Below are 72,089 nucleotides of genomic sequence, written 5' to 3'. Positions count from 1 at the left end.
TTTATCTATTGGAAAATAGATTCTTGATTTACGGTTAACTTTAGGTCGGACAAACCACGTTAATGCTTTTTGAATTATAACACTATTAGTGGATCGCTTAGGAATAAGGGTTTAACTATTGTGATCATCCATTCTTGATTACATGAACATGGTTCGTGGTACAAAGTTAGGTTGTTAAGGAATTAAAACATAATTTATGTACCATATGATTTTCCGCTAAGGAATTAGGGAAAATAACTATTAAGAATTGTTACTTACTCATACAAACGAATCTTTCATGAAATAGCGGTCATACGAATTACAAGGCGGTTCATACATCTACCCTAGCATGTTTTCTCTTATTTTATTACAAAATCTCGTTTTTAAATATTGCTTATTTCAACTTAGTTTAATCTTTAACAAACCAATCAAATCAACCCCATGTGCTTTTTGTTCAATTGAATTACTGTCAAAACTTATATTGCCACAGCAGTCCTTGTGATCGATACTTGGATAATTTCCACAATGTTCTGATACAATCTAGCATGAAGTGATGTAAGAAGAAATTCAAGCTCTGAAGCTGTCCCAATGGAAGCAAGAATCAGAAGCTGTGAATGTTCTGAAGATCAAAGAAATTCAAGTTCTGAAGCTGTCCGATGGAAGCAGAAGTCAGAAGCTGTGAATGTTATGAGGATCTAAAGAAATTCAATGTTCTGAAGCTGTCCTATGGAAGCAGAAATCAGAAGTCATGAATGTTCTGAAGATTAAGCATATGTGAAAGTCTCTACTGAAATACTCAGGGAAGTCTTTTATTTATAAAATTCTTCTAGTATTTATTTCAGGGGGAGATTATTCATCTCAGGGGGAGATTATTAATCTCAGAGGGAGACATATTCACATGCTTATGCTATAGCTGTGTAAATTGTCTTTAGCCGTCTGCTCTTTCTGATCGCAAATTCATATCATTTATATATGTTTTTGTCATCATCAAAAAGGGGGAGATTGTTAGAACAAGATTTGTTCTGATCAATATTCTTAGTTTTGATGATAACAAGGATATGAATTTTGTGTGAGATAATGTGGTACTCTAATACATTGCAATTTCCTTTTCAGGAAATATATAAAGAGTATGCACAAATCAGCGCTCAGAAGCTTTGACTCAGAAGGTTCAGCATGCAACATCAGAGCATGGTCTGGCAAGACATCAGAAGATGGTCAAGGCAGAATCAGAACATGGGTCTATGGAAGCATCAGAAGAACTTGAGTTCAGAAGCAGAAGCACTGAAGTTCTCATGGTATCACGCTCAGAAGCACTTCAAGGTCAGAAGACAAGAAGATGCTATGCACCAAGCTGTTTGACTCAGATGATATTCAAACGTTGTATACAAAAACATCAGATCAGAAGAAAGTATAGGTGGCAGGCTACGCTGACTGACAAAAGGAACGTTGGAAGCTATTAAAGGCAACGTCAGTAGACACAGCATGAACAAGGCTCGAGGTAGTTGACAAAAGCGTGAAACATTAAATGCAATGCTGTACGGAACACGCAAAGCATTAAATGCTCCCAACGGTCATCTTCTCAAATGCCTATAAATATGAAGTTCTGATGAGAAGCAAGGTTACGAACTCTGGACCAATCCTGAACGAACTTATTCTGAAAAACTTGCTAAAACGCTGTTTAACTCAAAGCTCAGAAACTTCATCTTCATCAAAGCTCACTACATTGCTGTTGTAATATATTAGTGAGATTAAGCTTAAACGTTAAGAGAAATATCACTGTTGTGATTATAGCTTTTCAGAAGCATTGTAATACTCTTAGATTTGATTACATTAATTTGTAAGTAACTAGAGTGATCAAGTGTGATCAGGATACTCTAGGAAGTCTTAGCTTGTGTCTAAGCAGTTGTAATTAGAGTGATCACGTGGTGGTCAGGATACTCTAAGAAAGTCTTAGCTTGTGTCTAAGCATTTGTTCCTAGAGTGATCAGGTTGTGATCAGGATACTCTAGAAGACTTAGTCGTGGGCTAAGTGGAAAACCATTGTAATCTGTTGCGATTAGTGGATTAAATCCTCAGGTGAGGTAAATCACTCTGTGGGGGTGGACTGGAGTAGTTTAGTTAACAACGAACTAGGATAAAAATAACTGTGCAATTTGTTTTTGTCGTTCAAGTTTTTAAGACTACACTTATTCAAACCCCCCCTTTCTAAGTGTTTTTCTATCCTTCAGGTGAAGCTGTTGCTATTGCTGCTTCTCGTCAAGGAATAGCGACATGCCTTCCTTATGGAAGGTTGTTGTCCTATATGTTTGTCAAACAGGGCATAGTGAGGAGAATGCGCATGGAAGGATCTCTAGATCTTTTCGAAGCAGAAAGCTTGCCCCTGCTATCCTTGGAAGGTTTGGAGCAAAGGATCAATTAAAGGGTGCATTGTTTGAGGCGTTGTTGGAGGCGTTGTAGGCCTTAGTTTTATTGTTTATAATATTGAACACTTCTTTTGATAGCTTCTAGCGTGTCTCTATTTTTGTAACTTTGGTTATGCATGCAAGCACAATATTCCAAGATGAATGTACTCTTCTAATCGTAATGAAATATATTTCGACATTGCTTTGTCTTCTTAGTTTATTTACTATATATCTCACTTAGATACGAGGCCATTTTGGTGCTTGTTCAACCATTTTGGCCTACGGCGCACACTTTAAATATCTATGTTCTTGCAATTTTTACTTCGTGCATGATTGGTTTGTATCTTTTCAGATACTTCCCATTCACTCTCAAAATCATATGATCTTCTGCCAACGCTTCTATCTCATAAGCATTATTTGAGAATACTTTTAAGATTCGAAAGGGTCCTTCCCAGTGTGGGGACCATTTGCGTAAAGCCTGGTTCTTTCGATCTATAGGCAAAATAACTTTCCAAACTAAGTCATTATTAATAAATGTTTTACCTTTCACCTTTTTGTTGTATGCTCTCGACACCCTTTATTTTTGTCTTTTTATCATTTCCAACGCTCGAAGTCTGTCTTCGTCTAGATCAACTAATTCGTTCATCATCAATTCCCAATACATGTTTGGGGGAATTTCTGCTTGTCTTTCGATCCGGACTGTTTGCAAGTATATCTCAACTGGGAGTACTGCATCGTGTCCGAACGTCAATTGGAAAGGTGTAGTGTTTGTAGCTTCTTTTGGTGACGTTCGACAAGCCCAGAGTGCTTGGTCCAAAGTTTTATGCCAATTCTTAGTTTTTTTCCCTACATGTTTCTTTATGAGACCAATTATTACCTTATTGGCTGCTTCGACTTATCCATTTGCTTGAGCGTAGTAAGGTGTAGAAGTAAATAATTTGAACCCCATTTCTTTGGCGAATTCTTGCATCTTTTGACCAGTAAACACTGATCCCTGGTCTGTGGTTATACTTTCTGGGATTCCAAATCTGTATATAATGTGTCTTTGAATAAACTCAATCACAGCCTCCTGATCCACATTTGCTAGTGGTATCGCTTCAACCCATTTTGTGAAGTAGTCTATTCCTACTAAAATATATCTTTGACCTTTGGAAGATGTGGGACGAATTTCTCCAATTAAGTCTAACTCCCATCCTCTGAAAGTCCATGGTTTTATTATCGAACTTAATTCATTTGCGGGTGCATGTTGAATACTTGCGTGTTCTTGACATTCTTGACACCCTTTTGCAAACTCTATGCAATCTTTTAACATTGTGGGCCAATACATTCCATAGAGAAACAAAAGCCATTTCATTTTGTGCCCCGCTTGGTGAGCACCACATGCCCCACTGTGTACATTCGAGAGAGCCAAGTATGCTTCAGCTTCGCCCAGACACTTTAGTAAAACACCTTCAGGAGTTTTCTTAAACAATTCATTTCCCATCAAGAAGTATGACAAGACTCTATACTTTATCTTTCTATCTGTATCTGTCGAAGGATCTCTCAAGTAGTTTACAATTGGACTCCTCCAATCTATATCTGCTAAGGAGTCTATATTAAGAACTTCAAATTCCTCTTGGTTAGCGAAGCCTAATTGTGAGTTCTCCAGATCACTTGGAGATAACTTTGTGGCCATTGCTTCGCCTCTTACTTCGATCAATTCTTCTAGTTTTCTTTTGATACCCTGTATCCTGAGGCTAATTGTGCCAAATCATTCGCTTCTTGATTGTTCACCCTTGAGACGTGTTTTAACTCCACATACTCGATTTTTTAAGCAGCCTATTTGTATGACAAAATACATGATCAAATTTTCTTTGATACATTTGTATTCCTTCGTCAGTTGCTTAATCACTAGTTCTGAGTCTCCTTTAATTTCGACTCTGGTTGCCCCCAATTCTAACAAAGCTTCAAGTCCAGCGATCAGTGCTTCGTACTTAGCTTTGTTGTTAGAACATAAGGGGCCTTCAATCTTGGACTTGAGCTTTGTTGGAATTCCATCAGGAGAAATTATTAGTATCCCAACGCCACTTCCTTCTTTATGTGTTGAACCATCAAAGTATAAATTCCAAGGCTTCAACTCTACATATTGCTGAGGATTTTCAACCACTGCATGGTCAACAATGAAATCTGACACGATTTGTCCTTTCATTGCCTTAAGAGGTTGAAAGATTAGAGAGTACTCACTAAGGGCCAAAGCCCATTTGCCAATTCGACTATGTAATATTGGTTTAGATAGCATATGTTTAATGACATCAAAATGAGATGAAACATAAACATCTACTGGCTATATATAATACTTGAGTTTAATACAAGAGAAATACAAACAAAGGCAGAGTTTTTCTATTGCGCTATACCTAGTGTCATACCCCAAAATTTGCCCACATTATTCCTTCTATTCAAATTCAAATCAAAATACAAAGCTCATAGATACATTCTCCTATACAAGGGCTCTGAACTAGGGTTTGATTAATTCAAAAGGAAATCATTGAATCAATGGCTCCAAGACATCTATCTTGGCTCAATATATTCTACAGTACCTCTATGACAAGTATCAAGGCCTATCTCAAAGTTCTGGTCACTCAAAAATTCAAAAAAATCAATAGTCGACTAGTTGACTTAAAAAGTCAACTGTGGTCAAAGCAAAGTCAAAACTCCTGATTTTTTGTCAAGATCCTCATATTGAAGTATCATTCACCATTTTATCAAGAATTGATCATGGTTCATCAAGGAAAGATAAATAATCAACAAATCAAAAAGTTTCTAAATTAGGGTTTGTATAGGAAAAGTCAACTAAACTTTGACGAGCCATAACTCCTACATGGAACATCAGAAATTTTCCATCCAAAGCTCATTTTGAAGGAAATTTGATTCTCTACAAAATTGTGACTCACATGCCAAGTCTAAAAATGCTTCATTTGAGAGATATGGACCAAAACATTATAGGTCCTTTTCAAAAGTCAACAAAAAGACACTTTTTTCAAAAGGACATAAAATGAGCATGGAAAATCATTTTGGTATGAGACCAAAGACACTGGTTAGAGGACTCTTTAAGGTTTCTAAAAAGTCTTAGAACACTTCCATACCTCAAAAATTGAGAGAAATAGGGCTTGTTAAAGTTGGACTATTTTGGAAGGAAAAATGTGAAAGAACTTGACTTTTTTTTTGCAAATGGGCCCAAGTTATTTTTACTCAATCTTGATCCCCAAGTATCCAAGAGCCCAAGATCTCTTTTCCACGAAAATACATGGAATATTTGATTTTATTTGAATTTTTTATTCATTTAAATCATATATTTAATCATTATTTGAAGAAAGTTGTAAAAGATTGAGTTTCTTTTTAATTCCAATCATATCCAATCATTAATCAAATAATATATTTGATTCAAGTTCAGAATAGCAAGATTGGCAAAGATTAGATTGACATTAGCCATGTTTAGAAACATTACAAATCAATTTCCAATCAAATTGCAAAAATTGATACAAGAAGATTTGGTCATATTTTGTTGCCCTAATCCTTCTATTATAAGTACTAAACAGTTCCAGAGGCAAGGGTTAGGTTTTTTGCAGCCATAAGCACACCAAACCCGAGTTCAAAATCCTTCAAAAAACTCAAACTTCAATACTGAGATTCAGGCCGATTCAAGTGTCACTAGCGATCTCAATACACTCCTTGGTCATCACTGAAGGACTCCCAATCGTTTTCGAGCCACAAAGCGCCCAGAAACGACTCCAATTACTCACGGTTTGCACTTCTCTAAACTTGATCGATTAGCCTTAATCATGCATCATTAACTGTTTTTATTCGCGTATATGTGTTTTGTGTGATGTATTGATGGATTCTGGAAAATTATTCGCGTTATTATGCTGTTTTGAATGAGATACCATAATAGGGTTTTTTCAAAGCTTTTAGGGCTTTTAGATACAGGTGTCTTTTGGCCAAATTGATGCCATAAACAGGTTCGCGAGAATCATTCGAACCCAATGAGACTCTCGCGAAAAATTTCTTTGTATGTTTGGGCCTGTTCGCTATTTTCGCAGGTGTAGAAAGTTTGCTCTTTTACAGCTTCTCTGCAAAAAGCGGTGTAAAAAGCGTGTTGCAGATTTTGGTTGGAGAAGACGACGACGTGTCGTCAGATGATTGGCCCTTTCAAATCATTTAGCGCGCGCGAAAGGATTTCTGGTCCAGATGAATCCAGTGTACCAAGGCGCACGTATGTACCATGTGCCTCCAACATCTCAACCGGTAGATCCTGGCCTTATCTCAATCCAACGCGTCAAGGACGCTGACACATCATACTCCCAACGCATGCGTCCACACACGATTACAAGCTAAGTATTTTCTAATTTTTTTTTATTTTTTATTGCACAGCGCTTCTTTTTATTTATTTTATAATATATATTATATACTTCATATCTTTTCTTTATTATTATGTATAAAACAATAAACTATTTATTTTCTTTCTAAAAACTTTTTATAATTATATTATTTATTTATTATTATATATTGGTTTTATACATTCATTTATAATTAATTTGTTTTATCTATATTTTCTTTTTAATTATATATTTTATTTAATATTTATTTATTTATTTATTTATTTACATAATTAACATTCATATTATTTTCTTATATACTTATTTAATTTATTTATTTAAACTACATTTATTACTTCTATTAAACTCCAAAAATTTTATAAAAATTATTTTTCACTCAATTTAATCTTTTGTCTCGATTTAATTAATTAGGTCGCAAGACCAATAATTAATTAAATTGTATGCATTTTCTTACTTAACCCATACCCTAATCAGGGTTTACGAACATCCCAATACACTAAATATTTTCTTTCTTTTGTGCCTTGCCTTTTCAGGGTTATCAACATGGTTCACTCCGAATACGCGCCTGATTCAAAAACCCAAAGTTAAGTATTTTACTTAATTTAATTTAACTTTCTGTTTGGTTTATTTTATATAAGGGTTTGTTTTGCCTTCATCTTTTTCTACCTTGTTTCTTTTCAGGGTCAACCTTAAAGGCGCCCTATCAACCCTATCAGATCAAATCAGAGCTAAGTACCTTTGCCTATGTTATTATTTTAAATTTATCTATTCTTTATTTTAGGGTTAATCTTGTTCGCCCTCGAATTAGCCATACACTCACCCTCTCTTGTTTGCCATCTTTTCCTTTTCAGGGTTTGTCAAATGCCAAAGCTACGTGTATTGGTAACCCTAACTCTAATATTTTCTGTTTTAATTTTTAATTATATCCCGCTGGTTTCAATTCCCCTCTCCTCCGCTGGTTACAATTTCCCTTCCCCATTATTATTGTTATATTATTGTGTGGTTAGTAATCTTAGGGAGTGCAAGCCTTAAATCAATGTAGATAATTAATTATAAGATAATTTTCTAAATATAATCACGTGATTGGTGCACACACGCACGCTTTTTGGTAACCTCTCTGTTGCCTTGTTGCCTGTTGCCTTGTTACCTGTTGCCTTGTGTTTCTTGCAGAATAAGCCATGTCCCTCGAATACGAGGATACCTCAGCCTGTTGCCTCGATAATTAAAAGGTCATACGACCCTAAATGATGCTGCCTTCGATACACAATTATGACCTCGACCCTTGGATGTTGCCTACGGAAAATGGCTGAGGTATCTTCTGGTTGCCTAACGGAAAAATGGCTTATTCTGATCCTTGCCTTAGACTACCTGCCTTTCTATGGCATGGGACAGTCTTATGGCAAAGGATGCTTCGACGACCCTTCAACCTCCAAACGAAAGGCTTCCTGCCCTCTTATGGCAAGGATAGACTCTTTCATTCTTAAAGGCTAAAAAGAGACCTATCATCTGAGTTTAAGGTAATTGCCCCTAATTGCCTTGCGATGCTCAAACTTTCATTATATTCTTTCTCATAATTTTTCAAAAGAGCTACGCTCATTTACGAGCTAAAGTCCCTATCTCTTTCATCTACATTTTCTAAACAAACGAGCAAGCAAAGCAATTAAGAGCCCATGGAAAACCATGGATGCAAAGGGTGCCTTACACCTTCCCTTTGCATAAATTACCCCCCGAACTTAGATTTCTTTAAAAAGGTTTTTTCTGTTTCTTTTTGCCTTTCCGAATTTGTTTGGATAATATAAAAGTCGGTGGCGACTCTTGCTTACCGCAACATTTTCATTATTAAAAAGTCAGTTCACTGTATTACAGAACTGGCGACTCTGCTGGGGATTAATTAAAAGAGGGGTTACCTTAAAAGTTTAGGATTCATTTTAAAATGTTTTCTGTTGTTTGCTTTGTTTGTTTTATTTTTCAGGGGCGTTTTGGGGAAAATTGAAGGACGAATCCTATTCCCGGATTCAAGAACACTTAAGATTAGGAGCGGCATAGTCATGGAGACCCCCCTTGTGCATGCTTGGGGTTGGTCAAAATGAAGTTCGCACTTGAGTTAGGCCTCCACTGGTTATTGTGTACCTCTTTTGCATGAAAGAGGTTTACGCATGTATCTTTGGGTGCGTCGGAGCTCAAGGACCTATAGTAACCCTTAACCCATCTTGACTTTTAGGAACGTAGTGGGGGGCTATTCTTGGTGCATGCCAAGTTATGGTCGCTACCCGATACTACAACTCAGATAGGTTTCTTCCTAAAGTATCATTGCGTGGTATGCATGTACCATGTTCGAGGGTGCTTTAGAGGGGGCTGACAATTCTGAGTCACTTGGTAGAACCCGATGCTGAAATCTCCTTATCCATAGAAATGCCCTTGGGAAAGACACCTGATCAGACTCCATGCAAGCCTTAGGCCAAAAATTGTGTGACTTGTGTGACTTGCGTGACTTGTGTGACCAATTTATGTTTGCTACTAACCTTCGTTTCCTCGCAGGTTTTGTTAAAAGGACTTGTTTGTCCTTACTATCTCACACTATGCCTTATGAGCTGCATTCGCATAACATCATGACATCATGACATCATAAGCATAACATGTTGACTAACCCTTTCAAGGATCTTAGGAATTTAGGGCGCACAATTTCAGGTGCTTTTGTCAAGGACTGAATTCCTATCTAGGGGCAAGAGGATTTATTTTCCTCTGACCATGTACCTTCCAAGTTTTAAACTCAGTACTTAATCAAGGGGCAAGAGGATTTATTTTCCTCTGGCCACATACCTCCCAGCTCATAAGTATCCCGAATCAGAGGCGATGACCCACTCGATATGGTGAGCTTGATTCTCAAAGAAAGACGTTCAAAGACAAAATTCGGATTTCTTCAGACAAAGACGCGACCAAACCATTCTAATGTCGCAAACTAAATTTCCTAAAGATCCTTGAAAACATTGCATCTGCATTCATAACATCGCATAGCAGGTTTCTTACAATAGGTCTCTCATCCTTCCTCGCTGTTTATTTCAGCATCATGAATCTCGAGCAATCAGTTAAAAATCTTCAGGCTCAGAACAACCAATTCCAAGAGATGATCTTTAACTTGAACAAGGGGCAAGAAGAATTGAAGGCACTTCTGATCGAGAAGGAGAAGAATCGACATAAGCACCAAGGCGGTCAAGATAATCAGAGATCCAAGCCTAAGCGGTCATTTACTCCATTACATATGCCGCTGTCTCAAGCTCTGCAACAACTGCTCAATCAGAACTTGATAACTCTATTGCCTCCATATTCACTTCCTACTAATCCCACTCCTGGGTACAAGTACCATGCAAGATGTGCTTATCATTCAAACAGTCCTGGTCATGATACAGAGGATTGTGGACCGTTGAAGCACATGATCCAAGACCTCATTGATTGCAAGATCATTGACTTCAATTCACCTGAGAAACCTCATATGGCCAATACTGGGTACAATCGGAAAGGTCACAATGGACCCAACCAATCTGTGGGGACAATTCTGATCTCTACACCAGTTCAACAACAAAGACACAAGTCAGGTACACCTAAGCGCCAATTCGCAAAGATCAATATGACTCTGGCCGAAGCGTTGCAACAATTGCTGAAGAAAGGGCTAATCACTTTGAAGGATCCTCCGAGGAATCCTAGTACCTCCTCTTCTCGTTATAATCCTAATGCAAGGTGTGCGTATCACTCTGATAGTCCTGGACATGACACTAATAACTGTTGGACACTGAAGAATAAGATCCAAGACTTAATCGATGACAAGACCATTGACTGCCACTCTCATGAGAAACCTCACACTGTGTACGACCAGAAAGATCACGATGAACATAACCAATCTATGGGGACAGTTCTGACCTCTACACTAGCTCCGCAACAAAGACGCAAGTCAGATACATCTAAACGTCAGTTTACAAAGATCAACATGTCACTGGCTCAGGCACTACAACATTTGCTGAGAGAGAACTTGATTACTTTAAGGGATCCTCCTATAAAGCCCAACACTTCCGCCCCTAGCTACAAGCCCAATGCGAGGTGCGCATATCACTCCAATAGCCCTGGGCATGATACGAATGATTGTTGGCCATTGAAGAACAAGATTCAAGACATGATCGATGCTGGTGAAATTGAATTCTATCATCCCAAGACTCCTGTGGTGATCACTACTCCTATGCCTAATCACAAAAAGATTGATTAATACCTAGAAGGATGAACTTTTTAGATCGTTAGATTTACTTTCATTTTGCAATTTCTATTCTGTTTGTTTAAACACTCAAATTATGATAGACATTATTTGTTTTAATAATCATCAGTGCATTGCATATGTTTGTCTTGAATAAATTATTTCGCTATCACTCTTTCTAAATTATGTCTTTACTCTATATATGTTTTGTGATACTCAACTCCTGCTAAGCTGTAAGCCTTTTAAGGGAGGATGACGAAAACAATACCGCAACCTCATACAGTATGCTTTTGAGCGGACTATGCTGACGATGTACAGGCATTGTTTCAATTCCTAAATAGTGGAGATATAAGGATGTTAATCCCTTGTCAACCCCTTTGAGCCTAAGAAGTAGAAGTTTCTTTCTGGTACTAATTAAAAACCTTGATCATAACCTGGGGCAGGATAGTTCTCAGTTAATTTGGCTGTGTATTCTATTTTAAGAGAATTATTCAGTACGCCTTTCAACAAAAGTTTCAATCGCAAGAGTTCATCCACACACATCAAAGAAGTGTTGGAGATGTCAATCAAAAGCCAATGATGGTTCATCAATCATTAAGCGAGGTACTCAATATCTTTCAAAAAAAAATGATGAAAAAACATATATACAAAGAAAAGCCTGCTAAGTCAAAAATCAAAAGATGACTTAGGCAAAAATCAAGGCATCCCGCTGACTGTAATCTCAAAAATAGACAGTTCAGGCAAATGTTAGGGATATCAGAAAAAGATGAAAAAGAGAAGTCAATAAATTCCTGAATAACACAATGTTGTGACTACCAAAAGGAAGAAGTGACTGCCATCTCAAAAGTTCTCTCTGCTTGTGAACCATCATCATTATCAAAGGTGCAAATCCAAAAAGTCCCTTGGAACTGGAATGCATAAGTTGAATCAACTGAGCTTAGGACAGAAGATCATCACGAAGAGGGGTGGGTACAATCAAATTTTGAGCCTTTATCCTTTGTTTCTTAAACCGTGAACCAAGCCACGTTACAACCCTTGAAAGTCCTAATTGAAGCATGGTTAGTTCGAAAGCATACTGTCACCAAAAAGGTATCCCGACTCCTTAAGGTTTACTACAAATGTTAAGTTGATATCCTGTTTTTTACAAACATCATGTTTTATAAATATCATGATTTTACATCTCCAGTTTTAATGTTTTTCAAAAACTCAAGACAGACGTATGCATTGCATCTCATGAATTCATTATTAAACATATTCTGCTACATAATTTCAAAAGTTAGCATCAGAAAAAACTTGCACAGGGTACAACTAATGACTGAAAGTTATCCCGATAGACAAAATTACTCCGAGAAGCGATGTCTCTACGTATACAAGGGGCATGACATGTTTTGCCCAATCAATCTGGGGCAATCAAGTCAAGATTCCGAGAATCTCTCATGGATGCTCGAACAATCAGGGGCATACATCCAAGTATATCTAAAGCTACTCCCCAATCAACATGGGACATTGTCTTGAGCCTATGAGCGCTGGGAGCATATTACCCATAGTGTACCTTTCATAAAGTCCTCGCGAGGCGAATCTTACCAAAGTTCCTGCTAACTGGGGCAAATCTATGCAAGTCCAGTTTGACATCTTCGATCAACACTCATTGGCACGTTCTAATCAACACAGATCCAGGAATGACAAGTGCTATAATACTGGGGGCAACTCTCAAGACACCCATGTCCCCCCACAGAGCCAGGTTCATAAAATCACATCCCCAACAGAGTTGACATCTTCAACACCACCGACACTTTGTTCTTCTCCAACATGGCTTACTAATATCTTTCATCCCCAGTCAGGATCCATCAAATTACTATTCATCCCCAAGCAGAAGTCATAAATCCCCAGCTAAACATCTTCAAGACAAGACCAGACGTCAAAATCACAAAGACATAGAGATTTATTTTCTCGAAAAAGACAACATAAATCATATTTCGCATACCATACGGCACAAACATATTCATACATCGCATACATCACCTCATAAACATACAAAGTCTCTCATTTATTTTGAGGTACTCATTACATAACACATGCATCATGACATAAGAAAACTAACCTTTACTTTTCAGGATATTGCTGTCTCTGTTTTCAAAGTTAAGTCGACACCTTTGACGGTTCCTTAACGACCTTTCAGAATTAAGTCAATACCTTTGACGGTTCCTTAATGATCTACCTTTGGAAGTTAAGTCGATACCTTTGACGGTTCCTTAATGATCCACCTTCATATCTAAGTCGATACCTTTGACGGTGCCTTAATGATATGCTTCGAATATTAAGTCGATACCTTTGACGGTTCCTTAATGATCTACCTTTGGAAGTTAAGTCGATACCTTTGACGGTTCCTTAATGATCCACCTTCATATCTAAGTCGATACCTTTGACGGTGCCTTAATGATATGCTTCGAATATTAAGTCGATACCTTTGACGGTTCCTTAATGATCTACCTTTGGAAGTTAAGTCGATACCTTTGACGGTTCCTTAATGATCCACCTTCATATCTAAGTCGATACCTTTGACGGTGCCTTAATGATATGCTTCGAATATTAAGTCGATACCTTTGACGGTTCCTTAATGATCTACCTTTGGAAGTTAAGTCGATACCTTTGACGGTTCCTTAATAATCCACCTTCATATCTAAGTCGATACCTTTGACGGTGCCTTAATGATATGCTTCGAATATTAAGTCGGTACCTTTGACGGTAATCCAATTCAGACTTGAGTCGATACCTCAGACGGTTCCTCAACATTCAAAGACTAAAAACAGAAACCTCGCAACAATCAATACTCCAACAACTACCAGATGGCATCTACAAGCCCATCTTCGACAAAAGTCCCTACTTCAGCTAGGGCAAATTTCTTGGTATTCTAGTGTTCAATCATCTTCCACCTTCAGATACCGACTGGCATACAAACCACTCTACATCTTCAGGTTTAAGATAATTGAACAGGGGCAGCTGTCATACCCCAAAATTTGCCCACATTATTCCTTCTATTCAAATTCAAATCAAAATACAAAGCTCATAGATACATTCTCCTATACAAGGGCTCTGAACTAGGGTTTGATTAATTCAAAAGGAAATCATTGAATCAATGGCTCCAAGACATCTATCTTGGCTCAATATATTCTACAGTACCTCTATGACAAGTATCAAGGCCTATCTCAAAGTTCTGGTCACTCAAAAATTCAAAAAAATCAATAGTCGACTAGTTGACTTAAAAAGTCAACTGTGGTCAAAGCAAAGTCAAAACTCCTGATTTTTTGTCAAGATCCTCATATTGAAGTATCATTCACCATTTTATCAAGAATTGATCATGGTTCATCAAGGAAAGAGAAAAAATCAACAAATCAAAAAGTTTCTAAATTAGGGTTTGTATAGGAAAAGTCAACTAAACTTTGACGAGCCATAACTCCTACATGGAACATCAGAAATTTTCCATCCAAAGCTCATTTTGAAGGAAATTTGATTCTCTACAAAATTGTGTCTCACATGCCAAGTCTAAAAATGCTTCATTTGAGAGATATGGACCAAAACATTATAGGTCCTTTTCAAAAGTCAACAAAAAGACACTTTTTTCAAAAGGACATAAAATGAGCATGGAAAATCATTTTGGTATGAGACCAAAGACACTGGTTAGAGGACTCTTTAAGGTTTCTAAAAAGTCTTAGAACACTTCCATACCTAAAAAATTGAGAGAAATAGGGCTTGTTAAAGTTGGACTATTTTGGAAGGAAAAATGTGAAAGAACTTGACTTTTTTTTTGCAAATGGGCCCAAGTTATTTTTACTCAATCTTGATCCCCAAGTATCCAAGAGCCCAAGATCTCTTTTCCACGAAAATACATGGAATATTTGATTTTATTTGAATTTTTTATTCATTTAAATCATATATTTAATCATTATTTGAAGAAAGTTGTAAAAGATTGAGTTTCTTTTTAATTCCAATCATATCCAATCATTAATCAAATAATATATTTGATTCAAGTTCAGAATAGCAAGATTGGCAAAGATTAGATTGACATTAGCCATGTTTAGAAACATTACAAATCAATTTCCAATCAAATTGCAAAAATTGATACAAGAAGATTTGGTCATATTTTGTTGCCCTAATCCTTCTATTATAAGTACTAAACAGTTCCAGAGGCAAGGGTTAGGTTTTTTGCAGCCATAAGCACACCAAACCCGAGTTCAAAATCCTTCAAAAAACTCAAACTTCAATACTGAGATTCAGGCCGATTCAAGTGTCACTAGCGATCTCAATACACTCCTTGGTCATCACTGAAGGACTCCCAATCGTTTTCGAGCCACAAAGCGCCCAGAAACGACTCCAATTACTCACGGTTTGCACTTCTCTAAACTTGATCGATTAGCCTTAATCATGCATCATTAACTGTTTTTATTCGCGTATATGTGTTTTGTGTGATGTATTGATGGATTCTGGAAAATTATTCGCGTTATTATGCTGTTTTGAATGAGATACCATAATAGGGTTTTTTCAAAGCTTTTAGGGCTTTTAGATACAGGTGTTTTTTGGCCAAATTGATGCCATAAACAGGTTCGCGAGAATCATCCGAACCCAATGAGACTCTCGCGAAAAATTTCTTTGTATGTTTGGGCCTGTTCGCTATTTTCGCAGGTGTAGAAAGTTTGCTCTTTTACAGCTTCTCTGCAAAAAGCGGTGTAAAAAGCGTGTTGCAGATTTTGGTTGGAGAAGACGACGACGTGTCGTCAGATGATTGGCCCTTTCAAATCATTTAGCGCGCGTGAAAGGATTTCTGGTCCAGATGAATCCAGTGTACCAAGGCGCACGTATGTACCATGTGCCTCCAACATCTCAACCGGTAGATCCTGGCCTTATCTCAATCCAACGCGTCAAGGACGCTGACACATCATACTCCCAACGCATGCGTCCACACACGATTACAAGCTAAGTATTTTCTAATTTTTTTTTATTTTTTATTGCACAGCGCTTCTTTTTATTTATTTTATAATATATATTATATACTTCATATCTTTTCTTTATTATTATGTATAAAACAAATAACTATTTATTTTCTTTCTAAAAACTTTTTATAATTATATTATTTATTTATTATTATATATTTGTTTTATACATTCATTTATAATTAATTTGTTTTATCTATATTTTCTTTTTAATTATATATTTTATTTAATATTTATTTATTTATTTATTTATTTACATAATTAACATTCATATTATTTTCTTATATACTTATTTAATTTATTTATTTAAACTACATTTATTACTTCTATTAAACTCCAAAAATTTTATAAAAATTATTTTTCACTCAATTTAATCTTTTGTCTCGATTTAATTAATTAGGTCGCAAGACCAATAATTAATTAAATTGTATGCATTTTCTTACTTAACCCATACCCTAATCAGGGTTTACGAACATCCCAATACACTAAATATTTTCTTTCTTTTGTGCCTTGCCTTTTCAGGGTTATCAACATGGTTCACTCCGAATACGCGCCTGATTCAAAAACCCAAAGTTAAGTATTTTACTTAATTTAATTTAACTTTCTGTTTGGTTTATTTTATATAAGGGTTTGTTTTGCCTTCATCTTTTTCTACCTTGTTTCTTTTCAGGGTCAACCTTAAAGGCGCCCTATCAACCCTATCAGATCAAATCAGAGCTAAGTACCTTTGCCTATGTTATTATTTTAAATTTATCTATTCTTTATTTTAGGGTTAATCTTGTTCGCCCTCGAATTAGCCATACACTCACCCTCTCTTGTTTGCCATCTTTTCCTTTTCAGGGTTTGTCAAATGCCAAAGCTACGTGTATTGGTAACCCTAACTCTAATATTTTCTGTTTTAATTTTTAATTATATCCCGCTGGTTTCAATTCCCCTCTCCTCCGCTGGTTACAATTTCCCTTCCCCATTATTATTGTTATATTATTGTGTGGTTAGTAATCTTAGGGAGTGCAAGCCTTAAATCAATGTAGATAATTAATTATAAGATAATTTTCTAAATATAATCACGTGATTGGTGCACACACGCACGCTTTTGGGTAACCTCTCTGTTGCCTTGTTGCCTGTTGCCTTGTTGCCTGTTGCCTTGTTGCCTGTTGCCTTGTGTTTCTTGCAGAATAAGCCATGTCCCTCGAATACGAGGATACCTCAGCCTGTTGCCTCGATAATTAAAAGGTCATACGACCCTAAATGATGCTTCCTTCGATACACAATTATGACCTCGACCCTTGGATGTTGCCTACGGAAAATGGCTGAGGTATCTTCTGGTTGCCTAACGGAAAAATGGCTTATTCTGATCCTTGCCTTAGACTACCTGCCTTTCTATGGCATGGGACAGTCTTATGACAAAGGATGCTTCAACGACCCTTCAACCTCCAAACGAAAGGCTTCCTGCCCTCTTATGGCAAGGATAGACTCTTTCATTCTGAAAGGCTAAAAAGAGACCTATCATCTGAGTTTAAGGTAATTGCCCCTAATTGCCTTGCGATGCTCAAACTTTCATTATATTCTTTCTCATAATTTTTCAAAAGAGCTACGCTCATTTACGAGCTAAAGTCCCTATCTCTTTCATCTACATTTTCTAAACAAACGAGCAAGCAAAGCAATTAAGAGCCCATGGAAAACCATGGATGCAAAGGGTGCCTTACACCTTCCCTTTGCATAAATTACCCCCCGAACTTAGATTTCTTTAAAAAGGTTTTTTCTGTTTCTTTTTGCCTTTCCGAATTTGTTTGGATAAAATAAAAGTCGGTGGCGACTCTTGCTTACCGCAACATTTTCATTATTAAAAAGTCAGTTCACCGTATTACACCTAGTCTATGCATCATTGAGTACTCTACTTAAGTAATAAATGGCTCTTTCGATGCCATTGTCATCTTCTTGAGCTAACATGCTACCTATTGTATTATCTGAAGCTGAGATATACAAGCGCATGTGCTTCTTCCCATTTGGGGGAGACAATATTGGTGGATGCATCAAATATTGCTTGATTTTCTCAAAAGCTTCTTGATGTTCAGCATGCCATTCGAACTTTCCTTGCTTCAGTCGAAGTAAGGGGGAAAAAGCTTGCGTGCGTCCACTCAAGTTAGAGATAAATCTTATTAAGAAGTTTATCTTTCCCAATAAAGATTGTAGTTCTTTCTTCGTGGATGGAGGCTTTGTTTCCATAATAGCCTTCGTTTTATTCTAATTAATTTCTATTCCCTTTTTGTGGACTATGAAGCCCAGGAAATCTTCAGCCTGCACAAAGAAAGCACATTTAAGGGGATTCATCTTTAAGCCATGTTTTCTCATTCTCTCGAATGATTGGCTCAGATGGTCAAGATGACTGTGATCTGAAAAAGATCTTATAACAATGTCATCTATGTACACTTGCATGAAAGGTTCTATAAAATCATGGTATATAGAATTCATTGCTCTTTGATAAGTTGCCCCAGCGTTCTTCAGACCAAAAGGCATTATAACCCATTCGTAGGTGCCTATTGCCCCTGGGCAACGAAAAGCTGTTTTGGACACATCTTCTTCTGCAATGAAGATCTGGTTATACCCAGAATATCCATCCAACATACTTAGGTATTCAAAGCCTGCGGCTGAATCTACTAGCATTTCTGCCACAGGCATGGGATATTCATCCTTAGGAGTTGCTGCATTTAGATCGCGAAAATCTATGCATACTCTTAATGAACCGTTCTTTTTAATAACAGGTACAATATTAGCAATCCATTCGACATGCCTTGTAGTTCTGATGAACTTGGAACGGAGAAGTCTTTCGACCTCTGCTTTGATCTTCGAGAGAATCTCTGGCGCAAACCTCCTAGGAGTTTGCTTGATGGGCTTCTTCCCTTCCTTTATAGGCAGCTTTAATTGGACCAAATCTCTCCCTAAACCAGGCATCTCATCGTAGTCCCAGGCAAAGCAATCTTTGTTTTCTTTCAATAACGCAATAACTCTTGATTTCAAGGCTGGCTCTAGCTTTGCACTGACGTATGTTACCCTCTTCTGATTTTTGTCTCCAAGATTTTTTTCTTCGAGTGGATCTTGGGCTAACATCTTTGTATTTGACGCCATTGGGTCTTTCTCGAATCCCAATGGTTCTTCATCATAGATCGCATCCAGCCTTTAATTCGCCTCTTCACCTGAGATCTTTTCAACTTGAACTGTGTCGTCAGGAGGTTGAGGGATAAAATGTATCCCAAGACCCACCGCTTCTGCTTCCTTTTGAATTGCATTGATAGTCATGTTTAATAATTCGGCTTCGAGAGCCGTTTTTCTTTTGTTCTCGGCTATGTAAGCCGAAATCCTTTCGAAGGAGGATGACTCAGACATCATCAATGTCGTCATCCCAGCCTGTTGGCCATATTGCTGGCAAATGCTCTATTGGTGTTATATCTTCTGGAACATCCATTATTTCTCTATTCCATTGGAATCCATTCGGGTGTAAAGATAAATAGTATAAAGGATTCTTATTTGGGGTGAATATATCTTCCGCAGCATGGCAAGGCCCTATGTTAGCCAAGTTCCTGTCGAAACTGGTTTTATTGACTTGGTTAACTTCAGCCATGTAGTAGCTTTGATCCCCTTCAATGTTTTCCAATATACCATCTTCCCTCCAGATGGTTAGCCTCTGATGCATTGTCGAAGGCACTGCAGCAACTCCATGGATCCATTCCCTTCCTAGTAAAAGATTGTAATTCGCCTTTGCTGGTATCACCATGAACATCGTTGACCTCGTGACCGAACCCACAGTTAAATTCACTTGAATGACTCCCAAAGTTTGCCCTATTTTGCCTTCGTAGTTAGACAAGATCATGTTATGTGGCCTTATATCAGTATCGAACATACCAATTCATTTCAACATGTACTAGGGCATTAGATTCACTGCTGCCCCCCCATCTACTAGGACTTTGTTAATGCCAACATTTTCAATCTTAGCCCTTATGTAAAGTGGTTTTAGATGGTTTCTCATACCTTCATCAGGCCTTTCGAAGAAAGCATTCTGCTCTTCGAAAGCCCCATTGTTTAGCACAAAATAACACACAGGTCTGTGTCTTGCCATCTCTTCTACATCAGCTTCCTCATAATCTTCAGCTTCTGTTTCTTGGATAAACTCATGTGGGTGTACTGACACAACATTGCAGTTAAAGTTTATAGATGACACTCCGTTTGAGTCGAAGTCATTTGTCATCCTATCGTCCTCTTTCCACGGACTGGAATGCATCTTTTCTTCTTCGTTCTCATTTTCAGAACTGGATAGTTTGCGTTCTAACGGAGGTTTGCTTGATCGTGCCCCCTGCATTGGGACTTTGGTACTACTAGACTCTCCAACCTCCTTCGCCTTGTATTCCCTCTGGGATTTCTTCATCCTTTGATGCCTTCTCCACTGGGATCTGGACATAGGATGCTTGCCTTTGTAATTCTCCAACCTGTATGTCATACCCCAATTTTTGACCCTAAGATCATACATCATTTGCAGTTTAGTCACTAATCAAGAGCACTATATTGAAGCTCTATCTTTGATACTGTGATCATCTCTGAGGGGAATCATCAAGCACCAATGATTGTTTTATACTAACCAAATACCAAAAATATTGTTTTGTTTCTTTGTACGCTTTTGTTTTGTAGGTACTAAACCAAGACATCCATAAGCAAGGCATTTTCCACATTTTGCAGCATGAAATCGATTTCCCTCTTGGGTAAATCGATTTCCCTACAGCAATTTTCAACAAAATCACATTCTGGACAGCATGAAATCGATTTCCCTCCTGGGTAAATCGATTTCCCTACTGTATTTTGCACCAAATTCTCTTCTGGAACAGAGTGAAATCGATTTCACTCTTGGGGAAATCGATTTCCTTAAGGCGAAATTCAAAAAAATAGAGAGGGAAGCTTGATTTGATTTTGGCACCTATTTTCTTTGACCATTTTTGTTATTTTACCAATTTTCCACCTCACCAAAATAATTCCCTTCATTAATTCCATTTTAACCTCATTTTACCATTTTTTACCATTTAAATGCCATTTAATTACCAATTAAACACAAGTTAATTAACCAAGAGCAAATGACCAAATTGCCACTACTCTTGCTCTCATCCTATAAATAGAGGTCATTACTCTCTCATTTCTCAAGCTTGGAGAGCCAAAAAATTGCTTGCAAATTCATTTCCCACCCTTTCCAAAACCCTTACCCAAAGTTCATTTTCATAGAATTAGTGAGATTCACATTGAATCTTGCTAATTTTGAACTAAACTTCCTACATTTCACTCTTTTCTTTGTTTGTTCATCTCCAAATTTGAAGGATCTACTAACTTTGTGCTTGTTCTTGAAGCTACTCCAAGATTTTTGTTCAAGAAGTGGTAATTTGCTAAATCCACGATGTAGATCTTTGTTGTTTTGGTTTAATGCATCTTAGATGCTACATTGATGAGATTTGCTGGTTTTGTGATGGAAATTTCGTGCTCAAGTTGATGTGTGACCATAAGGTGTTTGTATATTTGTTCAAATCAAGTTTCATGCCTTTAAATGATGTTTTTGCTGAAATTTGCACTGGTGAAATCGATTTCCTCAAGGCTGAAATCGATTTCATGTTGTACGTAACTTGTTTTTTTTTCAAAACTGCACTATGGAGATCGATTTCCCCCTGCATGAAATCGATTTCCTGTTGGCAGAATGTGGTTTTTTGCCTTCTTTATGCTTCTTTTGACTTTCTTCTTCCTCCATTTCATTAATATCATTGGATCTAGGATGTTGATAGGTTTGAAATGACCAAATCCATAATATTAGATGAATGATATTAATGATAGTGTGACTTGATTTTACTTTATGCATTTTATCATCTTCTTCTCATTCTTTTCTTTTGATCGATGAAAGTCTTAACACCTTGAGAATTCTATGGATTCTTGGTAAAGACTAGATCGCTACCTTTTTCTTTTCGTGCGGTATTGCTTTCGGAGAGTGATCTACATATCGCTTCTCTCGCATGGATTAACACATAAAGTTTTGACCGGCCTCGTTGTAGGGTGATTTCTACATAAATCACTTGGCGATCTGCTTAACATAGCGCAATATTTCGTGTCCCGAATAAAAAGATCAAATATGGAAGAGAATTGTATGCGGTTGATTTAAGACTTATGGAAATTTATCGTGTAGTCGCTATGATTTTATCAAGCTTCTGATAAATGTCCATTGAATTTAAATTCGAGTACATCCTTCACTCACCATCGATCTTCATTACTAACTTTGATAACATCTAACAATTGACTTTAATTTCCGCAATTTATTATATTGCTCTTTATATTTTTCTTTATGCTTTACTTTATCATTTCATCATATTTACATTCCGCTATTTTCTCTTTGTCCATTTGGACGTATTGTTTATGTTTCCTCTATTTTCTTTTTGTCCACTTGGACCATACTTTACTTTTATGCTAAAACACTAATAAACAACAAAAATCTAAAAAACACATAAGGCTCTCTTTCGGACTATTGGTTACTATCCTGAGCATTTTGGAGATTCGGACTTATGGACTTAGTGCCTCTGGACCCTTATTCTGTTGTTACTCTGCTGTTATTCTGTCTGGCTGGCATTGGATTGTTGTCTGTTTGTGTATGCAGGTATTTCCTTGAAAGTCCTTGATGGTTAATTCCAAGGCATTGAGATAAGGATTTTACCCGAAAACAGCCGTTACTCTGCCCGATTTTCGTCATAATTTTAATGTGCTTAATGCAAAGTGGTGTTAAGATAATAAGTTCATCTGGATCCCTAAGTGGTAATACGTTGGTATTGATAATTCTAAAGGATAGGAAATGTACCTTGACTCTTAATGTCAAGTGTTGGATTCTAATTTCGGTTAGACCGTTTCTTTCCTTAGCTTTTATTTTACGCAATAGGATAGCCTCTTCATCTCCTCCCACTTCTTAGATTTTCAAAATCTTTTCCCTTTTTCCAAAATCTTCTTATGTTTGCAACCTTTTCAAAACCTTTTTTTTAAAAATAATATCTTTTGCCCTTAGTGGCTTTTCTTCAAAAAGTTTAGACACGACTAATTGTCGAAACGAGTGGTTATACCCCACGATTTTGAAATTGATTGATAAAAATGAGATATTTTCCGCGTGAGAGAGCTAGTGGCATACTCGTTGATTTTATCCGAGTTGGAGCCCTTCTTTCATTTGCGATGCAAAGAACTTGTTTGTTCTCATGCTCAAGATCAATGGCTGAGTATTTCTCTCCGACGACGATAAAGTGTTTATTTATTTTTTTTAAATGTTTTCCCTTTTAGCGGAACTACGTTAGCTCTGACTTCTCCATTGCACCGAGGGGGTATGTAGGCACAAAGCTTAATGCTTTGTCGAGCTTATTTTAAAAATAAAACAAACCCTTCTTTTTAGCACACACGACACAGATTTTCAAAAAGGTTCCTATGGAGTACCACAGATATGAGGGGTGCTTAAAACCTTCCCCTCATATAATCAACACCCGTACCTGAGATCTCTTTCTTGTTTTAAAAACAAAATTTTGGGTTTTACGTTCTTTTCCCTTTTCCTTTGGAAACAATAAAGCGCGGTGGCGATTTCAAACGAAATATTGATTCGAGTCAATCCTATGGCTTCGATCTCAGATTTTCCCCGCTACAGTGTACATCTCTCGATTTGAGGTATGGAATTGCTTTCTATAAGCCATTGTAGTCCTTCCTCCTTTGTCCCAACTTCGCCACTTTTTGTTTCTTGCACCAGCTTGTGTCCATCTATCCTTGGGTATGTTTGCAGGAAGCTTGAATGTCACTCTTCGAGCTTTAGGATCAGGCCTTCTTGATGGTGTTCGATTGTCGAACACATACATGTTGGGAAGGAGTCCTTGAGACTCTCTACCTATAATGAGTAGAGTTCTTTCAAATGATTGTGTCGTAAGGTTATCATAGGTTGCCCCACATCTGGGGCACATAAAAATTTCTGTGTTTTCCTTGTGACACCTGACTAGGAAACCCACCAAGGTTTCTTCCGGCCTTGGATAAACCTTCAGCAATAAGTTTCCTCCTCTCCAAGGTTGTTCCATCCTTTCACGTTGGGCCCTATCATAGTTAGCTTGGACCCTCCGATTCAGCATGATCGAGCATCTTGGACACATTAGCATTTGTCCAGAATTCCTCTTGTGACACCTCCAAAGATAGTCTTTCAAACTTTCAACTTTCTGTGGGAATTTCACCACGTTGACATTTCCTTGTTCTCTCAATAAGCACTTCTCCAACTCCTCTATTTCAGATAAAGGTTGTCTAACATTCACCATGTTGACACCTTCTGGGGAAGCTTCGGAGATCTTTATCTGTTGGAGTTTCACCCTGAGGTCTTCAGTGGCCTCGCTGATTTTCCCCTCTACATCTTCATTGATTTCGATCTTGGCAGATTCTTCAACATCAGTATTGAAGGTTGTACTATAATTTAGGCTATCAGTAGCCTGCTTTCCAGATGAAATTAACTCCAATTCAGCAATATCAGTTTCAGACACTTCCACCATGTTGACATTGTCATACCCCAAAATTTACCTTCCACACTTATCTCATAACAAAAGCAAGGTTCAAATCTCAAGACATGGCTCATTCAAATAATCCAGATGATTCACAGTCAGCAAATTCAAACTGAAAGGTCAATCACAATCAAGGCATGATTCAAACCATAATCATTGGGCAAACATCAAGTATGGGGTGCATAACCATCATTTGATCAAGAATTGATCATGATTCCATTAATAGAAACTCAGAGATGAACAAATATAAAAAGGTTCAAATTAGGGTTTCCTAGGAGAAAGTCAACCCAACTTTGACTGGGCATAACTTTCACATGGAACATCAAAAATTCCCCACTCAAAGCCTATTTTGAAGGAAATTGGATTCTCTACAACTTTGTGTCTCACAAGCCAGGGCTAGAAATGCTTCATTTAAGAGATACAAAGCAAAAGATTACAGGTCATTTTCAGGCATCCTTCAGAAACAGTTTTTCCCCAAAGAGAATATGGTCAAGATAAAAGCTTCAAATGAAAAATATATTCCAAAGTGGCTTGTAGAGGACCTCTTGAGGTTTCTAAAAAGTATTAGATCTCCCTCATAGCTTAAAAATTGAAGGAGATATGCTTGATCAAAGTCAGGTGATTTTGAGGGACCAAATGTGAAAAAAGGAGGGTTCAAAATTGAGATTCTTACAAATGGGCCTACATTCTATGACCCAAACTTGGTCCACAAGCTATCCAAAACATATGCCATAAATTATATCATTTTATTTGATTTTACATAATTTTATTTCATTTAAAATTAATTTTTAATGATTTAATTAAATGAAAAATCAAATATTTGATAGAAGGTATATTTTGGGTGATTCTCAATCAGAGTTTATGACTAAATATAATCATATTTTCGTGCATAAATTAAATGGAAAGAATTGATACAAAAGAAGCCAAGTTTAGTAACTTAAAAATCAAGAAATCAAATCAATTTTCTCAATATTGCAAGATTTGATTCAAGAATGATTTCTGAAGTTTTTGTTAACCTAAATCGTTGCCTATAAGTACCTAACATATACCAAGGGAATAAGGGTTGGAAAAAGCCGGATCAGAAGCAAGGGGTAAGAGCAAAAAATCTTCAAGAAACTCAAAGTCGATTTTTGCAAATTAAGAGGAATCAAGGAGATTCAAAGGTCCTAAAAGCTTCCTTGGTTGATTCTGAACGTGTTTGGATAGGTGCACTACTTCAACACCCCCAGAAATACCTCGTATTTGCCCAGGTAAGTCATTCTGAAAATCCTTTCGATTTGAACAATATATGCATCCTCACTGAAATCTATTTGCATATTCGTGTTTATCTCAATGTATTGGTTGTTTCTGGATTGGTTTTATGAAGTTTGCGCGTGTTAATCGCGTTCTGCCATTGATGACCGGTTGAAGGTTTTTAGGGTTTAATTTAGGGCTTTTTACTAGAGTTAAAATTAGGCTAAATTGATTGCGTGATTGAGTTCGTACCGTCTATACGAAACTTTTGGAACAGGTGCGCCACATTTATATGGGGGAGGGAGCTATTCGCTATTTTCGTAGGGGGGTTTGCTGCGAACGTTTTCGTAGTAAAATCGTAGCAATATGTGCAGTCTTTTGCAGGTCTGGGGAAGGTGACGATGAGTTGTCACAGCCTGGTTCGCCAATTCAAAATTTGGCGCGCGTTTCCCTTTATGAGCATTGGTTTGATATATTATGTTTTGAATGCGTTTGTTATACGCGTGACTGGTTCAGCTCAGTTGGTTAGTAAGCGCTTCTGGGAGTGGAGGGTCGCAGGTTCGAGCCCTCCCTCCATCATATATTTTTCTGAATTTGTTTCCACGTAATCCCATGCGTCCACAGCCTTAAGCCACACCATGTACCCTCATAATCTGACCCTTGATTCTCACCCCAACCTAGATCTAACCCCCCAGGCTGGTTCCACACACCATAGTCCTTATTAACTACCACACTGAATAAAACCCCATTAAAAACTTATTAAAAATCTAATTAATTTGTTTTCTTGAAATTAAAATATTAGTTTTGATAATTATATTAAAATTATTTTATTTATAGAATAAGAATATGACATTTCTATTAAATATTTTTAATTTGTTATTTGCGCCGATTAAATCGATTAATCGCTGTGGTTAACAATAAAAATAATTAAAGTACCATTTTAATTAAAATAAAATCCAACTAAATTCGATTAAATGGCTGCAATCATCTTATTGATTGTGGTGATTAATCTTGCCTTATTGTTTAATTTAATTTGTTATTATTTGTAGTCGTGTTAATCGATTATGAGAGGTAACGATATAAAACGCCAATTAATAAATAAGTAAAATACAAGTAAGTTGTTATTAGTGATAATCGAATTAATCGATTTGAATTGGTAACAATGCAAATCCTTAATCTTTTGACTATGGTGATCAAACCTATTGATCATCGCGGTTAATTGTGCCAAATCAGGGTTGTACGCCCAAATCTTAAAACACTTTTCAAAACCACGAATATCAAACTACGGATTATCATAACTACGATAGGCTATTCAAAAGCCTCTAAAAATCCATATCAAATCAAATTACAACCTTAAGGGCGTACAACCCTTCCCCGAACTACGTTGACTCTGATTCTCCATAAGGAGATACGTAGGCACTTGGCAACAAGGCGAGTCCCCTTCCTCAAAATCTCAATTTTCCCCCTCTTCAAAATCTCAATCATGTCATTAAAATTCTGTTTGCCTCACACCTTCCCACAAACCCTGCCATGCAACCCTAATCTTTGAACATTAGCCTTTAGGAAAGGGCTGAGGGTGCCTCACACCTTCCCTCAGCCTGATTATAATAACTTACCCCGAATCTCGCGTCTGCGTAAGGTTTCCTATTCGCCTTGGTAGAATAGGTGGCGACTCTCTAAGTTTAAATTTTTAGGCAGGTTGCTACAGCTGGCGACTCTGCTGGGGAACACTATTAGGTTAATTATTATGCTCCTAAGGCTTGAGTGGGTTTAGGTTTATGGTTCGTGGTTTATGGTTTAGGGTTTGTGGCGCACTTTAGGGTTGGCAAGTTGCCACATTTAGGGTTTGGGGGGAGGTTCATCTTTTAATAAACATTAAATTATTTATTTGTTTATTTGTTTTATGCTTTTTATCTGCCTAAAAATGTCTGCTTTTATTATTATATATTTGCTCTATTTTTATGTCGGTTAAACCTTAAGCGTGGGAGTTAACTTTGAGACCAAAAGGGGACATGAATCGCCTTACGAATCTCACTGATAACTCCACTCGGAGTGGGTTAGGTGTTTGGAAAGGTCCGAAACGAAGCTAGACTTTGTGGAGGGCTGGACTGGATACTTAGCTGATCTCTCCGGGAACCTACCCAAAAATTCGAACCTCATGGATAAAATGAGTTGTTCCAAAATCCGAAGAGACGAAAAAGTCTCGGAGGCTACGAACGACCCCATGAGACCTTTTAGAACCCCCGTATAAAGGTTGGCTCCCAAGAGCCCCCTACGTCGAACCTATGAACCTGGGTTCTTTGAAATACCATGTTTTTTTGCTTAATTATTTTTTATGTTTGTATTATTATTTTTTTTTTGTTGTTATGTGTTTGCATGCATCATCTAATCATTTGCATTTTTCATCATGTCTTATCCACAAATAAAAATAATAATACACATATATATGTATATATATTTGGTAAAATGTATTTTGTTGGTGAATGTGTAGGAAGGATGAGTACGAAGAAGACAATCGTGCACTTTACTGTTTCTACTCCAGACATTAAGAAATTGAAGATCATCAAAGAAAAATTGCCATCAGGTGCTTTGGATAGGTTTGAGATTCGCTATGGTAATATCTTGGATTTGCTAAGGGTAAAAGTGCAAGAAGAAGCTATCACCGCCTTGGTACAATTCTATGATCCGCCCTTGAGATGTTTTACTTTCCAGGATTTTCAGTTAGCACCTACCATAGAAGAAATGGATGCTATGTTGGGTTTTTCGAGGATAAAAAAGGAATTCTATACTGGTGTGGGTAAAGAAGTTGACTTTTCAGATCTAGAAAAGGCTTTGGGAATGTCCGCTGCAGAACTAAAAGTTCATTATAAAACTGAGGGAGAAGTGCATGGGTTCAAAAGATCTTATTTAGAAAATCAAGCATTAATGTTTGCTCAAAAGAAACAATGGGACATTTGTGGACATGTGTTAGCTCTCTTGGTTTTTGGTGTTGTTTTATTGCCAAAGAATATTGACTATGTTGATCCTACCGCTATTCATGCTTTCACTTCTTTTAGGCTTTTTGACAAAGATCCAACTCCGACTATCCTCGCTAACATTTACTATGCTATTCATATGAGGTATGAAAGAAAGAGAGGAGTGCTAGTTTGTTGCGTTCATTTGCTTTATTCTTGGTTGACTTCCCATCTCTACAAAGCTAGTTGCTTTATCAAAGAATTAACTAGGAACGATTGGTCTCAAAAATTAAGGGCTCTTAAAGCGGACTCTATTCTATGGTATGCAAGAAAATTAGATTCAGATAAGATCATTTACAAATGCGGAGAATTCAACAATGTGCCATTGATAGGAACTCTTGGTTGTATTAATTATAATCCTGCTTTAGCACTACGTCAATTGGGTCATTCCATGGATAAGGAACCTTCTGAACAACGTATAAAAGAATTAATTTTGCATGACAATGGTAAAGGTGAACCAAGAACATGGAAAAAAGTAATTCAAGCTTGGAGTAATGTGCAAAGGAGAGACTTTGGGCCAAAGAATGTAATTGCAAAAGCATCTTATACCACATGGGTTCAAGAAAGAGTTAAGAAAGTGTTGCTTCCTTTTGTTGTGGATCCCGCCTACAAGCCTGATTCTCCTGATCCTGTTCCTTTATCCATCGAAGAGATAGAAGGAATCAGGGCTGCCCTAGAGGCGTCCCGAAAGGAGAAAGAGAAATTAGAACTTGATTTGCATCAACTTACTAATGAAAGGAGCCAACTACGCTTTGACCTTAAAGAGAAAAATCAAGAACTCCAAGCGATGAAAGAAGAAAATGATAGGCAAAGAAGTAAAAGAAAGCGTGCAACTGAAGGGTATTTAAGTGCTAATTTTAATTTAGAGGCTCATGATGAGAGGTTGGAGCAAGCTAATGCGGAAATTGCAAGGTGGAGAAGGCGTTATGAGAAGGCTTCCCATGACAAAGCAGAATCTGAGAAAAATCTGGAAGCTGTAATTTTTGAATTAACTGATAGGACTAAAGATCAAGAGGATGAAATAAGGAACCTCAAATATGATCTTCAAGAAGCCCTCAATGCTGGACAACAAGAGCACGCAAGAAGATTAACCACGGAAGAAGAACTTTTACAGCGCACTGGTGAGTACGAAAGAGCATTTCAAGCTATGGTATCGCTTCGGGAAGTGTTCATGAGAGAAAAAGAGATACACGAGGCAGCCTTGAACGAAAGAGACTATTGGAAAAGACTCTACACAATTGTTTCTACGGCAAGTGAGCACGTGAGCATGGTTCCTAAGATGCTTGAAGACTATGAGAAATGTCGCGATGATTATGATAAGCTAGTCTTCTTGTGTAATGATTTAATTCAAGATATTCCAAAGAGTTTGGCAAAAGCAGAATCATCTCCTATCATCCTTCCCGAAGTAGTCAAAGAGTTCATGAAGCTTTGTAGAGATATGGTGGACAAGTTCCAAGAAGACATCCAAAGGCGTTCTTAGCTTTATGTTATTTCCTTGTTGCTTTTATTTCAAGTACTTTTAATTTAATTTATTTTGAGTATTTTAATTTCAGTTTCCTTTTCCTTTTTGTAAACCAACAATGGAGTTTTTTTTTTAGTATTTCCTTTCAATAAAGTGTGTTTCTTTTTCGTTACTCATCGTTTCTATAAATACTCACCAACCTTGTTTACCTCTCTAAAAAAAAAACATATGTGTATATACATGTACAAAAAAAAAATATGTAAAAAAAAAATATATATACATAATACATATGTGCAAAAAAAAAAAAAAAAAAAAAAGAGGAAAAAAGTACATGTATATATAAAAAAAAAAAAAAAAAGAAGAATAAAAATAATATATAAATGTATATGTGTATTATAATAGTGTGGATAAGACATAAACATTGCATAACCATATCATTCATAGCATGCATATCATATTTATTTTTCAAAACATTAAAGCAAAAAAACTATCTTCATCTCCAGTCACACCATTGCAACTCAACCACAAATCAAGACCAGAGCTCAGAAGAAGAAAGCAATGGAATAATTGGAACAGAACCAAGCCGCCCTTCGTGAGGAAATGACCCAGCTGAAAGGTACTGTTGAAGACCTCAAGGGAGGAATGGCCCAAATGCTGAGCTTCATGAAAGACCTCAAAGATAAGCAAGACAAGGCTAAGGAGGTTCAGGATCAGTATGAGGAGATACCTCAGGATGGCAACCCATTGTTAGGGTATGTACGAGGCCACGACCCTCACAAAACAAATGCTCACGCATCTAAAAAGGTCACTACGACCCATGAAGAGGGAGAGGTTTCTCGAGAAGGGTTTATTCCTACTGCTCAGAAAGAAGGGACGTCTCGCACAGTTCGCATCCCTATCAACAATCCGCTTAGGGATGAAGAATATCTGGACCTGCAATATGGGGACACCAATGACACAAACCAAGTTCCCCAATCAAAGCTGAACTCCACTAATTCCGGAGAGGATTCTAAGGACAATGGACAAATCAAGGCACTGGAAGAGAGACTGAAGGCCGTGGAAGGGTATGATGCTTTTGACGTGGATATTTTTGAGATGAGCTTGGTCCCAGATCTAACAATTCCACACAAATTCAAAGTTCCGAACTTCGAAAAATACAAGGGACTCACATGTCCAAGGAACCACTTGCGCATGTATGTGCGAAAGATGGCTGCTTATGCTCATGATCAGAAATTAATGATACACTTCTTCCAAGATAGTTTAAGTGGAGCATCGGTGGACTGGTACATGCAACTGGAAAAGACTAATATCCGAAGCTGGACTGACCTTGCCAATACATTCCTTAAGCAATACAAGTACAATTTGGACATGGCACCCAATCGGATGCAACTCCAAAATCTGTCGCAAAAGAAGGAAGAATCATTTAAAGAGTATGCTCAGAGGTGGAGAGAGATAGCTTCCCGAGTCCAACCTCCCTTGTTGGAAAAAGAACTGGTGGATATGTTTATGGCTACACTACAAGGGCCATATTATGATAAGATGGTTGGAAGCGTGTCATCAGGATTTTCGGACTTGGTAGTCATCGGTGAAAGGATTGAGAATGGGATCAAGAATGGAAAGATACAAGGGGCACCATCTGGGTCCTATCAGGCGAAGAGGCCTACCCCCAACTTCACAAAAAAGAAGGAAGGAGAAACTAATGCTGTAGGCCATCAGGAAACTAGACCTCCTATGACATACCCACCACGACAAAGCCGGTTTCAGGGAGGACCAAGGAGATTCGATCCGCTACCTACTTCCAAGAAAGAGATTCTGAAATATTTAGTAAATGAATCCTTGGTAGAAGTTAGACCACTGCCACCTCCTCCTCCAGGCAAGCTCATGCCCAATTATAAACCGAATGAAAGGTGTGAATTTCACGCCAATTCTCCCGGACACACCCTGGAGAAATGTTGGGCCTTCAGCCACATCGTTCAGAATTTAATTGAATCAGGGGCAATCGCCTTTGACAAACCCAATGTGAAGACGAACCCGATGCCACACCATGAAGGCGCAGTCAATGCAATAGAAGTTGTCAATGAGCAAGAGTTGGTTCAACAACGGAACTCCCCCATAGATGCACTTAAGAGGTATCTTCTTATAAAGGGGTTTATCCTAGAACACAACGAGGCTTTTAAAGACACTCTGCAAAGACTCATGGATCAAGGGCTGATCCAGCTGGAAGAACACCCTGAAGAGGAATATGTGGCAATGGTTGAAAGAAACGAACCTTTAATGATACCCACACAAGGGGCAAGGAAACCATTAATCATCCCATGCTCTAGACCACCAGTGGTAATACCTGTACAAGAGCACACTAGGATCATCCCAATCAGAGGACCATACCCTTTGGACAATATGAAAGAAGTACCATGGGAATACGAGACCGATACCAATACTGCAGTGTCAAGCATTATTGGACCTGGGGGCATGACCCGTAGTGGGCGCATATTCAAAACTACGCAGGCACCACAAACGTCTAGTGGAAACTTGACACCATCTGAAGAACAAGCGGTGGTAAAACCAAGTGACGAGGCTGAACCTAAGAATAAAGAAACTTCTAATAAGGATGCTGAGGAGTTTCTTGCTCTGATTAAGAAGAGTGATTACAGAGTGGTGGATCAATTGCAGCAGACACCCTCTAAGATATCGCTCTTATCACTATTGATACATTCTGAGAAATATCGAGATGCTCTGATGAAGATCTTAAACGCTGCCCATGTTACCAAGGACATTACAGTCAACCAGTTTGACGGAATGGTAGCAAATCTAACTGCTGGGGCATGCCTGGGCTTCAGTGACAATGAGCTGCCCCTACAAGGAAGGTCACACAACAAAGCCTTGCATATCTCCATGCAATGTGGGAAGGCCCATCTGGCTAGAGTTTTGATTGACACGGGATCATCTTTAAATGTGATGCCAAAAGCGACACTTGACAAGATAGCCTTAGAAGGATTGGTAGTTAGACCAAGTCGTCTGGTGGTAAAAGCATTTGATGGATCATAGAGCCCAGTATTAGGAGAAGTGGATTTACCGGCTGTGATTGGTCCTCATACCTTCTGCATCAATTTCCAAGTGATGGAAATTGAGCCAGCTTATACCTGCCTACTAGGACGTCCTTGGATCCACGCTGCTGGGGCAGTCACCTCCACCCTCCATCAGAAATTAAAATTTGTGAATGGGAACTCTATAGTAACCATCAATGGAGAAGAGGATATATTTGTCAGCAATCTAAACTCATACAGATATATTGAGGCTGGAGACGAAGCATTGGGTACCGCATTTCAAGCTCTAGAAATTGCAACCGCTATCACACTACCAGTGGAGAAGATAAGAAGGGCGGTGACATCGTGGAAGGATCTACAAGACACAGATGCTAAAGGATGGGGCAAGCTACCAGAGGTGTCAGAGAAAAAAGATCGCTCAGGGTTAGGATATCAACCCACCAAGTTCAAAAGCATCAAAAAGGAGGAACAACAATTCCCCCCAATAATGCAAACTTTTGTGAATGGTGGGTATGACCATGTAGCTATGGTGTCCAACAAGGATTCTCGAGAAGGGACATCCAACTTCATCCGAGAAATCAGACCAGGAGAACAGCTACAGAATTGGACAAGCATGGAGATACCGGAGATAGTTTTCATTTCAAAGTAATTTGCTTTTGTGTGTTTTATTTCCCTTTTTCAAATAAAAAAAAACAATAAAGCTCATGCCTCGCCCGAAGCATAGAGTTAGTTTGTAAGGGCCCCATTTACTTTCAAGTTCGAAGTTTATTAATAAAATTGTCTTTGCATTTTGGTATTGAAAACATTGTCTTTTCTCGCATTTATTCCTTTTCCATTTCTGAAAATGACAAATAAATTTCTTGCACAAACAAAGCACGTTCACATCTGCATACTAAAAGAAAACAAAACATAAAACATGTACAGATCACCTTCTGACACCACCGATAATAATACTGCTGAGACTCTATACAAACTCGAGGCTCTCGCTAATCAGGCTGAAGAAGGGGATGAGGAAGACGATGAACTTCCGGAAGAGTTGTCAAGGTTAGTGGATAAGGAATCCAAAAGCATGCTCCCTCCACAAGAGGCCATCGAAATCATAAACTTGGGAACAGATGAAGAACCCAAGAATATCAAGATTGGGGCAACATTAAACGAGGGTATAAAAACAACGCTAATCAAGCTCCTCCACGAGTATGCAGAGATTTTTGCTTGGTCATACCGTGACATGCCGGGGTTGGATACAGACATCGTGGTACACAGGTTACCTCTCAAAGAAGGGTGTGCGCCGGTCAGGCAAAAGCGCAGAAGGGTTCGACCAGATATGGATAGCAAGATCAGGGAAGAAGTGCTCAAACAATTCGACGCCGGGTTTCTTGCTGTAGTTGACTACCCACCGTGGATTGCAAACATAGTGCCAGTCCATAAGAAAGACGGGAAGGTGCGCATGTGTGTCGATTACAGGGATCTAAATAAAGCAAGTCCAAAAGATGATTTCCCACTACCACATATAGATATCTTGGTGGACAATACAGCACAAGCTTCAGTGTTCTCTTTTATGGATGGTTTTTCCGGGTATAATCAGATCAAGATGGCGCCCGAAGATATGGAGAAAACAACCTTCATGACATCTTGGGGCACCTTCTGCTACAAAGTGATGCCTTTTGGATTGAGAAATGCAGGGGAAACATATCAAAGAGCCATGGTCACACTATTCCATGATATGATTCACAAAGAGGTCGAAGTATATGTAGATGATATGATTGCCAAATCCGGCACAGAAGAAGAGCATATTACAAATCTACATAAGTTGTTCGAGCGCTTAAAGAAGTACAAGCTAAGGTTAAATCCGAACAAGTGTACGTTTGGTGTAAGGTCGGGAAAGCTGTTGGGATTCATTGTAAGCCAACGAGGTATAGAGGTTGATCCTGATAAAGTAAAAGCCATACAAGCGATGCCCGTTCCAAAAACAGAAAAAGAGGTGCGAGGCTTCCTGGGCCGATTGAATTACATCTCAAGGTTCATTTCACATCTAACAGCTACATGCGAGCCTATATTCAAACTACTCAGGAAGGATCAACCTATCAAGTGGAACGACGATTGTCAAGTAGCCTTCGAAACTATAAAGAACTACTTACAAGAACCACCGATACTTTTACCTCCCGTACCCGGAAGACCGCTGATCATGTACCTCACAGTACTTGAAAGATCTATGGGGTGTGTACTGGGGCAACAAGATGAAGCAGGCAGGAAAGAACACGCTATCTACTACCTCAGTAAGAAATTCACGGATTGCGAATCTCGGTATTCACCATTGGAAAAGACATGTTGTGCCCTAGCATGGGCCTCCAAACGTCTAAGGCAATATATGCTGAATCATTCCACGTGGCTAATATCGAGAATGGATCCTTTAAAATACGTGTTCGAAAAACAGGCGCTCACGGGTAGAATTGCAAGGTGGCAAATGTTGTTGTCCGAATACGACATACAGTATGTAACTCAAAAAGCAATAAAAGGGAGTGTATTGGCGGAACACCTTGCTCACCAACCCCTCGAGGAATACCAATCCATGAAGTTCGACTTCCCCGATGAGGATATTATGCTAGTAAGAGACTATGAAATACCAGGACCCGACGAGGGACCTGAACCGGGTTTGGTATGGAAACTCATGTTCGACGGTGCATCAAATGCACTAGGACATGGCATAGGGGCAGTATTGACATCTCCCGATGACCGGCACTTACCCTTTACTGCAAGACTATGTTTCGACTGCACCAACAACATTGCAGAATACGAAGCATGCATATTGGGGTTAGAAGCTGCAATCGACCTAAGGATCAAACTCCTTGATGTATACGGAGACTCAGCATTGGTAATCCATCAAGTCAACAAAGAATGGGACACTCGAGATGCAAAACTAATCCCATACCGAGACCTTATACTGGAGTTGACGGCTGAATTTGATACTATCACTTTTACTCATATCCCGAGGGAAGAAAATCAAATAGCCGACGCACTAGCAACGCTCTCCTCTATGTTCAAGGTGACCTGGCCAAACCATGAACCACGGATAACTGTTAGACACTTCGACGAACCTGCCTATTGCCTTGCGATTGGGGAGCAGTCTGACAACAAACCATGGTACCACGACATTAAAAAGTACCTGGAAAAACAAGAATACCCGGAGAATGCCTCAACAATTGATAAAAAGACACTGAGGAGACTTGCATCCAAGTTCTTCTTAAGCGGAAGCATCCTATACAAAAGGAACTATGATTCAGTGTTGTTGAGGTGTGTAGATAAAAACGAGGCCAAGGAGATTATCAGGGAGGTACATGAAGGAACCTTTGGGACCCACGCAAACGGACACTCAATGGCTAGGAAGATACTGCGAGTAGGGTATTACTGGCTAACAATGGAGGCCGACTGTTTCCAATATGCAAGGACCTGTCACAAGTGCCAGATCTACGCTGACAAGGTACACGTACCACCAAACCCGTTGAACGTTCTGAGTTCACCATGGCCATTCGCAATGTGGGGAATCGACATGATAGGGATGATAGAACCTAAAGCTTCGAATGGACACCGATTTATATTGGTTGCCATAGACTACTTCACCAAATGGGTCGAAGCTGCCTCTTACACCAACGTAACGAGACAAGTAGTCACTCGGTTCATCAAGCATAATATCATATGTCGGTATGAGGTTCCAAGCAGGATTATCATAGATAATGGGTCGAATCTGAACAATAACATGATGAGGGAGCTGTGCGAGGAGTTCAAGATTGAACACCACAATTCTTCACCATACAGGCCTAAAATGAACGGCGCTGTCGAAGCTGCAAACAAAAATATCAAAAAGATAATACAAAAGATGGTGAAAACATACAAGGATTGGCACGAAATGCTTCCCTTCGCCCTACACGGTTACAGAACCTCGGTGCGTACGTCTACAGGGGCAACCCCCTTCTCCCTAGTCTATGGTATGGAAGCTGTCCTCCCAATTGAAGTGGAGATCCCGTCACTAAGAGTCATAGCTGACACAAAGTTAGAAGAATCGGAATGGGTAAAAACTCGTTTTGATCAGCTTAATCTCATTGAAGAAAAGCGACTGACAGCCTTGTGTCATGGGCAACTCTATCAGAAGAGAATGAAAAAAGCGTTCGATAAGAAGGTCCGACCTCGAACCTACAAAGAAGGTGACATTGTCCTCAAGAAGATACTGCTACCTCGACTCGATGCTCGTGGAAAATGGACACCTAACTACGAAGGTCCATACATTGTAAAAACGGTGTTCTCAGGAGGGGCATTAGTTCTCACTACAATGGATGGAGATGAGCTACCGCACCCAATCAACTCAGACGCGGTCAAGAAGTACTATGCCTAGCAAAAGCAGGATTACCGGACATAAGCCGAAGGCAAACTATGAAGGATAAGGGGTCGTGCAATCATCTACTTCTGAAGTCGAAGGATTATTGGGGCCCTCGATAACAAAAAAGAGCAACGGCAGTATTAATATCATTTCTATTTGTCATTTTCTTTCTTCGCATTTCTGTACACTCGCCAATTCAAGGCAATATCAATAAAATTTCCTTTTTGCATACTATGCTTCATTTCTAATTTCAGTACCATTTGCAAAGGATAATTTATTTTTATAAACCCTAACATGGATTTAACATGAGAAACTTACAAACTTTCAACGCAAAAGCAATAGAATAAAACTGTGAAATCTCCGGAAGGCTACAAACACCCCGTGATGCGATCACTTAAAAAAAATCTAGCCGAACATCATTTCAAAGGATGGTATCAATGGATTAATCAGACTGAGCCAGAAAGTCACAAACAACTCAAAAGAAAAAGGGGTTAAACAAAAGCAATGGGTGATAAGGAGATGAGTGATAAATGTAGGGGGTATCATATATACATTAATACATACATTCATCAATCTACATGCAACATACACATGTGTAAGCATTCATACATACGCATTATACAAACAACAGGGGCATATGCACAACATATGAACATAATGCATACGCATTTACAGGAACAAAAATTCGACACAGGTAAATTCTGCAACAACACTTGCAGATAACCCTGTTGGTGCAGGTGAACTTGCTAAAACTATAGCAAGCAATCCTATTGGGGTCCAAACTGCGATGTAACTTGCCAGAACTATGGTAAGTGAGAGGTTCACAAACTGCGAGTAGCTTGCCAGCACTATGGTAAGTGAGAGGTTCACAAATTGCGAGTAGCTTGCCAGAACTATGGTAAGTGAGAGGTTCACAAACTGCGAGTAGCTTACCAGCACTATGGTAAGTGAGAGGTTCACAAACTGCGAGTAGCTTACCAGCACTATGGTAAGTGAGAGGTTCACAAACTGCGAGTAGCTTGCCAGAACTATGGTAAGTGAGAGGTTCACAAACTGCGAGTAGCTTGCCAGCACTATGGTAAGTGAGAGGTTCACAAACTGCGAGTAGCTTGCCAGCACTATGGTAAGTGAGAGGTTCACAAACTGCGAGTAGCTTGCCAGCACTATGGTAAGTGAGAGGTTCACAAACTGCGAGTAGCTTGCCAGCACTATGGTAAGTGAAAGGTTCACAAACTGCGAGTAGCTTACCAGAACTATGGTAAGTAAGAGATTCACAAACTGCGAGTAGCTTGCCAGCACTATGGTAAGTGAGAAGTTCACAAAATGCGAGTAGCTTACCAGCACTATGGTAAGTGAGGGATCCACAAACTACGGAGGCTTGCTGGCCATAGCAAGCCGATTACACAACCAACAGAGGTCCTCGCTATGTAAGACTCAGGCTTTAGCAGGACATTTCTCTTCATCCATACTCAAGCTCAAGGCAAATTTAGGGGCCTTCCAGTATTTAATAACTCTTCGATCGGAACGACGCGAGGTCTACACACCCTCTTGTCACCCAATCCAAGGTAATTAAATAGGGGCAGCTGTCATACCCCAAAATTTACCTTCCACACTTATCTCATAACAAAAGCAAGGTTCAAATCTCAAGACATGGCTCATTCAAATAATCCAGATGATTCACAGTCAGCAAATTCAAACTGAAAGGTCAATCACAATCAAGGCATGATTCAAACCATAATTATTGGGCAAACATCAAGTATGGGGTGCATAACCATCATTTGATCAAGAATTGATCATGATTCCATTAATAGAAACTCAGAGATGAACAAATATAAAAAGGTTCAAATTAGGGTTTCCTAGGAGAAAGTCAACCCAACTTTGACTGGGCATAACTTTCACATGGAACATCAAAAATTCCCCACTCAAAGCCTATTTTGAAGGAAATTGGATTCGCTACAACTTTGTGTCTCACAAGCCAGGGCTAGAAATGCTTCATTTAAGAGATACAAAGCAAAAGATTACAGGTCATTTTCAGGCATCCTTCAGAAACAGTTTTTCCCCAAAGAGAATATGGTCAAGATAAAAGCTTCAAATGAAAAATATATTCCAAAGTGGCTTGTAGAGGACCTCTTGAGGTTTCTAAAAAGTATTAGATCTCCCTCATAGCTTAAAAATTGAAGGAGATATGCTTGATCAAAGTCAGGTGATTTTGAGGGACCAAATGTGAAAAAAGGAGGGTTCAAAATTGAGATTCTTACAAATGGGCCTACATTCTATGACCCAAACTTGGTCCACAAGCTATCCAAAACATATGCCATAAATTATATCATTTTATTTGATTTTACATAATTTTATTTCATTTAAAATTAATTTTTAATGATTTAATTAAATGAAAAATCAAATATTTGATAGAAGGTATATTTTGGGTGATTCTCAATCAGAGTTTATGACTAAATATAATCATATTTTCGTGCATAAATTAAATGGAAAGAATTGATACAAAAGAAGCCAAGTTTAGTAACTTAAAAATCAAGAAATCAAATCAATTTTCTCAATATTGCAAGATTTGATTCAAGAATGATTTCTGAAGTTTTTGTTAACCTAAATCGTTGCCTATAAGTACCTAACATATACCAAGGGAATAAGGGTTGGAAAAAGCCGGATCAGAAGCAAGGGGTAAGAGCAAAAAATCTTCAAGAAACTCAAAGTCGATTTTTGCAAATTAAGAGGAATCAAGGAGATTCAAAGGTCCTAAAAGCTTCCTTGGTTGATTCTGAACGTGTTTGGATAGGTGCACTACTTCAACACCCCCAGAAATACCTCGTATTTGCCCAGGTAAGTCATTCTGAAAATCCTTTCGATTTGAACAATATATGCATCCTCACTGAAATCTATTTGCATATTCGTGTTTGTCTCAATGTATTGGTTGTTTCTGGATTGGTTTTATGAAGTTTGCGCGTGTTAATCGCGTTCTGCCATTGATGACCGGTTGAAGGTTTTTAGGGTTTAATTTAGGGCTTTTTACTAGAGTTAAAATTAGGCTAAATTGATTGCGTGATTGAGTTCGTACCGTCTATACGAAACTTTTGGAACAGGTGCGCCACATTTATATGGGGGAGGGAACTATTCGCTATTTTCGTAGGGGGGGTTTGCTACGAACGTTTTCGTAGTAAAATCGTAGCAATATGTGCAGTCTTTTGCAGGTCTGGGGAAGGTGACGATGAGTTGTCACAGCCTGGTTCGCCAATTCAAAATTTGGCGCGTGTTTCCCTTAATGAGCGTTGGTTTGATATATTATGTTTTGAATGCGTTTGTTATACGCGTGACTGGTTCAGCTCAGTTGGTTAGTAAGCGCTTCTGGGAGTGGAGGGTCGCAGGTTCGAGCCCTCCCTCCATCATATATTTTTCTGAATTTGTTTCCACGTAATCCCATGCGTCCACAGCCTTAAGCCTCACCATGTACCCTCATAATCTGACCCTTGATTCTCACCCCAACCTAGATCTAACGCCCCAGGCTGGTTCCACACACCATAGTCCTTATTAACTACCACACTGAATAAAACCTCATTAAAAACTTATTAAAAATCTAATTAATTTGTTTTCTTGAAATTAAAATATTAGTTTTGATAATTATATTAAAATTATTTTATTTATAGAATAAGAATATGACATTTCTATTAAATATTTTTAATTTGTTATTTGCGCCGATTAAATCGATTAATCGCTGTGGTTAACAATAAAAATAATTAAAGTACCATTTTAATTAAAATAAAATCCAACTAAATTCGATTAAATGGCTGCAATCATCTTATTGATTGTGGTGATTAATCTTGCCTTATTGTTTAATTTAATTTGTTATTATTTGTAGTCGTGTTAATCGATTATGAGAGGTAACGATATAAAACGCCAATTAATAAATAAGTAAAATACAAGTAAGTTGTTATTAGTGATAATCGAATTAATCGATTTGAATTGGTAACAATGCAAATCCTTAATCTTTTGACTATGGTGATCAAACCTATTGATCATCGCGGTTAATTGTGCCAAATCAGGGTTGTACGCCCAAATCTTAAAACACTTTTCAAAACCACGAATATCAAACTACGGATTATCATAACTACGATAGGCTATTCAAAAGCCTCTAAAAAACCATATCAAATCAAATTACAACCTTAAGGGCGTACAACCCTTCCCCGAACTACGTTGACTCTGATTCTCCATAAGGAGATACGTAGGCACTTGGCAACAAGGCGAGTCCCCTTCCTCAAAATCTCAATTTTCCCCCTCTTCAAAATCTCAATCATGTCATTAAAATTCTGTTTGCCTCACACCTTCCCACAAACCCTGCCATGCAACCCTAATCTTTGAACATTAGCCTTTAGGAAAGGGCTGAGGGTGCCTCACACCTTCCCTCAGCCTGATTATAATAACTTACCCCGAATCTCGCGTCTGCGTAAGGTTTCCTATTCGCCTTGGTAGAATAGGTGGCGACTCTCTAAGTTTAAATTTTTAGGCAGGTTGCTACAGACATTGAATGGTTCACACAAGTTAGTGTCTGCAACATTTAAAGGATCTGCGTCAACCTTCATATGATTCTTTATCTTATCAGCGAATTTCAGACGTCCATCCTTGATAGCATTCTGAATTAGATACCTGAAAAGAAAATATTGTGAGGTTTTATGGCCTAAAAAACCATGATATTTACAAAAGCCTCGTTTCATCCGTTGTTCTAATGGAGGAACTTTGGAATTAGGAGGCACTATCATCTGGCCATCTTTTACTAGAAAGTCAAATATGTCGTCACATTTAGTGACGTCAAATGTATAAGTTTTCTTTGGAAATCTATCGCTCTTATCATTCTCGACTGGATTTTTTCCATTCGAAGGGGTAAGCAACTTGCAAGAATAAGGTGGTGCCTCTTTTAATTCGGTCAGGTCTATTTCGACCTCTTCCATGCTGTATGAATCCTCAAAAGGTTCACATTCAGCGTCTTCAGCTTCAATATACGCTACCCTCTCCTTCTTGTAACTTTTATTTGCTCTGGCCTTTTCTGCTTTCAATCGTTCGACTTGTCGAACCCTGTCTGCCAATTGGGCCATATCCCTTAGGTATTGGGTATCCAGTTTCTTTCTGATTGAATAGTCTAGGCCACCTGCAGCCATTTCGACTAACTCATGTTCTGGGACAACCGTGAAACATCTTGACTTTAACAAACGGAACCTGTTCAAATAATCATCTATAGGCTCCATGAACTTCCTCTTGATGCTAGCCAATTCCTTCAGACTTATCTTGGTTTGACCCATGTAGAATTATTCATGGAACAATCTCTCCAAGTGTGTCCATGCCTCTATGGAATTTGAGGGTAAGATAGTGAACCAAATAAAAGCATTTTTTGTTAGCGAACTAGGGAAATATTTAATTCTCAAATCCTCGTTGCCTGCTAGATCCCCTGCTTCTGTCAAATATCTAGCTATGTGTTCTACGGTCGATTCACTAGTGTCCCCTGAAAATTTTGTGAATTTAGGCACCTTGGTACCTCTTGGCAATTCTATTTGCATAATATATTCTACTATGAGGGATGTGTAGTTTGGACGTCGAAGTCCAATATTAAGGCCATTATTGGCCATAATTCTCTCTATCATGGCAGTTAAATTATTCTCTGTTGCCATATTTTCTCTCCTAACCCTGTGGACTACTTCATCTGGATGTTCGTTCCTACCCACTATCCTTAATTTGGGGCCTTCTTCGATAGTCTCTTGTTGACCAAGATTGGTCCTTCGATTCGGATTTTCTAGATCTATCACTTGGTTTCTTTCAACGAGTGGTTGCCTAGGCGGAGGAACTACATCACCAGGTGTTGGTCTAGGCGGAGGAACCACTTCTTGAGCACGTTCCAAGATTGGGTCACCCTCTCGAGAAGGGGGTTGGTTATTTCTTCGCCTAGTTTGTGGAACTCCCATAAAATCTGCCATTCGATTTATTTGTGATGATATTTTTTGGAAGGTTTCCACATTGTCCTGGTTAGTTCTGGTCATGTTTGCTACTAATGGGGTAAATAGTGACCCTATTTCCTTAGCAAGAGCACCTAGTATATCGTGGTTACTTACGTTCATTTCTTGCCTAAACGTTGCTTGACTGTTGGTAGTTAAAAGAGGCATCTGACTAGATGTGCCGGCATTTTGTGCACTTCGACCTACCGAACCTGTATTAGGTGAAAATGTTGTGGCATTAGGTGCAGTATATGTAGATCCTGCCATATAAGAATACGGCATTCTAAAAGGGTTTCCAGACTTCCATACATCGAATGGAGATGAGAATGGCCTTGGAAAATGTACTTGACTTGTCGAGAAATGAAGCATCTCGTTTTTGCCTGTCGCATGTGGCATGGTGGTCGAACTGGAAATTGGGATCGTTCCTGCTGTGTTTTCGGGCATGGCTTGGGAACTAACTGGAGCCGCAGATCCTCCCCACACGGGTATTTCCTGTTCTTGTGATAAAGATGTCGAAACATGTGTAGTATTTGCTGCTACTGTTCCTGACCCTTGTGGGGGATCTTGATGCCCCCCTCCACTGGTCGAATTGACCATTTTCTTGTTGTACCTTCGTTTTGGAATCGGTGGCGCACTGTTGGTTAATTTACCGTTCCTAAGGTTCATACAAGGTCTTGATATTGTTTTATACAAAACAAAACAACCAATTAATAACAATCTATTTGACACTGTCCCACTGGGCGTGCCAATTTGTTTATGGTGATTTCCGGTAAACAACCGCTAGTCTTCCAAACTATAGAATATACTTTGGTTACTCGGAGGATCGACTAGATTGATCCTAGGACATAGTCAAAAAGGTTGTCATTTGTGATGAATTGGTTCATATTGGTTGGTTATTTGGTCTCCGATATAAGAAATAAATAAACAAAATGTAAAGACTAACAATCACCTTGTTATACACGTAAATATAACTCTGGCGAAAGATGAAGTAAAGATAAACTTGCAAGAAACGTAGAATACAAGAATGTAAATTGCAGAAAGTAAATGCTTTGAAGTAAGTTAAAACGAAAGACAAAATTGCAGGAATGTAAATGGATGAAAAGTAACGAAAGATAGAAAAATATTGAAAAGATACTTGCATAAAGATGAATACAAACGTATTAAGATGGTGGTGTCATACGTACATTTCTCAGCGAACTCGTTTCCTTAACGCTTGATACTTGAGTGATTTGTGAGTGATTTGTACAAAATGAACACACGGAATCCTAACATTAAGACCCTTATTTATACTAATTTCGACCCTAACGGTCCTACACTAATGAAATGCCACGTTGCTCACATGCATACGTTTCGAATTCCTGGAGCGCCATTTGTCCCTGTTCGGTTACACAGACTAATTCGAAATTCAAATCCTCGTGCCTGAATCCTCTTTCGATACGTGGCAACGTGATCAAAACTGAGAATGCTACGAAAACACGCCAAGCTTCAGTACCCTTCATATTTCGCAAAAAAGCTTAAGTCTTAAAGACAATTTACTTCGAATTAGCTCCAACTCCCATTATCTTTATTTCAACTTAAACAATATCCTCGAATCATGGCCATCAGTAGCCATTTTTATTCTCAGAAATGGTCATCAGAAACCATTATTCTTCGAACTCTAATCCTTCAAAGAATATTTTCTCCAAATGAAATCTCCAGCCAACACCCACTTTGGAGTATTTTTTTCATTTCAAGATTTTATCTTAGGGATATTGGCCTTGAAAAAAGATAGCTTTTTGTGGACTTTCAAAAGGACCTGTATTATTTTGGCTCATATCTTTCAAATGGTACATTTCTTGAAGTTGGGCCCAATATTAAAGTTGGAGAGGACTAGATTTGCTTGAGAACAGATTTTGGTTGGACAATTAATGATGAACCATGTGAGAGTTATGGCTGGTCAAAGTTCAGTTAACTTTCTCCTAATTAAAAACCCTAATTTAGAAATTTTGGGTTTTGTCCTTTTCTGAGCTTTCCTTGATGAATCATGATCAACCCTTGATCAAATGATGAACGCGACCTCATATCCTTGATGTTGACCAAAACCTTGACTTTTGACTGCATTTTTCCCACAGTTGATTTTTAGGTCAAAGTAGTAGATTGTTGATCACTTGAGCTTGAAGAGATTGTTTGAACCAAAATGGCTTGAAATAAGGAGGGTAAATTTTGGGGTATGACAATACCTTGTTTTCTTGTCCACGAACACAAACCCTTCTGATTGGTCCATATAGACTTTTTCTTCTACGTCACAATTTAAGAAAGTTATTTTAACATCCACTTGGTGTGCTATTAAGTTATAAATAGCGACAGTTGGTATGAGTAACTAGATGTAATTCTAGTGACTAGAGAAAATTTATTGAAAATATCTATATTTTTTCTTTGCCTAAAACATTTAGCTACAAGGCAAGCCTTGTACTTATCAATAGTTCTATCAGGTTTTAGTTTCTTTTTCAAAATCCATTAACAGCCGATTGGTTTGCAACCAGGAGGCATGTTTACAAAGTTTCAGATCCTGTTATATTCTAGAGAATCTATGTCATCACTAATAACTTCTTGCCACGAATCTCCATCCAGAAATGACAAGTCTTCCTGAAGATTTTTTGGATCTTCTTTTACTGTATAGGCTGCATAATCATGCCCATAGTATTTAGAAACTCTTTCTATTTTACTTTGTCGAAGTTTTATTTCTACTTTGTTGTTGCTTGCGGTGCTTCTTATCACAAGAAGCAAGAGAAAATCCCAGTGTCTTTTTTTTGTAGTGGTGGTTGTTGCCTATTAATTGGAATAATTAGAGCCCATGAAGGGTTCTCATTCTTAATTTGGTTCATAATATTACAGTTTTATTCTTTAATCATTTGTCAAATGGCTCTAGAACTACACAGAATTTCATTTTGTTGTTTGAAATAACCAAGATTTTTTCTTTTGGATCTTATATCCGCGATTCTTCTTTAACTCAAAAGAGAATAATCAAACTCCCAATTCAAAATTCTTTTGTGTTGTGGCAAAGAAAAAAATTTTAAACAAGGGGTTATTCGTCAACGATAACAAAAATTTAAAATCGTTCATTTAAGGGAATACCTTCAGCAATACTTTCGGGAGCAATCTTCTAAAGTTCATGGCACTGAGCATCCACGGACCTTTCATCTGCCATCTGATACTTTAGTTAGCTACTAATAACATACTTCTATGGTCCAACTTCTTCAGTATGATATTTCCTTTTCAAAACTTCCTAAACCTGTTTTGCGGACTTGTACTTACACTAATAATCATAAAGATCATCAGCAAGATCGTTCAAAATATAATTTTTGCAAAGATATTTGTTTTCTTGCCATAGGGAGATTTCTTTCCCGAGTTGTAAATCGCCAGTAACAGATTCGGTTTCAACAACTTTTGAAGTTCAATCTGAATCTATAACTTTTTTATCGTTAGTTTGTTCAGTTGATCTAAAAGGAGCCACAGGAATGTCTTCTATCAACGCGTTTGTAGTGGACTTCCCTCAAACTTGAACGGATTGTTAGAGACAACAATCACATAATTACCAATAATTTCTTCGGTAGTCATGACAGTTTTAAAAACGTCTTAAAATTGGTGTTTCAAGGTTTTGAAAATTTTGTCTCCGAAGAAATTACTAGGTCGAGTTGCGGGCTATGTCACTCTCTTTAACACATTTCACAAAACTGCCCAAAATTATACAAAGTAGTGGAACTACCACACGGTCTCCAAGATAAAACAACACAGTTCAATAGTGTACGATTACTAATCGGTCTAGAAATAACCCTCTGATTGTACAAAGATCATTCCAATGTGGTATAAATACCACTCGTTGTATTTGGTATAAAAACCAGTCATAATAATTTTTCAAACGAAGAATAATTCAAATAATTCTCTAAATTAAATAATGATCATTTGATCATTCAAAATGATTTCACAAACATAAAAAAATTTAAATAATTCTCTAAAGAGAATACAAATATAATATTTGATAATTGCTCCACTCAAAGAAAAAGAAATTCAACTAATTTTCAAGAAATTACTCAAAAAATATAACAAGTAAAAAAAGAAAGTAGAACTTGGCGTTTACACAATTCAAATACACTGAGTTATGAGTTATCAGAATGAAAGAAAAACTCAATAAATATTTTTGGTGTATTTGAAGTGTAACTAGTGATTTCCTTATTAAATAAAATAAACTACTAAAAAATCTAGCTCAAACAATGTGAAATTTTTTCAACTAACCCATGATGTGTAATTTAAGGAACATGTACTTGTTTTTTCTCTAATTAACTAGTAGATCTTATTTTATATTTGGGTCAATAGCGTTCAAGTGTCATCAATTTTTTTTAGGAATGTGGTTCTAAGATGCTTGTGGAGGATACTGCTCTTTCATGATTTATTTATTGTGAGTTGTAATCTGATTCTTTTGGTGGTAGTTTGGTAATTCCAAAGCGATGTTTTTTTTTATATCTTTCTTTGATGGATTTTTAATGCACTTGTTGTCCCGGTTTACGCTCCACTGTGTATATTGTAATCTTTATGTTCCCTATTTATTTTTCCTTTAAAAATTTTTCAACCTATATAGCACATCACACCTACAATCAAAATTCACCACAGCCATCATTCTAAAGCAAACTTGTCATGACAAAGAACATAATCTCCTTTAATAAACCATCGATTTAACTAAATTTCTTTTTTCCTCAAAAGTAGAAAAGTGCATAACAAACTCGTGCTCCAATATATCAGACGTGTTCATAATCTTTTGTCATGGGAGCTATATTTACGAAACACATATTGTTTTCTTCCTCAAACGAAAAGACATAAGAGCCACGCTTGATAAAATAATATGCAACATTTTTTGAAAGAATACTTTACGTCAAAATCTGTACTTCGTATCATGCATATATATTCACTTCTTTTAGCATACACTGAATCTCACTGAAAGCATATGGAGAAAATATTAATACACGTTATATATATATAGAAACAAAATTTTCACTATAATAATACAATGACGACTTTTAATAATTATACCTTTTACGCTCTTTCTGTTATACTTTAGCTTTTGAATATTGGATTTGTCTATCTTTTAAAATGAAAGGTTTAAAGCCGGATTTTTAGTATAAATAATAAAACATGGATGGTAAAAAAGATGAATAGCTTTGATATATATATATATATATATATATATATATATATATATATATATATATATATATATATATATATATATATATATATATATATAGGGAGATTCTACGGTGCATTCGCCCGTTTGACTTCAGTGGTGAAGTCACTGCAATTGACCAATAGAATTAAAGCCCTAATCAACCCTAATTAATTCTAAGTTAATTTAAGCCACATCAGCTCTATGGTAAAAATAACTTTACTGTGGGACCCATTTTTTAAAAAAACTTTTGATTATTGCATATAAGTCCCCATTCATTTAATAATATCTTACAAATTAAAGTTAACTTTTATTTTTTTTATTTTATTAGATGATAATTTATTTTAAACACAAATTATATTTTTTCTTCAAATTCTTTCTTCTCGTTCTTTCTCCCAACTTCCCAATTCTTTCTCCCAACTTCCCAATCGAAGAAATCAATTTTGAAACCCTAAATCTCTAAATTCCTCCACTGCGATGTCGCTCTCCTACTCCAACTTCTTCCTCGATGATGATCTCCTATACAACGAGGAAACCTCAGCATCTTATCCGGAGATTTGCCGGCGGAAAGCTTCTCTGATGTTGATTTGTCTCCGCCGTCGGAGGAAGAGTTATGCACTTTCTATTAATTTTACGTTATTCTATAATCTATACTATTGTGAAAGCTTACATTTTGAAAATTGTTCTTAGGTAAACTGGGTGTTCTTGAACATGACAAGGTTGAGTTGAATAATATGCATAGACGTGTACTGTGCATGGTTTTATAAGGAGCAAGAATCAACCTTCGCAGTGGATCCTGACTGAATATACTTCATGAAAATTTGCAAACATGTGAAACATGGGTAAATCAACTAAATGAATTGTTGAAACTGGAAGCCGGTAGACCGCGGAATCTTCTGGTATGCTATTGGACAAACACTTGCTTTATAATTTTGCTTTTTATTTTCATTGATTAGTTAAAATGAACTTTTCCCAGATATTGTTTCTGATTCACTAGGTTTTTGTTCATCCAAGGAGTGGGAAGAGTAATGGCCGTAGAAACTGGGAAGCTGTGGCTCCGATATTCTCACGTGCTAGAGTAGAAACGAAGGTGAAACTTTAGCATCTCGTATGATTTCCTGAATGGATAGCAACTGATAAAATGTTGAAATATGTTTTTAAGTCCAATCAGCTGTATTTGTCTACGACGCTCATATTGAGGGGCTGTTTGGCCTAGCTTTCTTTGGCATTAAAAGGCCTACTTTCATGCCGCTGAGTATAATAATTGGATAACATGCTTAATTCATTCAGTACATGATATTAAGTAGTAAGTAATGATCAAATAAGATTGTTGACGGGATCCAAGTAATCGATTTTTTCTTTTTTCACCAGGTGATTGTGACTGAGAGAGCAGGACAAGCATATGATATGATGTTATCTATAACAAATAAGGAGCTTAACTCATATGATGGTGTTATAGCTGTTGTAAGAACTTAACTCCAGTCTCTTACATTGTACTAAATCATATATTTTTCAAAATGTTGTTGATATGTTTATGACGAGGCTTCATGTTATTGAAGTAAATCATATATATTTCAAAATGTTGTCGATATGTTTATGACGAGGCTTCGTGTTGTTGAAGTTTTAAATCATGGTTTTTTATTTAGATGTCGTTCGCTTAACCACTTTTGAAATTTCCTTGTTGCTTTCAAGTGATTTTCTTATGTTCTTTTGAGTTATTGTATTTTTCTAATCGAGGTGGTTTCAGAGTGGTGATGGATTTTTCAATGAAATCCTTAATGGGTTTCTTTCTCCCAGGCTTAAAGCTCCCTACCCACCAACTCCTCCAGGTTTTGTTCATTTGGCTAAAGATAAAGGCGATTCCTTGGCTGCGGACGAAGATGGAATATTTGAAAAGACTCCAAGTCAAATTGAAGACCACCTTCCTCTGATTTCAAGTCCAAACCAACCTCGGTCTAGAATATTGAATCCTAGTGAGTTCAGTTTATCTGAACTTCATTAAGTTAGAAAATAATTTGCATCAGCACGTTGATATATAGGAAAGAATAGTAAAGAACAAATACAGTTGCAAGTTAATTTCGTAGAAATATAAAACCACAGAAAAGAAAAGGAAATAAATATTATCAATTTTATGCTTGACTTGTTTTTATGGCTTCTGAAGATTCGGAAGATAAAGCTCCCGGGTTTCCTGTTCCTAATGAATGGTTTAGATTTGGGATCATTCCCTCAGGTTCAACTGATGCCATTGTAATCTGGTATTTTTTTCTTCCTAGTATTCTTGAATTTTCAGTTCTACTTCAGCATAAACCGAAGATATGAATGTAGTCTATCCTTGTAGTTTTCTAATACAATTTTGGGTTTTGTGAAATTTTGAATATTTTGTAGTACAACTGAAACCCGAGATCCTATAACTTCTGCATTGCATATTGTACTTGGTAAAAGGGTGCACCTTGACATAGCTCAAGTTGTACGATGGAAAACAACTCCGAGATCCGAGGTTGAACCTTTTGTGCGCTATGCAGCTTCCTTTTCAGGGTAATTTCCTTATGTTTTGTTACCCGATGTAAATGTCTACCTTTTGACACATGCTAGCAATGTCATCTTGCATATGCTACACACCAATCCACGGTTACTTTAAAGATTTATTTAGTAATCTTATATTCTGCATACATTAATGACAACAGGTATGGATTTTATGGCGATGTTATCACAGAGAGCGAGAAGTATCGCTGGATGGGTCCCAAACGTTACGATTATGCTGGAACAATGGTGTTTTTAAGACACAGGTATTGTCCAAGTGGATATGACGCGGTGCTTATCATCTCAACTTTAAATATCTTTTTTTGAACTGCGTGTTTTTTTCAGGTCATATGAGGCAGAAATATCATACCTAGATGTTGAATCAGAGGATACCATTCCAACTCCCAAAAGGAATCGTGATAGTAGCATGTTATGGGGATTGAAAGCTCCACGCAGATCAGAAAGATGTATCTGCCGTATTAACTGCAAAGTTTGCAATGAAACGCCAAAGAATGCAGCCACTGAAATTAGCAGCCTAACGCCTCATTTAAATTCAGAAACGGGAAAATGGGTGAAATCCAAAGGTCGGTTTATTAGTGTTGGAGTTGCGGTAATCTCTTGCAGAAATGAAAAAGCTCCTGATGGTTTGGTTGCCGAGGCACACCTTTCAGATGGTTTCCTTAATCTCATAATGATTAAAGAATGTCCTCACGCTTCTTATTTATGGTAAGCATTGTCTGGCTATCTTTCCATATTAGACTATGTTTGGATAAATAACTTACTTAAGTGGTTATAGCATAAGTGCATGTGTATAAGCTCTTTTCTCTAACAAAAGATAAAATAAAGTCTAACTTTTTTTATTTAAGCTATAAGCTGTTTAGCAGCTATCCTAGAAAGCTTATTAAAGTAAGCTGGAAGGAACTTATGGACATGTCATAAGTTATTTCTGTAAGCTCTTTCAAGTCGTCTTTCTATGCTTATGTCAGGAGATAAGCTCAAATAAATCAATCCAAACAGATCTTAAGTCTCTTGATAATCTTATCGTCTTTGTTTGTTTGTTTAATGATACAGGCACCTGACTCAACTTACAAGAAGAGGGGGAAGCCCTTTGAATTTCAAGTTTGTTGAACATCACAAGGTTAGTTTTTTTCCAATCCACGCCACCTTTTTCTATTGCGAGCTTACTAATTTTACTGAGCACTCGTAGACTCCATCATTTACTTTCACTTCTTCTGGCAACGAGTGTATGGAATGTGGACGGCGAGATGTTTCAGGCACATCAACTCTCTGCTCAAGTGTTTCGCGGTCTCGTGTGCATGTTTGCAACTGGTCCTGAAGTATAATCGAAGAGTTTTGTCGAAGATATTAAACAGAACAATGATAAAGCTTATTTAGTACCAGCTACATAGAACTTTTGTGTATATATATAAGCATGGAGAGAAGATTTTGCTACATTTAAGTATATATATGTAACCCTTGGTTCACAATTTAATGTTTTTATAAGGTGAATTCTTGTATCTTGAGGATCAAATGCAAGTCACCTTAATATGGATGTTGTAGCTATTTTATTTATATATGTAGCAGTGTCATGATCTATGTCATGGGTTTTATGATTATAGCCCTGAGTAACTAGGTCTTTTGGATCTTGTATTATATATATTTTCTAATATAGTCAATACTTAATATAGATGGGTAAACCATGTTGTGCTTTTCATAATCGCACTTAAAGAATCAAAATTGAAATTAAACCTGAAACTATGGCATAAACAAATAATTGTACATATGTTTTAGTCGAGCTCAGTGTGCCTTGAGTTCCAAGTAACAGAAGATGATGGAAACTTCAACGATATGATAAGGACCAGATTTGATTGATCGCTAAAGTACATACACAATCCTACAATATAATCAAATTTATTTACACTTGAAATCCAATATTTTTTCATGTATCCAAACAGAATATCTGAAACCAGGTAATCATCACATGTGAACTCTTTAGTTAGTCTAGCTACATTAAAGGAATCATTTAACTAAATATTAGCATTGAGGAAGATAATGAAATATGCAAGTATCATATTTTATCAGGTCTTCCACTCCAAAATTGCTGATAAAAGCGTGTAATTAGGAATTAGATACTTATGAGGTAAAGCCATATTTGTCATCGGTGATTTGTCGTGATTTTCAAGCCACTTTTCATTGCTTTGCGATCGTATGTATATCCGTCCGCAGCAACACAAGGATCATCCATCACATCCTGCATCAAATCAAATCAAATACGATGAGCATCTTCAAAAGCATTATGAGCTACCACCAGAGTCTAGTGCAAGTGGTTGGTGCACATTGCGTGCGAGTGTCGTAAACCTTGGAATATCGATTTCAAATTTGCAAATTGCGGAATATTTGACTACCTGAAGTATAGGACATATAAAATGATTGGGAGGTTTAGATAAATGTTCTTTAATTTCATACAACACAGAACTTGAACACCACAGAAAAAATTCATGTAATTACAGCAGATGCAGCTGCAGCAGCTACCCGACGGCTAACACTTGTACCCAACACAAATCTTTCCCTCAAATTAGCTGCTTCAGTCCGTCCATCTCTAGCCCGTTCAAGACCTTCTGCTACATATTGACTAACCTGTAAAATACATCAAGAATGACCCCAGAAGAATGAGCTTCTGCCAACTAAATGTATAAAATATCTGAATGCTGACAAATTGTGAAGTTTACTTACTTGGTCTAACAGGCAAGTAAACGCTGCTTTTACATGGGATGCCAGTGTAGCAGGCTGTAAAGTAACAACAGTTAAAATTATAATTGCATTTACCAAGGATTAATTTATCAAATTTAGAAGAAATAAATTAGCATCTTAACTAAACTAAGACAAAAAATTTATTGACACATTATAAATATCAAGGACTGATGAATTCTTTAAGAAACGAACTTAGATAAAATAAATTATTGACATGAAATGAATTTAATATAAATTAATTTGTTCAACAGTTAAGGCTTAAGGCTGATGAAAGTAAACTTCACATATAGTGTTTCTTACATCCAGGCGGTCACACTTCTAATCCAATTAAACAAAACCAACTGGGCAGAAAGCCAGAAACTCCATATTCAAGCAACACAACTATGTTGCAAAGGATTCTTCAGAAGAAGAAATAATGCTTTCCCAAATTCCAATCAAGAAAGAAATTACCTGGGAGGAAAAGAGATTGCATCTTGAGATTACTTCTTCATTCCAACGTACAAACTCTGTTACGACAGTGACAGATGTTTGCTGCTGAGAAGAAGCTACCGCAGCTCCCTTTGAACGTCCAATTGTCCCAGTCCCAGATGAATCAGAAATCTGGCTTTCAGCTCGCAATTCTTCCATCTGCATTCCACCTATTCATGTAAAGGTTTTCAAAACCAATTCTAATTTGGAAGGACAGGAAATTGAAACAATTGCAAACCTTCACTTTATATAACTGTCTGAGAGATGCCTGCTCATATTCAGGATATTCATCCTTGTGATTTGAAAACAGGGACTCTGTCAGGCCTGATATGCAAAAGGTAATACAAGCATGAAGCATGTTAAACATTAGTGCATATTTATGAGATGGTGTGAGGACATAAAAACTAAAAAGTCAAAAGCTCTACTTGAAAATTGCCTAAGGCTAGAATAGAGCTTTTGGGATTTGCAGGTTAAATATCACATTTTCCATTAAGTTGTATCATAATTAAACCTTTCTGTTTACCATTAAAAATATATTTAAAAAATTATATATATATACATATATATATATATATATATATATATATATATATATTGCCGGAGCAAGTAGTTATATGTGAAATTAAGGTTAAAAATGATAATCAGTTTTAACAATCATTGGTAACTAGAGAGCAAGGCTCCCACAATAATTGCATTGTAAGTCATTGCATCAAATTATAATGCGAGCAGAAGACCACTGTTAAGAAATCAACAAAAAATAATCAGTACCATGTATCATAACAAAAACAAAACTTTTCTTGCATAAACTCAAGTATTGTCACAAAATACATTTAATGGGCAGATAAAATATTCCTTCTAGTACCATGTGCACCTATATTCCAAACCAATATTCCTTTTACAGAAGAGTTTATCAAAATCAGGCACATTCAAAGTAAATTCATTACCTTCAACATCCAAGTCACCGCATCCTACAACTCGGAGATCTCTAGCAATTTCTTGGGTTTTTTTCATACGCCACCGCCAGCATTCGAATATACTGCATCCTCAAACCAAATGCAGATTACATTGAGATCAGCCTGCAGTCTAAACTGGCACTTAGATGATAATAATGAAGTCAGTAAGTTAATTATACTCACGAATAGGAGCCCACCTTCCTCCATGGAAGGTATATTCACAAGAGATGGTTTAACTAATAGTTTGTCCAGAAGGGCAGTGACTCGCTGCTCTAACAAGAGCACCAACAAGACATGTACACTAAACACATCGATACTGGTAAGAATCAAATACTGTGAAATAAATACTAACAAAGACTGAGTAGAACAAAATACCATATGTACTCAGCAATTATGTTGTTGGTGAACGGAAAGGAAAAAACAATAAGTAAATCATTTAGTCATCCTAATATGTTGGCCAAAATCTGAGATTGGTTTGGTTTTGTTTCAGCCACCCTTTTAACCTGCATTTAACGAAACATATTTAATCTAGTATATATATCCTAATAGTATCAGAAATGTGATTTCTCGTCTTACTGTTAGAAACAACTAAGATTAAGAATCTGGATCAAAACCTTGGTGCCTTATCAGTGAAACTATCAGAAGAGGAGCTGAGAGAAATTTTTGCAGCAGTTCCTGCGGATGATATAGCAGGTAGTAGATACTACCTTGGATTGGATCACTTTTCTGGGATGGTAGCTAACACACCACCAAAAGTTTGAAGGGTCTCAACCTCAAGTGTAAGTCCCTGATAGTTCGAGAATGCACTGAGTCTTGAATACAGCGCAATAATATCATTTCTCTATGTACTCGACTCGACTATGACCTGGCTGATGAACAAATCAAAACTGTGTGTTGTTACATTTGTTCTAATGTTTTGATTATTTAAATAATAAGAGATTTCAATCAAACTCTTGTAGAGTTCCATTTAAGATGAATGCAAATGGTTTTTAATCTTTTGCAATGAATGAATGTTATAAGGAACAAAGTTATATAATCTAAAATAGGCAAGAAAATATAATCATTGATAAAATGTTTCAGATGGAATGCTTTTTATTTAATAGGCAAGAAAATATGTTTAGACATAGAATTCCAATTCGTATTCTTATAAGATACAGCACTTTAGATTCTATACTCCACACCCAGGTATTTATAGGCAAGAAAACCTTTGCAACATCCTGTTTCCACTTCATTATTTGTCGTAGGAATGTAGATCATCTAATTTGAAAACAGATTGAGCACTTTCACTGCTCTACTACTGAAAGCAAACCCATATTCCATGTAGCCTGTAGGAAATAAGAGAATAGAGTTGTAGCATACTTTAAGCATTATGAGCAGCCAAGTCTGGCTGATGAAATTTTTTGGCAGGTCCAGGTAGAAATAATTACAAGCTTAAATTCTGTAAAACCAATTCATGTTTTACTTCAAAGTAATAACACAGAGCCCATTTTAACACCTCTTATAAGTTCTTATTTTCTTTTAGATTGTAATTACAGGAATTATAAGGTACTAACCTGCATGAGTTAGGAGGCACTGTTGGTGGTCTGATTGCCGTCACGTGGAAGCCAGCTGGTAATAAATGTCTGTTACAGAAACAGTGAAAATTCTTAGTGAAACAATGACTGCATGATCAGCTTCTGAAGTGGAGGACTCATGTAATACTTGGGCACCAAGATATGATGAGGGAGAAATCAAGAGAGTAGAGAATCTTACCGGCTTGCTTGCAGTGCTTTGTCTTCACTGCCAACTATTGGGGATATAATGTGACTTATAACAAGGATTCCAGTAAGCAAATGAAAGTCTTTCACCCGGTTCCAAATAGCCTTTCTTCGCCATGTCTCTGATATTGCAATTCTAACGGTCAGGAAATAGCACTATCCACTAAATTATATGACAATGATTTAAATGAGAACGATATGCATGAAATGTATTGTAAGACTACACAATTCAATGATATAGAACAATAAATATGAACCATGCAGGAAAGATATAAAAAGTAAACTGAAATCTTCATGGTTTTACTAGGAATGTCAACAAGCAAGGAACCAAAACTGAATTGAAATAGAAATTATTAAACTACGAGCTATCAAAATTCAAAAGAGGATTGTCCCATTAAGGCAGCTCGGTTGGTAGCCGAGCTACGGGCGCGAGTTCGAACATGCGAAATCCCACTTATTCATATTTAAAATGATGAAATCTCAGCAACCGGACTGGTTACTTGACCAAAAAACAAATTCAAAAGAGGATTTGGTTTTGTTGCAGTCATATACTCCACACACTCAGGCATAGTCATTGGATCAAAATGTGCTTGTTCCTACATCTAAATTCGACAGTCATCGAGTGTGTTGATTGTGTGAATGCATTAATTTATCAAACTAAATGAATTAAAACTCAAGATACATTAACATGTGCATAAACTATTTGAACATAATTAAAATTTACAAATACCTGTTCTTTAACTTCATTAATTCTTCAAAAGGCACACCTTTAAAAGCTCAGCTTAATTTTTTATAAACCTTCTGAAATTTGCTCATAACAGCCTCACCCTCCAATGGCTAAAATTCAAAAACATGAAATTGAAAAGATCAATATCCTATTTGACAGCACTCTTCAAAGGACATATAGATTGATGAACGAGTAAATAGAATCAAAAGAGAAGCAAAAACCCCTAATTCCAATGGTACATGGAACCTCTTTATCATCAGGCATGCAAATAGCCTCATTTACTTTCCCTATATTCCCAATGGTACATGGAACCTTCTTTTCAGGAAGCTATAATAACACCAAAAAAAAATCAAAACAAGAAGCAAAACAACAACAACAATGGCAATTAAATTCGATTTGTTAAGAGAAAGAGAACGAAGCTGACCTTTTCCCCAAGCTCCATAGCTCTCTTAACAGCCATCGATTAAGCTTCACATGAACTTCCGCTTTCCACCTGTAGCCATGGTAGGAGTAAGAGATGTGTGGGTTTTCGGTGAAATTAGAAAGACAAGTATTTTAATTTGTGTTTGAATAGGTATCGATGAAAGAGAGGGAGATGAAAATTTTGGGCTTTCAAAGGAGGGAAATGTTGGAGCGTTCTAAATTTTTTTAAGGTTTGTGAGAAAAGCTGCGAGGGAATATGAAAATTGGGAGAAGTTTGAGTTAGCATCGGATTAGGCTATAAATTGGGTCAATATATTTATAAAACACAATATATAAAATTGTTATTTTCATTTATTTATTCTTTTATTTATTTATACAATCGGGTCAATATCTTTTATTTCATTTACTTAGAAACCTAAAGTTTAAAAATAAATATTTATTTTTTTTATTTAATTGTTATTTTCATTTTTAAAACACAATATATAACCGTCTCATTTTTAAAAATAAACATTTATTCTTTTATTTTTATTTATTTTTAGTCAGACAATCATTCGTTGACTGTCAGACATGGTTCACACATAGTTAACCATCGTCTATGCATATCTAACATAGTTCACACATAGTTAACCATCATCTATTGACTATCTTCGATGTTTCACACATAGTTGACCATCATCAATGCATCTCTGATATAGTTCACCATCATCAACTGACTATTTTCCATGGATCACAATAGTCGACCATCATCAGTTGACTCCCTATCATGGTTCACACATAGTCGAACATCATCAATGCATCCCTAACATGGTTCACACATAGTTGACCATCATCAATTGACTCTCAGACATGGTTCACACATAATTGACCATCATCAATGCATCTCTGACATGGTTCACCATCATCTACTGACTATTTTCCATGGCTGACCATCATTAATGCATTTCTAACATGGTTGAGACATAGTTGACCATCGTCAATGCATCTCTGACATGGTTCACTATCATCTACTAACTATTTTACATGGTTCGCAACACTTGGCCACCATCATATACTGACTATTTTCCATGGTTCACACATGGTTGACCACCATGTATGCATCTCTAACATAGTTGACCATCTTATGTTGACTATCTTCCATTAATCACGCATAGTAAACCATCGTCTATGAATCTATGACATAGTTCACACATAGTTTACCATCTTCTGTTGACCGTCTTACATGGTGCACACATGTTTGACAATCATTTATGAATCTCTGACATGGTTCACACATGGTTGACCATCATGTATGCATCTCTAACATAGTTGACCATCTTATGTTGACTATCTTCCATTAACCACGCATAGTAGACCATCGTCTATGAATCTATGACATAGTTCACACATAGTTTACCATCTTCTGTTGACCGTCTTACATGGTGCACACATGTTTGACAATCATTTATGAATCTCTGACATGGTTCACACATGGTTGACCATCATGTATGCATCTCTAACATAGTTGACCATCTTATGTTGACTATCTTCCATTAATCACGTATAGTAGACCATCATCTATGAATCTATGACATAGTTCACACATAGTTTACCATCTTCTGTTGACCGTCTTACATGGTGCACACATGTTTGACAATCATTTATGAATCTCTGACATGGTTCACACATGATTGACCATCATGTATGCATCTCTAACATAGTTGACCATCTTATGTTGACTATCTTCCATTAATCACGCATAGTAGACCATCATCTATGAATCTATGACATAGTTCACACATAGTTTACCATCTTCTGTTGACCGTCTTACATGGTGCACACATGTTTGACAATCATTTATGAATCTCTGACATGGTTCACACATAGTGGATCATCATTTTTTGACTCCCTGACATGGTTCACACATGGTCGACCATCATCAATTGACTCCCTGACATGGTTCACACATATTTGACCATCATTGGTTGACTCCCTGACGTGGTTCACACATAGTTTACAATCTCCTATCCATCTGTAACATAGTTAACACATAGTCGACCATCTCCTATCCATCTATAACATGGCTCACACATAGTAGGACATCATCAGTTGACTCCCTGACTTGGTTCACACATAGTCGAACAACATCAGTGCATCTCTGACATGGTTCACACATAGTCAAACATAATCCGTTGACTCCCTGCCATGGCTCACACATGGTCGACCATCATCAATTGACTCCTTGACATGATTCACATATAGTTGACCATCATTAGTTGACTCTCTGACATGGTTCACACATAGTTGACCATCTCCTATCCATCAGTAACATAGTTCACACATAGTTGACCATCATCAGTTGACTCCCTGACATGGTTCACACATAGTCGAACAACATCAGTGCATCTCTGACATGGTTCACACATAGTCAAACATAATTCGTTGACTCCCTGACATGGCTCACACATAGTTGAACATCATCGGTTGACTCCCTAACATGGTTCACACATAGTTGAACATCATCGGTTGACTCCCTAACATGGTTCACACATAGTGGATCATCATTTTTTGACTCCCTGACATGGTTCACACATGGTCGACCATCATCAATTGACTCCCTGACATGGTTCACACATATTTGACCATCATTGGTTGACTCCCTGACATGGTTCACACATAGTTTACAATCTCCTATCCATCTGTAACATAGTTAACACATAGTCGACCATCTCCTATCCATCTATAACATGGCTCACACATAGTAGGACATCATCAGTTGACTCCCTGACATGGTTCACACATAGTCGAACAACATCAGTGCATCTCTGACATGGTTCACACATAGTCAAACATAATCCGTTGACTCCCTGCCATGGCTCACACATGGTCGACCATCATCAATTGACTCCTTGACATGATTCACATATAGTTGACCATCATTAGTTGACTCTCTGACATGGTTCACACATAGTTGACCATCTCCTATCCATCAGTAACATAGTTCACACATAGTTGACCATCATCAGTTGACTCCCTGACATGGTTCACACATAGTCGAACAACATCAGTGCATCTCTGACATGGTTCACACATAGTCAAACATAATCCGTTGACTCCCTGCCATGGCTCACACATGGTCGACCATCATCAATTGACTCCTTGACATGATTCACATATAGTTGACCATCATTAGTTGACTCTCTGACATGGTTCACACATAGTGGATCATCATTTTTTGACTCCCTGACATGGTTCACACATGGTCGACCATCATCAATTGACTCCCTGACATGGTTCACACATATTTGACCATCATTGGTTGACTCCCTGACATGGTTCACACATAGTTTACAATCTCCTATCCATCTGTAACATAGTTAACACATAGTCGACCATCTCCTATCCATCTATAACATGGCTCACACATAGTAGGACATCATCAGTTGACTCCCTGACATGGTTCACACATAGTCGAACAACATCAGTGCATCTCTGACATGGTTCACACATAGTCAAACATAATCCGTTGACTCCCTGCCATGGCTCACACATGGTCGACCATCATCAATTGACTCCTTGACATGATTCACATATAGTTGACCATCATTAGTTGACTCTCTGACATGGTTCACACATAGTTGACCATCTCCTATCCATCAGTAACATAGTTCACACATAGTTGACCATCATCAGTTGACTCCCTGACATGGTTCACATATAGTCGAACATCGTCAGTTGACTCCTTGACATGGTTCACACATAGTTGACCATCTCCTATCCATCTGTAACATGGTTCACACATAGTCGAACATCATCAGTGCATCCCTGACATGGTTCACACATAGTCGAACATCATCAGTTGACTCATTGACATGGTTCACACATAGAAGACCATCTCTTATCCATCTGTAACATGGTTCACATATAGTCGACCATCTACTGTCCATCTATAACATGGTTCACACATAGTCGAACATCATCATTTGACTCCCTAACATGCTTCACACATTAGTCGAACATCATATGTTGACTCCTTGAGATGAGTCACACATGGTCGACCATCATCAATTGACTCCATGACATGATTCACACATAGTTGACCAACATCAGTTGACTCCCTGACAGGGTTCACACATAGTTGACCATCTTCTATCCATATGTAACATGGTTCAGGCATATTCGAACATCATCAGTGCATCCCTGACATGGTTCACACAGTCGATCATCATTTGTTGACTCCTTAGTTGACCATCATAGTTCACACATAGTTGAAATCAAAAGTGCTTCGAATATCCATTGATTAATCAAATATGAGTTTTCAAACAACTATATGTGTTGAAATCAAAAGTTCAAGTCAAAGCGACCCATGTCGTTGACTCTGATCCACTAAAATATGATTCAGAGTACATCCACTAACATGGCTCACACATAGTTAACCATCATCTATTTACTATCTTCCATGGTTCATACAGAGTTGACCATCATCTATGCATCTATGACATAGTTCACACACAATTGACCATCTTCTATACACTATCTTTCATGGTTCAAACATAGTTGACCTTCATTTATGCATCTATGACATGGTTCCCACATAGTTGACCAATCATAGTTCACACATAGTTGACCATCTTCTATTGACTATCTTTCAGAGTTCACACATAGTTGATCATCATTTATGCACATCTGGCATGGTTCCCACATAATTGACAAACATCTTATGACTATCTTCCATGATTCACTCATAGTTGACCATCATAGTTCACACATAGTTAAAATCAGAAGTGCTTCAAATATCCATTGATCAATCAAATATGAGTTTTCAAACAACTATATGTGTTGAAATCAAAAGTTCAAGTCAAAGCGACAAGAATTAGGGTTTTTGGACATGTTTATGATTAAAGCATAAAAACAAGTCTTTAAAAACCAAATAAACAATGGCGGATTAGTGATGGTAGAAACATAAGAATTATGAATGAACCATGGCTTAGAGGGACTAGAGAAGGTTGTTTGATGGGTCCTCAAACTCAAGGTGTGTATACTTTAACTATTAATGATCTATTGCTACCTAATGTCAAACAATGGAATATGGGAGTTTTACGTGATTTGTTTGATTACTCAGTGGTTCGTGATATTCTACAAGTTCCGTTGTCAGAAGAAGTGGTTGAAGACCGTATGATCTGGAAGGATGATGTAAGTGGTAATTATAGTGTCCGATCGGGATATAGAAGTTGGAGAAAGCATCACGAAAGTGTGGGCTTGGTTGAGGAAGGAGTAAACTGGAGTGATCTCTGGAATATAATAGCTCCGTCTCGAGTGAAACATATTCTTTGGAGGATTTGTAGTGGTTGTCTCCCATCTAAGGTACGTCTTATTCAACATCATGTTCCATGTAGCCCCACCTACCAGCTTTGTGGACATGATTATGAGGACGACTGGCATGTGTTTGTTGGTTGTTCGGAAACTTTCTCTTGTTGGCAGTCGGCTGGTCTTACTAATGTCATATCTACTCGTCTCCATTCTTTCTAGGATATCCGGTCCCTTGTATTCGATATTTGCATGAAGGAGGATAGGCTTACCGCAGGAAGAGTGGCGGTTTTGTTGGAAGGGCTATGGAAGAATAGGAATGACTTCGTGTGGCATAATGAAAAGGAATATGCTTCCAAACTTGGTTGGTTAGCATTCCATAAGTGGCAAGATTGGTTTATGGCCCAAAATATTCTGGCGCCGCAGTTAGATAATGGAGAAGTGGTTTCATGGTACCCGCCTCCTATTGGTAGCTTCAAATGTAATGTGGATGCCACTTTCAATAAGCGTGTAGGGACAACGAATTGAGGATGGTGTATGCGTAACGATCACGGTAACTTTGTTGGCGCGGGTACGGCTTGGGATAATAGTAACTTTTCGGTGTTGGAAGCTGAGGCCTCAGCTCTTAAGGAAGCAATTCATTCTGTTATTATGTTTCATAATGCTCCGACAATTTTTGAAAGTGATTCTCAACAGGTGGTCCAAGCCCTTACATCTAATAAGCCGGGTAGCTCTGAGTTTTCCTCTATTATTAATTCTATTAAGCTGTTGCTATTAGATTTCCCCTACTTTGAGGTTAAGTTTATCAAGCGTCAAGCGAATATGGTTGCCCATACCTTAGCTAAGGCGACCAATTCTTGGTCTCGACGCTGTATGTTTGATGTAATTCCTCCTTGTATTACTCTTTATTTGATTAATGAAAGCAGTTAAATTTGTTTCTGTCAACAAAAAAAAACCAAATAAACAAAGCCAAAAAGTGAGAGATGTTTACAAGGAGTATGGCATCCCATGAGAAGAGCCTTGATCAATCCAAAAATATTTAATCAAGAGTTTTGAAAAGAAAACCAAAAGAAAAGGTTTTTAAAGTCATTAAAAATGACTTGTTTTCAATTAAATGAAAAATGATCAAATAATAAATATTTTTGAGATTTTTTGACATAATCATAAAATAGATATAATAAATGACAATGACAAGTGTGCAAAAAATCATCTCAAAATGAGAAGTTTTGATTGATTAAAAAAATTGTTGAAGTTTGCTAAAAAACCAAAGAAAAGAAAACAAATGATAAAAAATCAAGATTTTGTCACAATCAAGGCTTGAAATGGAGACCTTGAGAAAACATTTCTTAAAGAAAACCACCAGGCCACACACCTATGGTGACAACAATATGAATGGAATATATTATATTAAAAGATTCTTTCAGAAATCACACAAAACCAAAATAATAACATAGAAAGTAAAAAATGGAAACCCAATGGATCGAACTCGCGTCCTCTTGAGTGAAAGCCTTAACACGGTTATGCTTGCCACTAGGGTGGCTATTACATCCATTCAAAAAAATGCTTCAATAATATATATAATAAACTTAAAGTTTTTAAAGAGAAAAAGATGTAAAAGAAAGTAAATCAAGATAGAAATAGAGAGAAAGATAGAGAAAGGTAGAAAAATAAAAGTTAAACGATCCAATTCACGGAAAAGTTATAGGAACTCTAACTAAAATGTGGATGAAATAAAAGAGATAGATGTGTTGATTACCTACATTTATTAATAACTAAAATACTATCTCATACTCTTTTTGTTTTTCTTACCATAAACTTTAGGAACAATTTTTTTTAACAAGTTTAGAGTCTTATGAATCTGAAGTTTATAGTACCTATGTTAACTATGTGTTTTTTTCCAAAATGAGGAAAATGTACCAATCGTAAGGTGGGTACATTTAACAATGCTCTTTTCTATTTATCCTGCACTTGAAATTATAATTTGGCTTTTCAAAAGTTTTCTACACAAAAAAAAAGTGTTCCTAAAATTTACACATAGTTGCTTGCATATCAGACGTGCATCAAAGAGTATTTTGACACAATAATAACAAACAAAATAACCCGTGGAATCAACCTGATACAACAAGCTTGGCTTTTCATTCACTACTTCAAAAAAAAAGGAAAAGCCAATGCAGTCCAACCAAACCTACCATTTCTAAAATCTGACAGGATACGGTATGCTGCTTGAAATCTTGGCTTTTCGGTTTGCTCCTGGAAATCTCCAGCATAATTTTCAATTCTAGCTTCAGGGTGTTGCTTCTAAAAGCAAACATTTGACATCACCTAGGAGGCCTCTCCAATGCAGTCCAACCAAACCTACCATTTCTAAAATCTGACAGGATACGGTATGCTGCTTGATGAACATCTCCATTGAACAAATGAAGCGCAAGCTTCTCTACGAATCTACAATAAAGTAAATACAAGATATCGAATTGAAAAGAAGTTACTTATAAATTATAAAAGAATTTTCTTTAGAAAAGAAATCAATGGCATACATTTTACCACATTCACTACCTACGTGAAACTAGTATCGTTTACAAAGAAATCAATGGCATACATTTTAATGAAGACACTTCTCTTGAATGTTCAATATCGTACACTTCGCCGCCAACAGGAGGACGACGCCGGCACTATGAGCATCATATTTCTAACAGAATCGTGTGACATCCAATAATGTTCATACGGGTAGAGGTATCGTCGTGAGTTATAGGATCTCCAAGTAGATGGAACAATACCTTTACACCAACAAAGAAATATTGAACCTGAAGAGTGAAAGCCACTAAACATTATTAGAACAAATCAACACAGTGATTTGAAGGATTGTTGAAACTGTAAGCAAGTTTATTTCATGAAGCCAATACAAATATTAACTTATATTAATAACTTCAAAGCGTTAAATTCTTCATTTCATAATTATTGATTTCATTTAAGTATATATCTCGACAAAATTAAACAGAAATATTACCGATCTCTACTTACCAATTTAATTTACGGTGGAACCTCGAGATCGTACGGTGGACAGGTTCCTGCAACTGACGCTGTAAACCTACACCCACAAATTATTCAAATACACCTAAGAAAAAAATATGTAAAGATAAGTGATAGGTTCTTAAGTAGCTCGTAGATTACCGGTTCGAAACAAACATCACAAAATTACATCAAATCAAATGGTAGCAGAATTGAGATATCTACAAGCATTGGAATCAGATCCTGGCAACACTTATTTTCTGTCAAAGTATGCTAGTTTCCTTTGGAATACTGGTGGACAACAAGACAATTCTACTAGCTTTCCTATAGAAGAATTAGATAACTTACAAATATGATATTCTTCATATTCTCGATCGATTTATGGTTGATCTGCTATAAAGCTGTCTAAAATTTGAGTGGGTGAATAAACACATCATTGTGCAATTATATTTTCTAAATGATCTCACAAGAGATCAAATCACTATGTGTATAAAAAGATTCAATATCATACATCTCTATTGATTAACATGAATGACTAACATGAATGCGGTAACTCAACTAGCTACTGAACACTAATTGACAACAGTGGAATTTTTCTAAAAATGTAAAGAAAATAACAATCTACTAATCACCAAAACCAGACATTATATATTTGGATTTCAATAGAAAAAGCACAGAAAGGATAAAAGCAGAACACAAGCCCAAACAACTTCTTAAGGGGAAAATTTCAAACATTATCTTGTGTGTTAAGTAAAGTCAATTTGTATTGTTGTTGTAAGGTGTAAAAGAATACATTGCATGCAAGAAGACCATAGAGATGCATGTGTAATCAACAAGCCTAATTAGTATCCCTATAGTAAAAACCTACTTAACAAGTACTAAAATCAATAAACATCATCAATTAATAAAATTTTCTATGAAATTCCACCTAGACAGAGTAAATCAGCTACTGGAGGATCACAAAAATTTTAGATCCTCAACCATGTACTTTGTCATTCATGTAAATTCTTGAATGACATTATAAGTTTATATCAGTTTTAACAGGAAATATGTCTAACCTCCGCTCCCTTAACTATTCAGAAAAAAGAGGAGAAAGCTCCATCAAATCACCAGGGCTGCTATTGAACTCCATTAAGTACTGTAGAAATTAATCAACCATAAGGTAAATTTTCCAACATGAATGATGGGTATAAACCACAAATGAATTGGCTGATTTTTACTTTTATCAGCTCAATAGTTTGACTGGCAGTTTCTCGCTGAGCATCTGCACTCTGACAAAAAAACAGAATTGCAAATGAAATTATATTTCAAACAAAAAGGATAATTTAACCAACCAATAAAACATTAGAATACAAGTAAACGTGAGATCACATTTCTTCTATCAAAATATAGTGGAAGCACTGGAAGGGTGGAAGAACACAGCTCCCTACTTGGAGATGATCTCCTATCTTTGCAGCTGTCTGACCAACACTTGAAATACGTGAATCCAACCTTGCAAAGCTTTCAAACAACCCATCAACACCTTTCTCTAGCTGAAAAAGAACAAAGATATATATACTCAAAAGATCATTTCAATTCAAATAGAAACTTGAACGAGAGTCCAGATTGTTCGCCGAACATAAACAAAAGACTCCCAATGAATATCCAACAACTAGGATCAAACAGCATGTATTCAGGAAATCAAGGTATATCCTTCATTAAGATACAAAGGAAAAAGATTTTTGGTGAACCTCTCAATTTTGGCTTCATCCTCAGCCGAGAATTCCATCTTAACGATCAGGAAGCTGGAAGTCACGCTGCAAGGAGCCAGTTTATCCAATTATCAGTAAAAATAATTAACAACTGAACCATGTGAATGCAAGCAAGTAAAGCCAAACAGGGTAAACCTGTAGAGTTGCACACTGGAATTTTATACTCAACGCATCAGATACAATAAGAGGAATGATGTAACGTTTCATTGCTGATTGCAGAGGATAACTGTTTGTTTAAATTCTGCAAACCTAAGTTGCTTTAGCGTGCTACTATAGTAGTGTTGAAACTGTTATTTGGCAACACTTAACAGTATTGGTTTGTTCTGCAATGCTATTCGGCTATTTGCCAATATTGGGTTGGTGTCTCAATTTTATTATGCTAATGTTGTTTGTGTTTTTGAATGGAAGATTGATGGGAGACTACACAATCTTAAGAAAGATGTTTCTGTTTAAGACTCTAAGCATAGGAGGACACTAGCTGAGGTTTGTTTCTGAACTAGTTGGTCTGTGTTATTCTATTGAAATTCACAAGTGTTTTCGGTTCTGGATATTATGAAATAGAAAAGGAAAGGTTATTGTTATTTTGTTACCCTCATGATGGGAATGAAAATGGAATGTGAGAAAGAAATATCAATTTGATATGGATTTAACCTTTGTTTAGCATAGTTGGAAAAGTATTGAAGTCAGAGCACAAAGTGAATCAGGTGAAACCAAGATTATAGGATTCTATAGACTTTTGAAGCACTCAAAAACACATCCAACACTAAATGTAAGCAATTAAACACACAAGCAACACTAAATGTAAAAAGGAATTTAGGGTTTCAATAGATTAACCTCTTGAATTTCTTTGAAGATTTTCGTTTTGAGTTTTTTGGTTTAGGGTTCCAATTTCGCGTTTGCGCTTCCCGGTTGAGAGTGATGTTTCCATTTGCTTCATCGATTTCAAATGTTTTTTTATTTCTTTACCCAACTTAGTTCTAAACAGAGTAGAACACAGTAAGAATCCTACATGAATTGAAACAACGAAAGCAATATTCAATCATACAAGAAACCCTAAATATACCTGAAAAGTGGGAAGGGGTGGTGCTCTCAAACGTACCTCTCTTCTTGCCATGTCAATTTGGAGGGTTGTCGGCGTGTTCGAAGGAACCGTCTTAAGCCTGAACAGCAAGTGTGTAGGCAAAGAATATGAAGATGAATATGAATGTTGTATTGATGTTAAAAAATTGTGGACGAACACTTTTGTTAAAAAATGGGGATGAAAACAAAATTAGGGTTTCAGGTACCTGATAGTGAATATGAATATCTATTGAGAAAGATTAAATTAAAGTTTTTTTAATTAATTGTGTTTTAAATTTAATTTATTTTCATTTTAAATATTACATTTTAAAAACAATATTAATATGTTAGGGACTAAGTTGCAATATATAAACTATAAAATTACCACAGTAAGTGTCAATAAGGGTCATTTAATGCTTCAGTCCACTGTGGCACTATTAGGGCTTAGGGCTTAATTCTGATTGGTCAGACAGTGACTTCACCACTGAAGTCAAATGGGCGAATGCACCGTAGAATTCCCATATATATATATATATATATATATATATGAGGAGGGATCAAATTACACCCGAAGAGTTACACCACGAGTTACACTCGTTCAATAACTACATTTCGAATTAATATTTTTTAAATTCAACCGTTGGATTGAAACATAATATCATATAGATCATACCTGTAAAGTTTGAGCTTAACCTATAATGATTTACTATACGATCAAGATATCCAAAGATTAACGTCAAAATGAGCTTTCATATAACGTTAATTTTGATGTAATTCAATGACATAGTAAATCATTATAGATAAAGCTCAAACTTTATAGGTATGATCTATATGATATTATGTTTCAATCCAATGGTTGAATTTAAAAAATATTAATTCAAAATGTAGTTATTGAATGAGTGTAACTCGTGGTGTAACTCTTCGGGTGTAATTTGATCCCTCCTCTATATATATATATATATATATATATATATATATATATATATATATATATATATATATATATATATATATATATATATATATATATATATATATACACACACACACACACGAAGAATCAAATTATACTCGAATAATTACACCATGAGTTACACCCGCTCAATAACTTCACATCGAATAATTATTTTTTAAAATTAGTCATTAAATTGAGTCATATTATCATATAGATCATACGTATAAAGTTTGAGATTAATCTATAATGATTTACTATGTCATCGAATTACATCAAAATTTACGTTTTATGAAAGTCCAGTTTGACGTTAATCAGTTTGTGTATCTTGATGACAAAGTAAATCATTACAGATTAATCTCAAACTTCTTACGTATGATTTATATGATAATATATTTCAATCCAACGATTGATTTTAAAAAATAATCATCTGATGAGAAGTTATTGAGCGAGTTTAACTCATGGTGTAACTATTCGGGTGTAATTTGATTCCTCCTCATATATATATATATATATATATATATATATATATATATATATATATATATATATATATATATATATATATATATATATATATATATATATATATATATATATATATATATATATATATATATATATATATATATATATATATATATATATATATATCTTTTACATTTTTCATTTTCAATGGATGCCTTGAGTCAATGGTTAACTTCGGCCTTGTGAAGAGGGATCGTTCTCCTTCTTATTCACAAGGTCGTGTCAAGTTTTTCGAGATCCTGTGTAAGTTAGTCAAGATTTAACCATAAAAAAATAATGAGAGATCATATTTAACCAAATTTTAATAATGACAAAGATTTACGAGGCCTTATTTATGTACAGTTTAACTATGAAAATTTTATGGTCATATGCGGTGACCCGCCTCGCACGCCCTCAAAGAAGGCTCTACTTATTCATAAAGGGAAATATTCATTTCAGTTTATAGAGTGTGCCTCACTATCTTTAAAAATTCGAAAATATCTTTCTATGTTTGAATATTCATTTTCGGACGCACTTAAAATCACACCAACCCTTGTATTTATGCTAGCAACCCTTTTTTTAAACAAAATTAGATTTGAAGATATATCTCTGTAAACTATGAATTGTGAACTGTCAAAATTGCATAGAGGCGAAATTTTTGACATCTTGAAGTTGTGTTAGATGAATTATGAATTGTCAAAGTTGCAAGACGCAAAAGTTTTGACTTATCTAATTGAATAGAGCTTTGTGTAATAGAATAGATCAGTTCAAAATTGAGTCACAAGTGATTAGAACAACAACTTTATGATGCGCGACGACTAGATATATTTTCTTTCCTTTTATAAACTTATAATCGACTGCATTTCAAACTTCTTATCAATTATGATTATGTGCTAATTGATTAGAATGTCATAAAAAGCCTTTATTGAAATGTCTTTTTTGAGTCAACCTCTAGCCTATAGATAGATGTCCATTTTCTCATTTAATTTCATTCAGAATCGTGTTTTGACACTTTCAATAATCTCTCTCTCTCAACATTTCTTTAACTTTCTCTCACTAATG

General features: G+C 36.9%; 3 protein-coding genes and 2 long non-coding RNA genes across 17 annotated transcripts; 3 read left to right on the top strand and 2 right to left on the bottom strand.

Annotated features, from left to right (window-relative positions):
• Positions 1-49,257: 49,257 nt before the first annotated feature.
• On the top strand, positions 49,258-49,963 carry LOC131617122 (uncharacterized). The gene is made up of 3 exons (XR_009288435.1): positions 49,258-49,480; positions 49,561-49,769; positions 49,847-49,963. It is a non-coding gene; the product is annotated as an uncharacterized LOC131617122 (long non-coding RNA).
• Positions 49,964-49,975: 12 nt separating this feature from the next.
• Positions 49,976-52,597, top strand: LOC131618910 (ceramide kinase-like). Its single transcript, XM_058890064.1, has 7 exons — positions 49,976-50,334; positions 50,618-50,843; positions 51,032-51,125; positions 51,256-51,405; positions 51,555-51,656; positions 51,736-52,116; positions 52,462-52,597. Exons 1-7 carry the CDS (start codon positions 50,278-50,280, stop codon positions 52,595-52,597), a joined length of 1,146 nt encoding a protein of 381 aa, XP_058746047.1. The 5' UTR covers positions 49,976-50,277.
• Positions 52,598-53,351: 754 nt separating this feature from the next.
• On the bottom strand, positions 53,352-58,742 carry LOC131620464 (exocyst complex component SEC10b-like). 5 transcript variants are annotated; one of them, XM_058891542.1, is made up of 13 exons: positions 58,471-58,742; positions 58,050-58,373; positions 57,315-57,441; positions 57,116-57,184; positions 56,177-56,887; positions 55,938-56,065; positions 55,746-55,863; positions 55,554-55,645; positions 54,848-54,933; positions 54,592-54,768; positions 54,124-54,177; positions 53,796-54,027; positions 53,352-53,641 (listed from the first exon to the last, which is right to left on the bottom strand). In XM_058891542.1, exons 8-12 carry the CDS (start codon positions 55,618-55,620, stop codon positions 53,887-53,889), a joined length of 525 nt encoding a protein of 174 aa, XP_058747525.1. In that variant the 5' UTR covers positions 55,621-55,645; positions 55,746-55,863; positions 55,938-56,065; positions 56,177-56,887; positions 57,116-57,184; positions 57,315-57,441; positions 58,050-58,373; positions 58,471-58,742; the 3' UTR covers positions 53,352-53,641; positions 53,796-53,886. The 5 variants fall into 5 exon arrangements, with proteins under 5 accessions (XP_058747525.1, XP_058747528.1, XP_058747527.1 ...); XM_058891545.1 differs by having other exon boundaries at positions 58,050-58,156; XM_058891544.1 differs by having other exon boundaries at positions 55,746-56,065.
• Positions 58,743-63,416: 4,674 nt separating this feature from the next.
• LOC131618909 (uncharacterized) lies at positions 63,417-64,280 on the top strand. Its single transcript, XM_058890063.1, has 2 exons — positions 63,417-63,809; positions 63,975-64,280. Exons 1-2 carry the CDS (start codon positions 63,417-63,419, stop codon positions 64,278-64,280), a joined length of 699 nt encoding a protein of 232 aa, XP_058746046.1.
• Positions 64,281-65,770: 1,490 nt separating this feature from the next.
• LOC131620462 (uncharacterized) lies at positions 65,771-69,741 on the bottom strand. Of its 9 annotated transcripts, none has more exons than XR_009289126.1 (8): positions 69,344-69,395; positions 68,489-68,554; positions 68,130-68,290; positions 67,979-68,029; positions 67,817-67,896; positions 66,771-67,163; positions 66,349-66,553; positions 65,771-66,194 (listed from the first exon to the last, which is right to left on the bottom strand). It is a non-coding gene; the product is annotated as an uncharacterized LOC131620462 (long non-coding RNA). The 9 variants fall into 9 exon arrangements; XR_009289129.1 differs by having other exon boundaries at positions 67,979-68,022; XR_009289122.1 differs by having other exon boundaries at positions 68,189-68,290.
• Positions 69,742-72,089: the final 2,348 nt, after the last annotated feature.

The sequence above is a fragment of the Vicia villosa genome, linkage group LG7, assembly GCF_029867415.1.
Source record: "Vicia villosa cultivar HV-30 ecotype Madison, WI linkage group LG7, Vvil1.0, whole genome shotgun sequence".
Lineage (NCBI taxonomy): Eukaryota > Viridiplantae > Streptophyta > Magnoliopsida > Fabales > Fabaceae > Vicia > Vicia villosa.
This window is presented reverse-complemented; position numbering and strand designations above follow the sequence as displayed.

What these genes read in the sequence shown, in the direction of transcription:
- LOC131618910 (XM_058890064.1), top strand. Translation starts at nt 50,278, where the DNA reads ATGATGTTATCTATAACAAATAAGGAGCTTAACTCATATGATGGTGTT. An exon ending in ATGGTGTTTTTAAGACACAG is followed by an intron (nt 51,657 to 51,735) that starts GTATTGTCCAAG and finishes TGTTTTTTTCAG; the next exon opens with GTCATATGAGGCAGAAATAT. An exon ending in CCTCACGCTTCTTATTTATG is followed by an intron (nt 52,117 to 52,461) that starts GTAAGCATTGTC and finishes TTAATGATACAG; the next exon opens with GCACCTGACTCAACTTACAA.
- LOC131620464 (XM_058891544.1), bottom strand. Translation starts at nt 55,620, where the DNA reads ATGAAAAAAACCCAAGAAATTGCTAGAGATCTCCGAGTTGTAGGATGC. An exon ending in CGGTGACTTGGATGTTGAAG is followed by an intron (nt 54,934 to 55,553) that starts GTAATGAATTTA and finishes TTTGCATATCAG; the next exon opens with GCCTGACAGAGTCCCTGTTT. An exon ending in TTACTTGCCTGTTAGACCAA is followed by an intron (nt 54,028 to 54,123) that starts GTAAGTAAACTT and finishes TGTATTTTACAG; the next exon opens with GTTAGTCAATATGTAGCAGA.
- LOC131618909 (XM_058890063.1), top strand. Translation starts at nt 63,417, where the DNA reads ATGAATGAACCATGGCTTAGAGGGACTAGAGAAGGTTGTTTGATGGGT. An exon ending in GTGGTTGTCTCCCATCTAAG is followed by an intron (nt 63,810 to 63,974) that starts GTACGTCTTATT and finishes CATTCTTTCTAG; the next exon opens with GATATCCGGTCCCTTGTATT.